The sequence below is a fragment of the Panicum hallii genome, chromosome 9, assembly GCF_002211085.1.
Source record: "Panicum hallii strain FIL2 chromosome 9, PHallii_v3.1, whole genome shotgun sequence".
Lineage (NCBI taxonomy): Eukaryota > Viridiplantae > Streptophyta > Magnoliopsida > Poales > Poaceae > Panicum > Panicum hallii.
The window spans coordinates 54,034,570-54,098,471 of NC_038050.1; the positions used below are offsets into that span (position 1 = coordinate 54,034,570).

Here is a 63,902-nt window from a genome sequence, read left to right on the forward strand (position 1 = left end):
AGTCCCGTAGCCTCGGATCTGACAAGCCCCCGAGATCTTCATAACTGAGTACTGCAGGCTCCTCGAGTACTTCCGAAGTAGTCTTCGGCTTCTTTTGAAGCTCCGTCTTAAAGTTCTTCTTCGAGTACTTCCTTGGATGCATTGAAGCTATGAGGTGCTCATGCTCCGAATCACTTCTTTGGTATGAGGTGCGATGGAAAATCGCACTCCATATGGAGTAGCCCCCGAGTCTTGAATCGAAGAATCAGGCTGAGGGTCACATTAGTCTTGAATTTTCCTTGCTTACTCTTCGAATATATTCGAAAAATAAGTAGTCGATGCCACGTATCCCGCAGCCCCCGAGCCTTGAATACAAATCTCTCAGGCTTGGAAAAAAGGATCCAATGGTCGTGGCATGTAGTGAAAAAATATTCCCTTGGAAAATAATTGGTGTGATGGTACAGATGATAGAAGTTAGATTTGGAGTTCGAAAAATCCCTTTTTTCGGGACAATTAACCCTAAAAAAATGATTAATCGAATAATTTATCTAAAAATCCACCAAATAATCTCTCATCTTCCGAATATTCCCTGTGATGACTCTTCAACTTCGGAACAGTAAATCTGTATCCGGCCGCTGGTTATTTAACCCCGCGATAACTTAGGGTAAAATCCGTGCTTCCAATCTTCAATCTGCCGAGTAATTTCCAAATCCCCATTCAGATCCGTGCTCCGCCTTCACCTCCTTTGACAAGCCCCAAGCTAGCCGAATCTCTCCGCCCCTTCTCTGCAGCCCCCGAGTGCATGTGAGTGAAGCAACTCGTGACAAACAGATCTGAAATGGCGCCCGAGAGATCCAAAAAGAAGGTTGGAAAGGGGAAGGAATCGCAGCCGCCTTCGGGGGAGTGGACCTACAGTAAGTGCGCCAATAACGACCTTCTGAATCTTGTTTCTAAGGGTTTGCTTCAGGGGAAAAATCTCGTCAACTGGCGCCCTTCTTTTCGCCAATATCTTCCCATGGAGAATGTAGACGAAATCGTCTCATTCTACCATTTCTCTGAATGGGGTTTGGCTTTCCCCACCTGTTCCTTCTTCCGTGGCCTTCTTTATTTCTACGAGCTTGAGCTCCATCACCTCAACACGAACTCGATCTGCCACATTGCTATTTTCATCCACTTTTGTGAAGCTTTTCTTGGAATTGAACCCCATTGGGATCTTTTCTGCTATCTCTTCCGTGTAAAACCGCAACCTACCTTCAAAAATCCATCCATTGTAGGGGGCGCCGGCATCCAGCTTAGGCAACAGGCCGGTGACAAATATCTTTCCTACAAATTCCCCTCCAACATCCTTGGATGGAAAAACTATTGGTTCTACATCGGAAACCATGCCCCCCAACTCCCTGAAAGATCGGGTAAGCCCCCTGTCCTACGGCCGGAGTGGAACAACGAGCTGTCCAAGGGGGACATGGACCAAGTCGATGAGTTGCTAGCTCTCATAGCAGCCCATAAGGAAATAGGGGTGACCGGCACGTCTGTAATGTTGTCATTCTTCAAACGCCGAATCCAACCCATCCAGCAACGCCATACACTAGGCTTCGAGTACATGGGTGCTGAAGACCCGTCTCGGATGTGCGCAGAGGAATTGACCGATGATGCCACGCTCATCCAGGTCAAGCGGGTGCTGCTGGATGTGAACACAGTTCCCTACATCCCGGAGCTATTCTCTGCACAAAATCCTCCAGAGCCGGTAAGTTTTCGACTACTTGGAATAATTTCTGTTGTTCTGAAACTTCCGCTGACTGAGAATCCTCTGCAGGGACACACGGCGTTGTACCGGAGTTATCCGCCACAATCCGACATCCCCCGACTGTACCACCTTCTCCCTAGCGCTGCAGCTGAAGCAAAAAGGGCTCAATCATCTTATTATCTGCCCAGCGGCGAGACAACCAAGAGCGAGACCCCCCTAGCGGAGAAGGCGGCTGAAGGGAAGACGAACAAGAACAACTCCCTGGATCATCAGTGGAGTTGGTAGAAGCCTTGCCATCGGTCCCTCGGGGTCATCGGGTGGTACGCAAGCGCAAAGCAAACGTAGTCGAACCCACCAGGTATGAGGCCGCCGTCTTCTAGAATTATCAAGTTTTGTGGTTGTTGGATGCTTACTTTGTCTGTGTTGCAGTTCTTCTTCTTCTCCTCCCGACCCCAAGTGCCGAAAGGTGGTCGGGACCGCATTTGCTGGGGGTGATGTTCCAGCAGGTGGTTCTGCAGAAACTGCTGGGACGGACCCGTCGACTTCTTCTGCAGGGGTCGTGACTATTACCGTGGCGGGTACCTCGCCGGGACATCCCGCGCCCTCGGCTGGTGTGACCCCGCCACCGGCAATGAGTACCGTGGTTGTAAAACTGAGACTTAAGAAATCCGGCATGAAGAAATCCTCTCTGTGAGTGCAACTCCTTGTTCATAATGTATCTTCTGTTCTTTCGACTTGTTTGATGATATATCTGATTCTGCTTTGTTAGGACTTCGTCTGCTTTAGGGTTGGATGAGCCAGAGCCTATCTCGGCTACTCCAGCCCCCGAGCCTCCAGTCGGACAACCTAAAGTGGAAAGCACACAACTGCTGCCGCCCGGGAATGAGGACGCGACGCTGCATGACCCACCACCTCCCGAGCCCCAGCAAATCAAATCCAGTGCTGGTGGTGGTGAACAAGTCGAGGCCACCGATGCCGCTCCTGCGGATGGCATAGGTAAGTGTCTGACCCCCTGCAGCTAATTGCTTAGATCGCAGGCTTCGTGTATTGAACGCTTTTTGACTTGCAGGTGCCCCGCAGCCATCAACTGAAGAGGCTGCGGGTACTTCTAGTAACTCTGGAACTCTGTTAACGTCTGGGAGAGGATACATGAACATTGTCACCGACGATCTGTTGGATGATCCTCTCCTCTCGGTCGACAACATGAGGTATTTCCAGAAGATCTCCAAGGAGATGTACAAGTTTACCCTGGTAAGGCATGACTACTCTTCTGCCATTATGTTTTGTCGAGTTGTTTTGTCTTCTCAGTCTTCCTCCTTATACAGGATGTGGCCAAACGCTCTCAAGTAAAATCTGAGAAGCTGAAGGCAGTCGAGAGTGGCCTCTGGGAGCTCCAAGCGAAGGATCGACGCATCGAGGAAGAACTCTGAAAGAACATCCATCTTCGCAAAGAGCTCGGTAAGCTGAAGCAGGAGTGGACACGGGAAACATGGCTGCTCAAGAACGACATCCGTAATCTTGAGAAGTCCAACTTCGAGCTCCAAGAACAGCTCAAGGAGCAGAAAAAAGCGCATCAAGGCAAGTCCTTTCCTTGCTCGAGTACTTTCTCTAGCAGTTGGTCTTGTGTTCTGAAACATTATCTTCATCGCAGAGGTTAAGAAACTCTTAACTTATAAAGAAGAGTTACTTACTGATGTGAAGAATATCCTATATCGTCGCACAGATGACATCGAGAAGCTGAGAAGGTGATCGCTGATACCGAGCAGCAGTTCGTCGATTGCCTTCAGTAGATCAAGACGCTGGGCGAAGAGAAGGAATAGCGCCAAAAAGAGCTGGAGGACCTAAGGGTGGCCGCCCAACAACTGGTTGAAGTGGTGGAATCGCAGGAAGGCGGTACAGTAGACTGGCGATCCCTGCTGGAGCGACTCCGTGAAGCTCCATAGAAAGTCCTCAGCTTCATCGCCGAGGCCCCCACCACATATGTTAGCCATGCCTTAGGTCTTGTGAAGTCATTTTGGCCTAAGGCTCGACTAGAGGTACTCGCACAGGGTGCGGCTGCGGACTGCTCTGAATAGCAGTTCAGCGAGTACCTTCTAGAGGCCAGGTCTGTAGTTGAAATAATAGTAGACAACATAGTACAGGATTGAGTTATTGTAAAGACAAGTACTCTTCTCCTTGTAATATATCTGTCTATCATTGCCTTATGATTTCTGGATTGCCATCCACGTTCATAGGCTAAGTAGTCCATACTACCCCGGGTGCAGCGACTCTAGGAGTAGTCAATATAGCTCCTGAAGTGAGCCCATCAAACAAGTTAGATTGAATCCGATCGAGCGGATCTAACCTGTTCGGAGTACGCGATCCTCATCGCGACGACTATCATGCTCATAGCAAGTAGTCAATTCTACCCCGAGTGCAGTGACTCTGGGAGTAGTCGATATAGCTCCTCAAGTGAGCCCGTCAAACAAGTTAGATTGAGTCCGATCGAGTGGATCTAGCCTGTTTGGAAAAACGCGATCATCATCGCAACAACAGCTATGCTCATGGCAAGAAGTCAATTTATATAAAACTTGAACGTGGCTATAGCCTCCAAATTTTAATAGAAAATTTACATTCCTGATTCTGTGGCACATGGCCTCCAAATTGAATCAGAAAGAAACCGTCTCGGCGATCGAAGAACAGCTATCACTGCGTGTCTTCTTATGGGTAAAATTTGCGTAGGTTCTGTACGTTCTAAGAATTTGGGACGTCTTGGCCCTTAAGGTATTGTAGTTGATAAGACCGTAGTCTTGTAATATGTTTGACGATAAACGGTCCTTCCCACCTCGAATTGAGCTTGTGTAATCCTGACTCATCTTGGATGCAACGTAGGACCAAATCGCCTATACTGAACTACCGTTCTCTGACATTGCGGTCGTGATATCGTCAGATCCCCTATAGTTATCGTGCTGACTGAACAAGAGCAGTGCAGCGAGCCTCTTCGACAGAGTCAAGCTCTAGCTGCCTTGCTTCATTTGCCTCGCCTTCATTGTACATTTCAACGCTTGGAGATTTCCACATGATGTCAGCCGGTAAAATTGCTTCGGAGCCGCAGACAAGAAAAAACGGTGTTTGTCCTGTGGATTTGAACAGCTGAGTCCTGAGCCCCCAGATGATATGTGGCAACTCGTGTATCCACTTTCTGCCTTTCTTGCTGTTTTCATCGTAGAGTCTTTTCTTGAGTCCCTCGATTATCATGTCGTTCACTCTCTTGACTTGACCGTTGGCTCTTGGGTGTGCAATGGAGTCATATTTGACTTTGATGCACGCATTTTCACAGAACTCTCAGAACTGGTTAGCCATAAAATTTGATCCCAGGTCCGTGATGATGGTATTCGGGAAGCCGAAGTGATGCAGAATGTCGGAGATGAAATCAACGACTCTGTCTGGTGTGAGCTTGGTTATCGGCTTGTACTCGATCCACTTGGTGAACTTGTCGATCGCTACCAATATGTGGGTAAAATCGCTTAGCGCCGTTGTAAATGGCCCAATCATATCACGGCTCCAGCAGGCAAACGGCCAGGGTGGCGGTATGATGATAAGATTGTGGGCTGGGACGTGAGATTGCTTGCCAAAGAATTGGCAGTTTTGGCATCTCCGCACCAGATCTTCAGCGTCTGACACTGCGGTGGGCCACCAAAAATCAGCTCTATATGCTTTCCCAACTAGCGTTCTTGAAGCTGCGTGGTTGCCGCATACGCCCTCATATATCTCCCGCAGTATGTCATGGCCGTCTTCTCCCGTGACACATTTCATGAGTACACCTGATCGTGCGCCACGCCAGTAGAGTTTATTGTCGTCTAGGACAAAACCTTTGCTTCTGCGCATGACACGAGCTGCCACTGCGCTTTTTGTGTCCATCCCCGCTGGTAGTCTTTGGTCCCGGATGAAGTCGATTTAAGTTTCTTTCCAGTCCTCTCCGAGCATCATAACCTCCCGATCGGGCTTCTGAAGGCCGGTATCAGTGGTTATCTGAGGTGAGGACTTGATGGATGGTTGCTTCAGCTCCTGAATGAAAACTCTCACTGGGACTTATGCACGGGTGGATCCTAGCTTGGATAGTATATCTGCGCCGACATTGTGTTCCCGTATCACGTGATGAACCTCTAGTCCGGAAAATTTATTTTCCAGCTTGCGCACTTCTTGTATGTAGGCGTCCATTGTCTCCTTGTTGGAGTCCCACTCTTTGTTGACTTGCTGAACGACCATAAGTGAATTGCCGTATGCAAATAGTCGCTTGATGCCTAGTGATATCGCCAAACATAGCCCGTGAAGCAAGGCTTTATATTATGCTTCGTTATTGGATACCTCCAAAAGGATCTGGAGAATATACTTCAGTTGTTCGCCTTTTGGGGAGATAAATAGGACTCCAGCACCTCCACCATTGAGCTTAAGAGGTCCATCGAAATACATAGTCCAGTGCTCTGGCTTGTCGACTGGAGTTGGAATTTAGTTTTCTCTGCACTCGGCCATAAAATCAACTAGAGCTTGAGACTTAATTGCAGCACGTGGCTTGAAGTCAATTGACAGAGCTCCTAGTTCCACTACCCACTTTGATATACGTCCCGTGGCGTCCTCATTGTGTAGAATATCCGCCAACGGAAAATCCGTAATCACAGTGATCTTGTACTCGTTGAAGTAATGGCGTAGCTTTCTTGATGTGATCAGTATCGCATGATATGAAGATTCGAAGTTGGCAACTTCAAATTTGTTCGGTATGGTAGTTCTCCCTCGTGCCGAAGGTGACTGGAAGGACCACCGTGCCAAGTGGATGCGCTGCGTTGCCTGGGATAATGCCATAGAAGGGAGACTTGCTTGGGGCGAGCATGTCCGTTAAGTCCAAGCCCATCTTTCTCAACGTGCTGGCGAAGATGAGGTTTTGACCACTTCCGCCGTCGATGAGTACTCTGGTGAGCTTGACCTCTGCCACCACTGGGTCCAGGACCAGGGGGAATTTGCCGGGCTCCGAGAAGCTGGTCCATTGATCGTCTTGTGAGAACGAGATGGGGACCTCCGACCATTGGAGTGGTCGTGGTACCGCCGGCTCCACGGACATGATTTCTTGGAGTAGTAGTTTCTATTCCCTTCTGGAACTGAACTCTTCGTCACCTCCGAAGATGACGTTGATAGTTTTTGAGGCTCTTTATTCGTCGACTTGTTCTTCCTGTCATTGCAGGGATTACTGAATGTCCTCTGGAGGTTGTAGCAATCGATTGTCGCATGATTGGCACCTGAATGACATGGGCATTTCTTCTGCAAGAGCTTTTCAAATTACTCCTGCGTTGTTGTCTTCTGGCCTCATGGAGGATGATCCACAGCTGCGACGAGGTTGTCTGGCTTGCGCTTTCGGGATGAACCCGAGTAGTCCCACTGGTTCTTGTCGGTACGGTTATCATTTGTGCGCCTCGGGTTGTTGTCATTGCGCCTCGGGAACCCGTTCACGCATCTTCTCGTCTTGCTCGGACCAATCGTGCATCATGTCACGAAGTCCGGCAATAGTTTTTTGTCTGTTCCGCCCAAAGTCTCTATAGATGCCTGGGTCGGTGAGGCCATTGTAGAAGCAGTCGATGATGTCCTCTTCTGAGATGTTCCCAATGGTGGCTCACACGTCGAAGAAACGGCGTGTGTATGATCGTAGGAGCTTGTTGCGTTCCTGTTTACACTGAGCAAGGTCATGACGAGTACTTGCGCGGGCGATCGCCTCCTGGAAGTTATGAAGACTTTCTTGAGACCCTCCCAGGAATCGACCGAGTTGCTGCTGAGGCTCTCCAGCCATGTGAGCGGTGCAGGGTCCAAAGCCATCAGGAAGTAGATGGCCTTGGTGGTATTGGAGCCTCCTGCGACTTCTATGGCAGTAGAGTAACATCGTAGCCATTGCTGAACAGCTTGTTTGCCGGCGTACTTGGTGATCCCAATTGGCTTGAAGCCCTCAGGGTACTTGTAACTGTTGAACCGTGCTGTGAACACTGGAAAGCGATCACTGCAATCGGTACCTTCTGGATCGACCTGCAGCAAGCAAAGGGAGGGAGGTGGGGAGAGGATAAGGGAGAGAAAATGTGACTGCCAGTGAAAGAAAAAGGGAACCGTGTAGAAGATGAACAGAAAGAGGAGAAAGAGGAATGGTTTTCCCCAAGGGCTTATGCGCAATATGGAAAAACTGTAGGGATCTATTTGTAAAACAAAATTTCCCATTGATTTAAAACCCTAATGAAGAAATGCCCAAAACGGAAGTTGGAGAGTTTTTCAATCTCTACAACATTGCTTTAGGGCTCAAGTTCAAAAACTTAAAACTTGTATGTTTACACATGAAATTTGGAACAAAAGTTGGATTTGAATTACTTTTATCCTAAAGAGCGTAATTTTATAAAATTCAGTACCTAAATGCAAGCATTTATGACATGCCATGATGACGTGATAGAATCGTCATTATGAGTGGATAAACATATCATGATGACTTGCACTTTTACACTTTAGCCCTAAGTAAATTTTAAAGTTACTTTTGTAAATCAAACATTTGCATAAAAGGACTTGTACTTTTATAAAATCACATAAATACCCTTATTTTTAGCACTTTACCCAAAATTTTTACACAATTCAACACTTGCATTTCCAATGCAACTTTTGGATAAATATATATTTTTAACAAGGAATTAAATAAGAAAAACATGTTTACCAAAACCACCTTTCACTTATTTTAAAATTATCCTTCTCCAAATACATTTTGCAAAAACAACCCTGGGTTTTTTTTGTAATTACAAAAATACCCTTTTTACTTGCACTTTAAATTTTCAAAAGCTTCACATAAACACACATAAGCTTTATACAAATAAACACATATTTCACACTAACAAAATATATGCCTAGCATTACAAATACACGAACTGTCACAGCCTCCCCCCCTAAAAAGAATCTCGTCTCGAGATTCGGACGAAAGACTTTTAAGGGAAGAGAAGCAAATCATACATCAAAAGTAGCAGAAAGCAATCACACCGGTAGAGATTGATGTTGATGGTAAAAGTCATTGGAGTATGACGAGAGCATAGACAGATTGTACATGGATGAGTATGACAAGATAAGAGAAGAAAAGATGATCAAGTTCTCGTAGAGCTAAGATCATCACATGACGATGATAAATGTCGGCGACATTCATCACAAAGCTCATGGATAGCAAGTGATGATAGTACAAGAGATTGACAAGTGACGTTTGAAACATTCTTGCTCAGAGTTTATTACCTGAATGATTTAGATGATGTTGGTTGCAAAACATGCCTATTTATGCAACTCAGAGTGCAATGCTCGATATATAACCATGAACATGATGCACTGCTGAGATGTATGATTACAATGATGGTGCAACATGAGGATGAGGGATCCCATGCACGACCGAGATGATGCATATACCACAATGCAATTACCATGATGTTGACCAAATGATGCATACACTATGATGCAAGGATGATGATATTTGCAATGTATGCACGTATGAAATGCATGAAGTACGATGCATACTGCTATCATGAGTTGATGATGCACACGACTCACACTCCGCAACCGTTCTCTCGGGACTATCACTTGGGTAGTTCTATATCCTTAAGCGAGGATCAAAAGTTAGGACACTAGTAAGGTTGCATAAGAAGAGATTGTAGTGGGGTTACGTCACATAGACCTAGTCACCAGTGCGCTCCTAATGGCTCAATCATATGGCTGCAGCACACATGAGGCCTTAGGTTCCGACACGGCAACATGATCATGTGATTAAACACCACCACAAAAGAGGAATAGCAACCCTATAGTGCCAACAACAGCAAGATAGGTCTTAAGAAGCTGAAGACAACCTAAAGCTGTACAAGAGGCACACTCGTTAGTTAGTCTACGGGCTTTCGATGATGATGCAACACCATGCATTGACCAAAATGGTATATGTTATGATGCATGACTTTTTTTTTGCCGGGAGAATTGTATGCAAAAAGTAATTATTGTCATACATCTTTTTAATTTATCCAAAATCATCTGAGCAAAAATCGAAGGTGCAACTTTCAGATGTTGTAACCAGAATAGACAACAAGATATGGTACAACATCGAGAGAGGACAGATGATTCACTAAATAATGGATCCAAGGGTTTGCTGACAACTATCAAGATTTAACCCTTAAGGAAAAGCAAGATCAAGGGTTTGATTTAGCTATCAAGCTAAGATCGGTGATAGGGTTCAAATATAACCCATTCCACTTGATTCACAAAAGGCGTTCTCAACTCTAAGTTAGCCTAGCAGATTACGTTGACTCCTACCACACAAAATCAAAACAGGCATTCAGATACAAGCACATATTTCAGTTCATCAACGTAACAACCAAGACAATCAGGTCAATCCAAGATAACATGATGCATGCACGTTCTATCGTCCTCACAAACAAAAATAACTGCCAAGTAGTCTTGGTCTTACGTGGTTAGGTACGGTGGCACAATATAAATACGTCTCTCCCTATAATAACTAGTCGATAATCCTAACCGTTCAAGACCTATTGAATCGTGGTTAGCATTCCTGCAGAAAACACAATATGCATATACTGAACCTTTCATGCCAGCATGTCATGAAAGCGTCCCCAATCATTACTGTTCACTATAGAAACAGCATCTGTACAATTACCGCCGTACAGACAACGTTAACATACGTTATCAAGATAACGTATTCACGGGGGTACCGCAAAATGCGGGGGTATGATCTGCGATCGCCATACCCTGCGCCGAACCATATACTCCCAATGTAGTCAACCGAGGTTGGTACATTGGCAGCATCTCAAGTAGGCCACTGCTTGAGAAACAGCGTTCGGTTCGCATCACCGACGGGAAGGTCAAGCTCCCTCAGTTGGCTGAGGATCCTTACCTCCTTACCTCACCATCGAAGATGTCATTACAAAAAGTAAAGTTGGGTTGTGCATAAATTTAAGTTTTGACAGAAAAGTAATGCTGGTAGTTAGAGTTATATATACATATACTATAGCCACCTTTAATTCCCTTATAAGCATTACCCTAGGGCTTTACGTACTAAGTACAATCCTTAACGAATCCAACGTAGTTTTTGGGAAACCTTTGGTTGGTCAAACTTTTATACCGAAAGTATTTTTAAGGTAAAATGTATCTCCAGAGTAACCTTATAGCTCTGATACCAGCTGTGGCAGAACCAACCTGAATTATACCGGCTCAAGTACGCGAGTCCACTTCCGAGGGCTCCAACGTGCTTCAAACGGTATAATCCCTTGGCCTGTCGGGTAACGTCCCGATAAACCACCGATACACAGGATCAATAAGGTTACCTCACACGAAGGTGAGTCCAGAGATACAATCACTATCACGATTTACATAATAGGGAATTACATTACAAGAGTTTCTAAAAGTAGTACGAAGTTTCAAATTTGGAGAAAACATTACAAACTGATAAAGCTAGGGTTATTAGCAGCGGAAAACATATGCGAAGATTTACATTACGTCGTCAAGATGGATGTCATGCTAAGCCCGGGCACGACATCACTCGGTATCACCAATGTTGGTCGGGGACGGACCCCATTCCACGGACCAACCTTCTGGGAGAGCACAGGGCCAAAACAGGGAAAGAGTAGGGTCTTCAAAGGCTTTACCTGAAAAACATAAAACTAGCAAGGCTGAGTATACTAATACTCAGCAAGGCTTACCCGGGTTTGGGTATACTTTAGCCCGTAACTAGACTCATGAAGGCATTTCAAGGGTTCTGGATTTATTTTCAGCTGAAAAGCAACAAAGAGTAGGTCCTTAATTTCAACTTTTAGCTTTCAAGTTCTATGTGATTATCCATTCTAGATAAGCACTTATAACTAAGCAAGCATGGTAATGATTATCATCCATCAAGATTATCCATCATTAGTTCCACTTCTTACTCAATGTGGTAAAAGGGATAAGCAATCTCAATCTTCGTGAGAGGCGGACGATTCGAATCGAATTTAACCTTGCAAGGTACACCTAACTCACACGCTTGGAACACCGACAGGGCGTTCCAAAGCAACCGTTTACCTTTCTTTCCGACTCGTGGACAGGCCACCACAAGCGACTTGCAGGACCGTACGCACACCCAATGTGTACAGGACATACGTCTGTAGCGCGACTACAAAACCCGTATTCCTGTCTGCCTTGCAGAACGTACTCCCACAGGTCGGTGCGTGAAAAGAACCAAATTAATCGAGTGGTGGGAGGTATGTCCACTTACCGGGCCGATTGGTTACTAGGCTTACCGCTTACCATATTTCGCGGCATGTGGCTAGTACTTTCAAAAACTTAGCCACCACTACCACACATTCCGACCTTAAAACTTTTATCAAAACAGACAGGGTAAAACCTCAGGTCATGATACAACACATGACCCTGTCCGTCATCCTTATAGTGGTTGCAGAAATGTAAACATGCAACTCCTATATCGCGCGAGTGACAGGAAATCACTCGACTTCTACCGGTCCTATTAGCGGAGCAACTATCCGATAAGGACTCGGGAGCATTACATTGGATTCCTAGGATTCATGCATCTAGGGTTTCACTTCAACTCCTAGACTTAATGCAAGATATAAATAAGCATAGATTGCAGTGTAAATAAAGTAGTGGGATATGTCCGGGGCTTGCCTTTACTGGTGGGTCTGAAGTTAGAAATGTCAATATCTTCCGAACTTTGGTTCGGGGCTTCAGTTAATTCCTTGGTGACGTTCACTTGATCTTTAGGAACATTCTCCGTAGACTCCGGGGAGATCTCGTAGGTACCGTTACCGAAGTAGTCGTATCTACATGTAATGCAACATTACATTCAAGCGTGCACACAAAACTATTTTACTTCACAACAAAGCTGTAATTCAACACTCATTTAACACACTATTCACATAACAACTAAAAAGATTTGAAACTAAACTTAAACAGAACTTTAGGAGGACAACTAATTAGAATCGGCTATTCGTTGAAGATTACAATAGAGCCGATTGGAAATAACAGAGGTTTAGCTGATTGATGAGTGCGTCGGTTTCCTAGGTGATCGATGAAATCATCGATTACCTTGGCAGAATGATGATTCCTAAAGTAGTTGTCTTAACTGAGAGGTGCTTAAGGGTTATTCTAGGTAACTAAGTGTGGTTGTATCGACTCGATTACGTCAGCACAACAATTGAGTGACGTATAGCCGAAAGGAGTGTGATTGAGGGTACACGACCGATAGATATAGATAGCCGATCTCTCAGTCGATAAATCGACTGATAGAAGTGTGTGGATAAAGATGGAAAAAACTAAGGATTGATCGGCCATAACTGATATGGAGAGCAACTAAAATCGGCCTGGGTCGGTCGATGGCAGGAACCCTAAGATTGCGGGTGCATCTTAGATATATCGACTATGTGCAGCCGATGTAGAACAGAACGAAAGAATTGTATCGGCAATAGCCGATATTAGAAAGGTAACAATCGTATCAGCTAACCAGCCGATGGTAGAAGTATCGACTGACAGCTGTTACACAGAAACACCATAGACTCAAGAAAACTGATGCTTAGTGGCTGAGCTGATAGTTTGATACTGAAGCACAGCTGTCGAGATGTAGCGGCTAAGCAGCAGTTGTACATGAACTAACAAAGATCCTTTTACGAAAAGAATCTTAAGGAAACGACAATCAAGACATGGATCACGTCTTGACGGCAAGGATATGAGCACTTTTATGAAAGGGTTAACTAAACATACACACATTTTTATTTAAGACCCATATTCTATGGTTTACTTTTCAGTGATAACACAAACACACAATATAAAGTACAATAAAACATTCATTCCCTAATACTTGACCTAGACCACACATCAAAGACTTTCACTCAAGATCACAACATGAAACTTATAGATTTTGACCTAAGCGTTCAAACAGAACTGATTTTTGTGTTTTTATGAACTTCTTATGAAAAATTATGAACTGTAGAATTTCACTGAGTTGAAATAAAGAAAGTTCTGGAAATTTTACAAAGGACACCCTAGAACTTTCTAAAACATCGTAATCAAGTCCCTGGTCGGGGAAAACAGATAACAGGAGGTTAACGACGATATTCCGGCAAAGGAATCGCCGGCATTAGAAAGATTTAGTGGATTAGGGCAAACCTTGGGGTAGCTTTAGTTGTGGAGAAGAACAGACGGAAAGTGAAGTCCCGTGGCGAATAGGATCGGTGAAGAGATAAGCTTGACGACGTGGTTGACGAAGAAGTTTGCCGGGAAGAGTTGCCGTGGGTGGAAGATGGCCTGTTGTCTCGCACGCGCTTGCTGAATCGAGTCGTGCCGGCCACTGGCAAACACTCCCGTTCGCACTCGCGAACGCGCCAGTTCAATTCCACTCGGACCTCCGGGTCTTGCAACCCCGCCGCCCTCTTCACCTGTTGCGACGCCATTAAGGCCGGTTTACCTCCGCCGCCGGTCTTGCGCTGTGCGTCGAACCCGCGCTACGTTACTCCTGCCTTGACTTCCGCACGGATGAAGGGAGTTCGCCATGCGTGGCTCCTCCGAGCTCGTTGCATCCGGTCGCCACCTCAGCTTTACCGTCTTTCCTTTCGGCTCGCCGCTCCTCGTGCATCTCATGAGCGAATGAGCTCGCACCTTTCCTTTCAATTCGTCGGCCTTTGTCGGGCGTGCTCCATTGGTGGCAGTGCCCCAGACTGGCGACCGCCTCCTTCCCGTGCTTGCTCGCGTCGGCGCCGGTCTAAAGATTGGGTTCCCGTCCCTGAACAACAGCCGCCATCGCTACTCCTGCACCATCGCTGACAGCCTCACCGACACTTCCGCATACGTGTGCCTGCGCGTTCCCGCACCACGAGCTCCACGCTCAAGCTCGCGCAGACCGTTCTTCAACGCGTCACCAGTCCCGTATTCGCACACGCACGCCTGCACTTCGTCGTTCTGCTCGGCCACCTCTAGCACCTACCGCGCGCGCCAATCCCGCGTGCCCACGCTTCTGCTCCGCCGCGCGCGCACTGCTCTACCCGTGCGCCCGCATCTGCCGCACCTTCGTCGGCCTGCCGCCGCGCCCGAGCCAGTGCGCTCCAGTGCCCGCTTGCTCCTAGCGCCTGCGCAGCGTTGCCTGGATCCACTTTGCTCCTCCTGCACCGCGTGCTTGCGCCGCGCCAGCTCTGCTCCTGCGCTCACCCGCTCACACTCATCTCCCGAGCCGCGCGCACCTGCTCGCCCACATCCAGCGTGCCTCCACTCGGGCCGCTCGCCCAGCAACCGCGCCGCCTGGGCTCTGACCGCCCAGCGCCCGCGCCTGGCGCTGCCCACCACGCCGTGTACTGCTGCCCGCGCTTGCCCGGACCTGCCGCTCCCTGCCGGGGCCCGCCTAGCGCAGCGCCACTCGCTCTGCTTCACGCGTCGCAACCGCCTGCGCCAGCCATCGAGCGCCGGCCCACCTACTCCTGCCGCTCGCCCCCCTGCGACGCTCACCGCGCCAGCTCGCCAGCGCCTCCTGCCGTGCGCGCGCCCCGCCGCCAGCTGCGCGTCGCACGCCACCCGCGCTGAGCCACCACCTGCGCGCGCCGCCAGCCCGCTGCCGCCCTCGAGCCCGCGCGCGCTGCGCCCTGCCGCGCCCGAACCAAGCCGCCCGGCCTTCGCGCACGCCGGCGCTCGGGCCTGCGCCCGCGTGGGGCCGCCCGCGCGCCACCAGCTGCCGGCCGAGCCCACGCCGGCCTGCAGCAAGCAAAGGGAGGGAGGTGGGGAGAGGATAAGGGAGAGAAAATGTGACTGCCAGTGAAAGAAAAAGGGAACCGTGTAGAAGATGAACAGAAAGAGGAGAAAGAGGAATGGTTTTCCCCAAGGGCTTATGCGCAATATGGAAAAACTGTAGGGATCTATTTGTAAAACAAAATTTCCCATTGATTTAAAACCCTAATGAAGAAATGCCCAAAACGGAAGTTGGAGAGTTTTTCAATCTCTACAACATTGCTTTAGGGCTCAAGTTCAAAAACTTAAAACTTGTATGTTTACACATGAAATTTGGAACAAAAGTTGGATTTGAATTACTTTTATCCTAAAGAGCGTAATTTTATAAAATTCAGGACCTAAATGCAAGCATTTATGACATGCCATGATGACGTGATAGAATCGTCATTATGAGTGGATAAACATATCATGATGACTTGCACTTTTACACTTTAGCCCTAAGTAAATTTTAAAGTTACTTTTGTAAATCAAACATTTGCATAAAAGGACTTGTACTTTTATAAAATCACATAAATACCCTTATTTTTAGCACTTTACCCAAAAATTTTACACAATTCAACACTTGCATTTCCAATGCAACTTTTGGATAAATATATATTTTTAACAAGGAATTAAATAAGAAAAACATGTTTACCAAAACCACCTTTCACTTATTTTGAAATTATCCTTCTCCAAATACATTTTGCAAAAACAACCCTGGGTTTTTTTTGTAATTACAAAAATACCCTTTTTACTTGCACTTTAAATTTTCAAAAGCTTCACATAAACACACATAAGCTTTATACAAACAAACACATATTTCACACTAACAAAATATATGTCTAGCATTACAAATACACGAACTGTCACAATCATGTCATGAAGTCCGGCAACAGTTTTTTATCTGTTCCGCCCAAAGTCTCTCTAGATGCCTGGGTCGGTGAGGCCATTGTAGAAGCAGTCGATGATGTCCTCTTCCGAGATGTTCGCAATGGTGGCTCGTACGTCGAAGAAACGGCACATGTATGATCGTAGGAGCTTGTTGCGTTTCTATTTACACTGAGCAAGGTCATGACGAGTACCTGCGCGGGTGATCGCCCCCTGGAAGTTGCTGATGAAGACTTTCTTGAGCCCCTCTCAGGAGACGATCGAGTTGTTGCTGAGGCTCTCCAGCCATGTGAGCGTTGCAGGGTCCAAAGCCATCAGGAAGTAGACGACCTTGATGGTGTTGGAGCCTCCTATGACTTCTATGGCGGTAGAGTAACATCGTAGCCATTGCTGAGGAGCTTGTTTGCCGTCGTACTTGGTGATCCCAAATTGCTTGAAGCCCTCAGGGTACTTGTAACTGTTGAACCGTGCTGTGAATGCTGGAAAGCGATCACTGCAGTCGGTACCTTTTGGATTGGCTACTTCACGCTCTCTGCATCTAGAATCAATTATGGATTGCGCATCGCGTCCTTCATTGATTTTCTGGCGCAGGTCTTCTTGAGGATTCCGATGGTTGGGATGATTAGGTTGTCGCGGGTTGCCTCCTGGAAGTGGCTGCTGCCTCCCGCCAGTGGCCACGAGCGTTGTCGTTGTTATTGCTTCGTTGAGGTCGAGGACGGCCGCCTGCCGTTCGACTGTTAGCCTGGCTGCGGCTTTCGCCCATGTGTTCTGCTCCGATGGCTGACGCCGGTTTTTGTCGATCGAGCTGGATCCATGCTCTCTGTGTGTAGCGAAGTGCTTGGCGCAAGTTTGGATCGTTGCTGCGTTCGAGTATGGCAGTTACCCTGGCGATGTTAGCCACGGGGGTTCTGAAGCCCTGCTCGCTCACGATGGTGAATTCGGCGTCTAGCTCACGATGCATAGATCGCATGCACTCGTTGACCCTCCTTCGTCGGGCTACGCGGGCTCTTTTCCTGGCCCTTCGTGCCTCACGCTCGATGTCGTTTTCGTCGCCGGCGTTGGCTGTGGCCTCGTCTTCGGATATCATGTCAAGTGTTCATTGGGTGAGATGCCATCATCCTCACCCTCTTCTGCCATCAACACTTGGTGTGATATGAGTTCGTCAGAGCTCGCTTCGACTAGCTCGGTCGATTCTTCTGTCGTGGTGGCTAATGGGTTGCCCTCCTGAAAAGGCAAGGGCTCAAGGTGTGCCACGAGTCGGTCTTCATCTTCGAGTAGATCGGAGAATTTCATGCCCTTCCAATGCACGAAACGACCTTCTGGGGTGGAGGTGATCATCAGACCATCGTCATCAAGGCGACCCGCAGCCCCCCGACATGTCGTGGCATCGGGTTTCCCGATTTGGAGTAAATAGTCCAAGTCCTTTTCCAATGCGGAGAGGGACTCGGAATTGTTAGCCTCCTGATGTTCAGTGGCCGAATTGCGTGAACCGAGTCGTGATCGGCTATGCAAGTCCTCAGATTGGAGTGAGTCTAATCCGAGCGTGGTTGGTGCAGCGCAGGGTGGAGTAGCATTGAAAACGGACTACTCCCCGATCTTCCTGGCGGAGCCATAGGTCAACAAGTCGTCGAGATTGTCGATGAACTCGTCGAGCTCGCTATGAAAACTTGCTGTGAGAGTTTTCAGCTTCATAGCGTCGATGGTGAATCGACGGAAATCGCCCGCGCCGTCTGCGACGCCAACCCATGAGCCGAAAACGAGCGTCATGCCCTCGGGGGGCACGGCACTGGTGAACTTGAACGATGCCATCAAGTTCGCCGGTGGATCTTTGATGCGCACCCCTACCTAGCACGCCAGCTGTCGGTGTTTTACCGCCTGCCCACCGAGGGGTATACCCGAGGTGGTGAGTTTTAGGTAGGGTGTCACCGAGATCAGGAACTCGAAGGTGTAAGCAACACAAGGTTTAGACAAGTTCGGGCCGTGATGTGCGTAATACCCTACGTCCTATTTTGTGGTTTGTATTGTCTTGGGTGTTGATGTGTTTTGAAGGGGTCCCTGCCCGCCCTTATATATCCGGAAGGATAGGGTTACATGAATTCTAGTCCGACACTAGCCTAGGAATCGTATTTTAGTACAACTCGAGTAGCTTCCTTCTGTATCGACTAGTTCTACTTCGCATACGAGTAGAATACAACATAGATAAGGTATAGGACATGCCCTATCCCCTATTCCTGTATGAACTACGTTATGTACACAGTCCCGTAACCCCGGGTCTGACAGCGACGACGAATGAAGAACCTATCCTTCAGGAGCCTATAGAAAATATTGTCGCATACTAGGAAGAGCTGCAACGGCTCCACATGGAAGATGTGCCATAAGTTGAGGTTCCCCAGAAGGTCTCAAAAAGTTAGAAAATTCTAACTTAACAAGGAAATTCGAATGGAGGGTGATCCCACCTTAATTGAAGAAGCCATGAGAAGCGCTCACTCGCAGAATTGGCTTGAAGCCATGCGAGATGAAATGAGATCAATGAGTACCAATAAATTTTAGGACTTCGAAGATATTCTTGAAGGAGCCAAAACAGTAGGCTGCAAACGGGTCTACAAAATAAAATGTGACTCCAAAGGGAATACGAAAGATAGAAAGCATGACTTGTAGCGAAAGGTTGCATGCAAAGAAAAAGGAATAGATTGTAATGAGATATTTTCTCCTTTCTCATGCAAGGATTCTTTTAGAATCAAAATGGCGTTAGTAGCACATTATGATTCAGAATGACGTCAGATGGATGTAAAGATGGTAGTTCTCAATGGGGATTTGTATGAAAAACGTTCACATGGCTCAACCCAAAGGTTTTGTCATGGAAGAAAAGGAACGTACGGGATGCTGTCTCAAGAAATCCATTTATGGATTAAAACAAGCCTTCAGATTGTGGTATTTCAAAGTTTGATAAAATGATAAGAAAGTTTGAGTTTTAAAGAGAATGAGGAAGACAATCGCATTTATGCAAAGCTCAAGAACAGGAAATTCATTTTCCTTATCCTGTATGTGGATGGCATCTCACTCGATAGTAGTCATGTTAATCTACTATTGGAGAAGAATAAATTTTATCCTCAAATGATGAAATGAAAGGTATCAATGAAGCTTCTTTCATTTTTAGGAATTGAAGTTCACCGAGAAAGAAGAAAAAGGAGTATTAGGATTATCGCAAAAGGCATACTTAGAAAAGGTTCTAAAGAAATATAGTATGCATTTGAGTAAACTATGCCTGCTCTTACAGTCAAGGGTGATGGATTTGGAAAATTTCAAAGTCCTAGAAACCAAGAAGTGATCAATCAAATAAAATGTACTTCATCTATCGAAGCTTAAAGAATGTTCAAGTTAGAACTCACCCTAACGTAGCACACGTATCTGGGATGTTTTGGCAAAAGTCCAGTCCATATATAGATCACTGGAATGGAGTTAAAGAATGTATTGCAATTTTGCAAAGTATTATACGCCTCATGCTAAGATAGAAAAAAACAAATACTCTCAAATAGTTGTGGGTACAAAGATAAAATTTCTGCGAGATGTGCAGTGAAATCCACAGTAGTTGTTAATATTCGCAGTTAGAGTTTTTATTGTGGAAAAGCTCCAAACAAAACAGATAGTTACGGTATCATCAGTGATGCATACCTATACTATAACATGATATGAGGCCACCAAGCAGGCACTTAAAGTTGATAAAGTCATACCCGGAATTAAGTATCTTGCTCCTATGACAACAGGTCAAGTGTGCTGCCAAGCACATTGATATTAAGAGATACATTGTCAAGAAGAACATCCAGAATGATATTGAAAGTATTGAACGTATAAGGACCAAGTAAGAGCTTGCGGATCCGCTTACCAAAGGCTTACCACCCAATGTGTTCAGAGAACACTCAGTCGATATGGGTCTACGGTAGAGCCTACGATTTCTGGATTACAAAGGGGCCTAGTGTTTATTTTGAGAAGAATAAGTGTATCGTGGTCGTTGCGTCCGATGGTACAGAAGTATTGTCATGATGAAACGTGCTCTGTATATATTGAGAAGTAAATGTTAAGTATAAGTAGTAAGAAAGGCGGAGATCAAAGGGGAGAATGTTAGTTGTGTGATCTCCGATCGGTCAAAGGACCAATTCCTCCGCCTTCTACTTGCCCTGATCTGGGGTGCGCCTGCTCTTCACTGGCAGTGAGCCCCTCTCGCAGCGTAATATAAAGTCAAAGGGAGCATATCAGGGCAGGTCATCAAAATATCGCCGTGCCACGGTGTCCCATCAAACCCAAGACTCGACCCGATCTAAGAGAGGCGCTGAAGCGAGGGGAGAAAGCCCACTGCATCATCGCCGACCACGCTGCCGTCACCTCTGCTTCCCCTACTCCGACTCGCCCGTCACCACGGCGCCGCCCTCGACCTCGTCGTCGCCACTGCGCTTCTGCTACAACAGCGCCGCCTCACCGTGTTGTTGTCACCGACATGAGCTACCCAGAAGTAAATTATTGTTGCTTATTCAAGTTAATGCAATGTACCCGTCGATCTACTCCTAGCGATCGCTATTAGTTCTATCAGTAACTACACATCTTTTTCCAACATTTTGAGCTCCACAGTTCATATGCAAACATCTAGAGTGCATTGTTTGCCTCCAATATCCTATTCCCGCGAAATCTACTGGTGTCACCGCGTTGATGATATCTTGTCACAACGGAACACTAACATGAGGATGTGTGTGTGTTTGGTGGGGGGGGGGGGGGGGGGGGCATATTGAGTATGCTATATTATATATAGGCTTTCTACAAGTGTATGTCCATTCGTATTTGCAACTCAATCTTCAACTCATAACATTTTGGTGAGTGTGAATGATATAGCACCAATTTCTCAACCTGAAACTTTTCACCATAGCTACGTTCATTTCTCGTGTGTTTTATGAGCATCTTTTCTAGCTCTTGCTGTTTGAGCTTTTGATTCAGAACATTGGCGTGCTAGCGCCCAGATCCAGAGAGAGCAGAAGGATATTTCTCCGGCGCGAGAAACAGCGGTAATGTATAGGCCCATAGATTTTGGATCATCTGCAAAGCTGCCCTGGGCACGTGGTCTGGCAACAAGCTGAGGCATCTCTGCCGAAATGAGAAATGTGGAGATCAAGCCCGATCCGGCACCGTAAGTAGTGGAGGTGGTGCGACCTGGCCTCCTGTGGCCTATCTTGGAGGCGACAGATTATGCGTCTCATGGTCCAGCAATAGGGCCGACAGATTATCTGATCGTCACTTCGATCTGCTCTGCACGGATATTCCACGAACCCACCCCTCCATCCGGAGCCTTCAACAATCTGTGCAAAGCTAATGTAGATACAGAATAGACAAGCCCTGCATTCATAACAAGTGCTTTTTTCGCGTCCATGATAAAGGTTCAGACGAGCTGAAGTTTCATGCTCAGCATCGATCAATAAATATACTGGTAATCAACAATCGCCTTTCACATTGTTGCAGATCAATGATGCAATAAAAAGTGGAAAGTAAAACCAAAAGAATGCACGGTTTGTATAAACTTAAAATTAGGAATTGAGAAACAAGGCACGAAGGTTCAAGCAACGATTTGCTCAATTCCACAACAGGCCAGGAAAAGGTACAGGCACAAGAATGTTCTTTGACAACATTATTCGAAGTCTATCAGCAGCTTCAGATGTAAACAAACTGCAGCAGTTCCACGTTACTCGTTTCAATTCAACGGAAGGATCAGATCACCTGCACAAGGATGAGAAAAGACTGATGTAGCTATTCATGTAGTTCAACACACAGAAAATTATTTACCTTTGCTTGTCTATCCCATCATTAAATTCTATAGGTAAGGACTTTCATGATGGATGAAAATAGATACACCAAGTATAGTCATGATAGATGGAACAGAGCAACCAACAATGTGAGAAGTGATTTTGTGTTCCCATGAAATGTGCAACAATGTAAACAAACAAGAGATTGTTCGAATGAGAGATTGCACTCTGGCACTAGTAAATTATACTTCTAGAAAATAAGACAATAAAGCTACCTCAAATATTCCACAATAATTGTCAGGAATAGTAGTATCTTCTTTCTTTTCATGCCATGAGAATATTAAAGAAGATCAATTGGTACAGGAATACAGGATGATGTCCGTATTAAATTTTTTTATACTATTCATATCGAACTTAAAAATCAGGTAGACAAAGAGATACAAAGATGTTCTTGAGAAAAACTGATATCTAGACAGCATGCAGACTTTGCAGCTATATTTCTAGTCATTTAAGCTGTTCCTGATGAGTATTTTCAGCCATTCAGTTTGTCCTTAGCTATGATCACCAGTGGAGACATTAGTCTAAAAAATCTTTAGATACTCTCTGTACAACACCACTCTGAAGCCCCCTGAGTCTTTCGTGTAACCATTGTCCTAGAATGAAGTAGAATATCGCAGTAAAACACTAGTCCAGTTCCCCATCTATTACCGTCAACAATCAGTATAGCAGGGATGTAACTTTGGTACATAATATCCCAATATTATTGACAAATATTAGAATATAGGGTATACCATAGGCCCAAATATGTGGGATATGGTATACCAAGTTCCCCCACCTATCACAATCAACAATCAGTATAACCTGAAACTGACGAATTATGTTGCACCAGGGAGAAGATATATGAGTAAAATCAGCATAAATACTAAGTAGGATCAAGGTCTAAAATCAAAATGTCTCATGAAATTCTAGTGAAAACACACATAGAAAATAACCTAAGGTTGTACCATTGGTGGAACTAATAGTTGACTGACAATCACTGTATATGGGTACAATCAAGAAATTAAAATTTAGACTAATATCTCAGCTGTGTGATACATATCTTGGGTCCAGACATGCAACCCCTAACAGGGTAACACTGCTGTTACAAGTATCCAGTTCCTTACCCAATTCAAGTGTATGCAATACCACAATTGTGCAAATGAGGACATGAAGAAATCATGCTTTCAAAGGCTTAAATGCACGAGGCAGTTCACACACACATACAACTGAAAATCTTGCTGCATTTATCCTTGCCAGTTTAGCATTCATTCTATTGCACTCCATTTTACTTCCGGCTATCCCTTTCAGGTTACTACTGCCCCCCAAAAAATGTGTGAATGAAGAGTGATTGCAATGTCCAGCATCACAAATAACTTTGGAATCCATTTCCTTTCCACCACACAGATTCTGCATAACATTCACGGACAGGAAACCATTTCATTTCAAGCTGCGTTTAGTTTCAGCAGGCCTCACCTCTACAATCCAGGAACAGCAGCACGCGAAGCCGCAGCAGCAGAGCCGCTACTCCGCCTCGACGACCTTCTTGGGCTCTGCGCGCCAGAGAAGGAACAACCGAATCAACCAATCGATCAAACTCAACAGAGTAAACGAACGGACAAGACGAAGCATGAAGGGATTCGGACCATGGAACTCGGGCGGGCGGGCGTCCTTGCCCCAGCCAACGCCGCGGGTGGCCTCGAGGTACTGGTCGACGAGGTGGCGGCACTTCTGGTGGTGGTTGACGCCCTCGATCCGGTAGCACCAGCGGAGGCGCTCCCGGATGATCTTGGCGGTCTCGATCTGGATCCACTTCTCCCGCACCAGGTGCTCCCGGTACTCGAGCATCGCCACCGGGTCCCCATACGGGTTCTTCGGGTCGAAGTTGTCCGGCGGCTGCTCGTCGAACTCAACCTTCGCCTTCCGCACCATCTTCTCCGCTCGCCGCCGCCGCCCGCTCGCTCCGCTTGGGTGGGGAATGGGATTGGTGTTCTCGTCTCGATCGCGGGGGGTAGACGAAGCTGAATGGGTCGATGAGTCCATTTTGCCGAACCAGGCCTGTGGGTTGACAGTCTGACACTGGTTAGAGCCGGCCCAGCAGAGTAAGTGTAAGTGGACAAAGGCCCAGTAGACTGAAGTGTAAGTGCACCAAGGCCCAGCAGAGCGAAGTGTAGGTTGGGCTCACACCGCTCTGTTTCTGGAGTTTTTTTAAAAAAAGGTTTAAAAAATTAAAATTCGAAAAAGGGGTGCCAGTTGGGAATAATTCGAAAAATGGGTGCCTCCCGCCCATTGATCAAGCGGGAGGCGTGGGGCTGGGGACATCCCGCCCATCCATCGGGCGGGATGTTCCAAAAATATTTCCAGGCCCCTCCCGAGGGCCTCTTCACGAATAAGAAAGTTTTTTATTCGCGAAGAGGTCCCTGAGGCAGGAATCCCGCCCGGTCAGAGGGCGGGAGGCATCCCGCCCGGCCAGCGGGTGGGATGTTCCCTGCTTATTGTTTTTGTTATTTTTTGATGGAATTTATGATTTACAAATTATTTGAAATTCAGACTTTTTTCTAATACAATATTTATTCGCCATACTCTTTTGTACACATATAAAATTTTAATTCAATTTTACGAAAAAGATTGCTGTATATAAAACTCGTATGAAGATAGTTAAACAATAACATTTTGCAACGTAGAATCCAAATATTACGATAGTACGATACATCAACCAATTAAAAAGAAAATAGTATCATACAAAAACAGTTTAAATATGAAAAGTCCACCGAATCAGGAGTATCTACCCCGCCTGTCCCGGACCTCGCACTCTCTTGGTCCTCCCCCCTAGTCCTAGCCCGTCGGCCTATATGGTCCTTCGAGTACGTAAATGCATCTGGAGCATGGTGAGGATGAGGCGGAGGAGGTGCAGGCGTGAACGGGTCATCCTGGAACTGTGCACCTGGAGCGTCATACGTCTGGGAGGGACCAATGATGTCAGGCTCGGCGCTGCCGCCCACCAACTCCGACCAAGTGGCGGAGCCGCCCTCCCAGTCGTCCCAGTCCGGCACACCGAATGGACCACCGTATGCAGGAGCTCCCGTCGACCATGCATGCTGAGCATAGCCCCTGAGAGTACGGTGCAGCTAATGCAGCTGGCATCCAACCCGACGGGAGAGACGTTCCTGGAGCATAGGCGCCAAACGTCTGAGGCTCCATTCTTGCAGGAGGAGGTCCCATTGCCGTCGAGTGCATGACTATAAAAATAAATGAAATTAGTTGTGTAAATCAAAGGTGATCGAAATGGCAATTATAAAGGACTTACAGCTTGAACTAGTGGCAGTACCGCTGGACGCTGCGTGCGGTGCTGCAGAGGTCGACGGGACAGCTGTGTACACGTGGGCGGACGCATGAGATGAACTGGAGGCCCCCACGTCGTCTTTGCCGCGACACGTCAGTGCACGTAACGCTCGCTTCAAGTTGTCTTGAATCTTACGCAAGCTGTCTTTATACCGTGCCTCCGGTACATGTACTCCACATTCAAGCAACATGATCTGAGATGTAGCTTCGACCTTCGCGAAGTTGATCAGATCGATCTGCATACGTAATGGATTGCAGAGTAATATTGTTATCGATCTTTTATAAAAAAGATTTAATAATTGAATTTGCGAAAGAAGTACCGCGCCACGCTGCGCCTGATCACGGTATGAGGGATACGTGTCCGAGATGGTCGGCTAGTGCTGATGCTCCGCGTCATCAATACGTGAAAGAGTGACGTACGGACGAGTGCGAGGGAGGTACCAGCGGAGGTATGCGCCGTAAGACGCCTCCGTGTGTGGCTGCGGCTCGTCCCACACATCGTCACGTGCGTCCAGCCACCCTCCTACGTACTCCTGCAGCTTGACCACCCAGTTGACCTCGTTGGCATGATATCCGCTGCGCGAATATCTGTTGCAAACATTTGAAAGACAATATTATTTTATGATAACGATTATATAATTAATACAAAATGAGTTATCACAAACTTACTCGTGTACGTTGCGCGGCACGGCCTGGAACGCTCGAGGTAGGATGGGAAAGTGTTGTCGTCGCCCGAACTGCCTCATCACTCGCTCGATGCAGTACGGCTCGACGAGAATATCGAACACTAGGTTCGCCTTTGTGAGCCAGCACTACTCGTCACGTGTGCAGAGGGACGACAACCCGTGCGGCGCACGTGTCTGGATAGCCGCAGCGGTGTAAGGGGTCCAGATGACATCCTGTGGCCGCATCCGATCAAATTCGGATACAAACTGCGGGTATGCTTTTCGGACCTGCCGATGTGCCCAGCTCATCTGCAAAATTACACAACTACATCGGTACTTTGCATATTCAGAAACGTACAACAGTAAATTAAAGAGCTTACCCGTCGATCGGTCCAAAGCGAACCCATCGTGGGGCAATCCTCGTCCCACATCCCATACATCTCGGGCGGATAAGGCTCCTCGCTGATTAGGGGGCGTGCTATGGCGAATCGCTCGTACGACCATAGCTGCAGCAGAAGTGAGCAGCCTGTGATGACGGCGGTCCTCTCCGTCTTCAAACAGGCCTGGCAAAGGCCTCGGTACGTGGCAGCAAGCACTGGCGATCCCAAGCTCCACCCAGGTACCTGGTCCGGCTCCGCATCCGCAATCGCGCGCGCGTATTGCATGAGCACCTTGTCCACATAATTGCCGGTAGAGTTGCAGAAAAGAGTCCAGCCGAACAACCACAACAGATATACCTCCAGGCATCGCGACACCTCGTACTGCCCAGCCAGAGGGTGCAGATCTTGAGCCTGAAATATATTTGTTCAATACTTAGAGGTAGTCACATATGATTCAATTAAATTAATTAAAAAATAATTGGACGTACCCTAAATTGTATTACCTAACTCTTGGCGGGGCCGGGCAAATCAGGTATGTTCACAAAAAGTGGCGGGTTCGCTGGAGCAAACCGCTCCTGCCGATCCGCCCTCCAGGTAGGTGGCACAGCAACCGGGCCAACAGCTTCACCCGCAATGGGAAGCCCGAGCAGGTACGACACGTCTTGCAACGTGGTGGCCATCTCCCCGCACGGCAAGTGGAACGTGTGCGTCTCCGGACGCCACCTGTCCGCCAACGCTGCAAGTAGAGAGCGGTCCAGCTGCATCCGCTTCTTGGCGCCACCGTCTTGGCCGTCACCGGCCTGAAGCATACGTGCGAGTGGCAGCAAACCAGCCTCACGTAACCTGTATATTTTGCATTGTGGTTACAATTATCGTACAAGTTATATATTAGTTTCGTAAAAAAATACAAAGTATCACCTGTCAAGCCAGTGGTCGTCCAGGTGCAACAACTCGTTTGCTACACGAGGGCGCAACTCGTGAAGCTCCTGCCCCTCCACCGCTGCCAGGTACGACTTGTGCCGTTGGTCGATGTTCGCGTCAAGGAGCTCCGGTGTCTGCGCCATATCTGCATAAAAAATATAAGTACCGTAAGACATATTCCTACGAACAATTGAAAATACTAAAAACTATTTATAATAGAACTACCCTAACAAATATTTCTAAAAGCTATTAAAATACTGAAAACTATTCGAAATATAACTACCCTAAGAAATATATCTGAAAACTATTGAAATTATAAAAACTATTCAAAATATAACTACGCTAAGAAATATATCTAAAAACTATTGAAAATACTAAAAACTATTTATAATAGAACTAGCCTAACAAATATTTCTAAAAGCTATTAAAAATACTGAAAACTATTCGAAATATAACTATCCTAAGAAATATATCTAAAAACTATTGAAATTATAAAAACTATTAAAAATATAACTATCCTAAGAAATATATCTAAAAACTATTAAAAATACTCAAAACTATTTAAAATAGAACTACCCTAACAAATATTTCTAAAAGCTATTGAAAATACTGAAAACTATTCTACGTATAACTACCCTAACAAATATTCGTAAAAATAATTAATAATTATACGATTATAACGAGAATATACCTCCAAACCGATGTGTGGACAGGGTTTCGCCGCTTTCTCTCCTCTCCTCTCTTCCTCTCCTCTCTTTCTTTTTTATTGATTTTTGATGAATATTATGAGAATTAGAGGTGGGTGGGGGTTTAAATAGTGGGGGGTGACATCCCGCCCGTTGGGAGGGCGGGATGCCCCTCGGGGGAACCTCCCGCCCGTTGGGGGGGCGGGATGCCCCTCGGGGGAACCTCCCGCCCTGCCAACAGGCGGGAGGCCCCTCGGAAGACCTCCCACCCGTTGGAAGGGCGGGATGCCGCGTAACTTTCGTGAAGAGGCCCCTGATGGGGGGCGTGTGAAAAAATTTTCGCATCCCGCCCGTTGATTGGGCGGGAGGCACCCAGTTTTCGAATTGTTCTAAACCGGCACCTTTTTCGAATTTTAATTTTTTTAACCCTTCTTTAAAAAAATTCTCTGTTTCTGCACAGATTCTCCCAAGTCCCAAATGCCGCCGCCTTGGTCCTCCTGGCCTCCTAGGCTCCTAGCTCCACCATGAGCGCCGCCGAGTGCCCGCGTCCACCGTCCTCCCGCACCCGCCGGCGAGTCCACCACGAGCTAACAAGAGAATTCTGGTAACCGATAGTTGCAATTTCCTTGTACCACAGAGCAATTCTTGGCGGTTTCTGGTGTTATTTAGTGGCAATGCCAACTCCATGTAACCATGCTAACAGTTTTAAAGTTTTAGATGTGCCACGGGACTTCACTTTTTGTCAAGATATACATTTTGCTAAAGTAACAACCAGTTTGGTAGAGCTCCACTCCTGGATTATACGATAGAGTGATTCTGGCTAGTGATGGCTTGAACGTTACAAGCGGGATGGAGCTAAGGGGGAGGCGGGTGGGGTTGAGGTGCGGCTGGGGCGAGCAGCGCAAAGCAACGCGGCAGGGGCGCGAGCCGCAGCCAGGGCGAGTGGAGCTCGGCGTGCTTCGATGGTGCCTATGCAAGCGAATTTTTCAGGACAGTGTTATGCTTTTAGCAGTAGGCGATGTTCCTATCAACAGCGAGATGTCTGTGGTGACTTCGTCAATCTTAGGAATTTGTCTGTCAGTGTTTTACCGCCTGCCCACCGAGGGGTATACCCGAGGTGGTGAGTTTTAGGTAGGGTGTCGCCGAGATCAGAAACTCAAAGGTGCAAGCAATACGAGGTTTAGACATGTTCGGGCCGCGATGTGCGTAATACCCTACATCATGTTTGGTAGTTTGTATTGCCTTGGGTATTGATCTGTTTTAAAGGGTCCCTGCCTACCCTTATATATCCGGGAGGACAGGGTTATATGAATCTTAGTCCGACACTAGTTTAGGAATCTTACTCGAGTACAACTCGTGTAGCTTCCTTCTGTATTGACTAGTTCTATTTCGGATACGAGTAGAGTACACCACAGATAAGGTATAGGATATGTCCTATCCCCTATTCATGTATGAACTACGCTATGTACACAGTCCCGTACTCCCGGGTCTGATATTGCCGACTCAGTTTTTAAAGATGCTCATAGGGGTAGGATTTGCGTACACATGTTTATAGAGGTGAGTATACGTGCGTTGTGAGTGTCTGAGTTGTACTATATAATTAAAAAAAGATAAGGCAAAATAAGAAAAATAAAAAAGAGAGAATGAGAAGTAGGATCCAATGAATGATATGTGGGGTGATAACAATAGCTAAAGGTGTGAAAATAGCATCCATCTTATTTTTCTCAATTCATCAAATCAAATACTCCGTTCCAAATTATAAATCTTTTAGCAAATCTAGATACATAAATTTTGGTAATCACCTAAATATACGTTATGTCTAGATACATAGCATAAAATATGTATCTAGGTTTACCAAAATGACTTATAATTTGGACCGGAGGGGGTAAAAATTTTGGATGAACCTGACCCACCAAACTAAAAATGAGATGGAAGAGTCCATCCAAAAAATTGGAACGGAGCCACACATGCTCAGTGAAACAATAGTGTTGATTAGGTGATGGATTGTTTGCCGGTGAAACAATAGTTAAAACTTGTATTCTATACAACGTTTTAAAATGTATAATTTTTGTACGACCAATTGAAATATCATGTTTCGTCCATAGGGAACCCGAAAAGTACGAGTAGGCTCATCATGTCAAACAGTTGTGGCTGGTCCAGATGACTGACTACTTGAGTATTTTACAAAAGGACATGGGACATTGAACCCTTGTTCTCAAGTTCCATCATGTTGGCAATCTTGATGCTCGTGGCTAAGCATGATACAAGTGAAGCTTGTTTGTGTGACTGTATAAAAACGCAATAACATGCGACTGACATTATAAAAAAAAAAGACTGTATGCATCTTGGCATGAAGCAGCTGAGATAATTTTGCTCCTAATGGCTTCTAGTCCTACACTGGCTGCAACAATCATAACACGCGCAGCTAGAAAAATGCAATGCATGATCTCTCTCCTTTCAATCTAGGTCCTGCAGCTGGTTAATTCTTTTTGGAAAATTAATTTGGGTTCGGGATTATTGCAGGAAATTGATCTGGCACTGATAATCTATTCAAACTTTCATAGTTTTTCTTTGAACTGCAAACTTCCATAGGTTGAGGGGTGCCACTCCAATAGCTTGACACTTTGGCCCATCTAAACGGAGTTTTTTTTTCAGAATTTAGGTCGTTCGTGAGCCTTTCAGGTTTGAGACCCAAGTTCTGAACATGTTCCATTTTTCCCCGTCTCAAAGGGCGCTATGCGGCTATGCCCTTGCAGCTTGCTCTGTTCCGCTCCAACTGTTCCCCTCCCTTAGTTCGTAATCGGCCGAAGCGCCCGCCCCCTACCAGGCGGCCGAGGCAGCGACGTTCCGACGCCTTCCCGCCCAACCCCTCGGCTCCCCGCGGCGCGGCCGGGCTAAGAGGCGCGCCGCTGGTTCCGCCCAGTCGGAGCTGGCGGAAGCGGGCGTCGATGAGCTCCCCGGCAAGGTCGACCGTATCGGCGGCGAGCGGAGGCGCCGTCTCCGCCGCCGAAGACGTCGCGGACTCCATCGACGCGCTCTACCGCAAGGACGAGGCCGTGGCTGGTAAGACGCCTCCCTCCCTCGTGCAAGCCCTAGCGCTACATGCCTCTAGCGACTGACCGATTGGGGTCGGCCGCGCCGCGCAGAGCTCAAGTCGGAGGCGATGGAGGCGCTACAGAGCGAGGTGAGGTCGCTCGATGACGACAGCTGGATGTTCGCCGCGCCCCGGTCCCGCATCAACCTCGTCTCGAGAACCGGTGAGAACACAAAAGTAGCAAGGCATTTCTCCTCAAATTGGTTGCAGTATGTACATAGTTCTGTGATCTGTTTTTTTTGTTAATGAATCTGTCTATGGTCTAAATTGTCTAATTGAGTGTAGCACGGCTTTAATGTTCTTTGTCAGTGGTGCATTGTTTGTTCCGGATTCAATTGCCTGATTGATTGTGCTGCTGCTAGGTGATGGTTGGGGTTTTGACTTACAAGTTTTATTTGTTCCCCAATGGGGGGATGTGTTTATCAGGTGCTTACCTGCCCAAGCAGCAAGGGAAACTCCCGGAACTGGGCCAAGCATCTAAGAAAACAAGAAATTTCTAGGGCATAGGCGTTGGTGGTTGCAATTTGCAAGAAGCCTACTACATGATGATTAATGAAGCCATGAAGGCTGAGACTCCACTTATGTTCTGTAGTATCAAGGATGATTGGGTCCAGTTTAAAACCATCTAGTTGCTTCCTGATAATTCAGTTTCAGGCAATGCTCATGACATGTGCCTTTCCTATCTTTTGCATCCTCAGGTTGCCTTGTTTTTCTCACATTCATCATCATGATCCATCTCTTTGCTTTTTTTTAAAAAAAAATGGTGAAACAGTACATTAAATACATTGCCAAACTCATCCACTGAACACTAAATTTTGCTGCCTTCAGTCCTCACCATCACCTGCTTAGACGCATATTATTTAGTGATCCTAATTGCTTACTCTTACTCTAATACTCTTTGATTACACCTAACTTACCATTCAGCAATAAAAGGCCATAGACAGAACTTTATTTCCCAAACATTTCTGTTACTCCAACATACCAAATTGAACTTGACAATGAATGTGCATTGTTTTGCTGTTGTATTAGGCTATGTACTATTCGTTTTGCAAGTTGTTTTGCTTAATTAACAGTGTTGGAGTGTTCTTTACTGTTACTGAAAGCAAGGCACTTGACAGTTAGATTAGCCTATATGGCAATTCTTGGGTTTTCTATTATTTTTACTTATTTTCTTTCTTTAGAATGTGAATGAATGCTGTTTTGCACTCTATATGCCATGTTGAACAATGCATATGAATAAGGGAAACTGTTCTGTATCAGTAGCTTGATACCATGATCGAGAAGTTAGAAATGCTAGACTCAGATTAGTGTGAATGATGTACTATGGTGGCCAGGCTTTGAGGCCTTCAGAAAGAACTTTTTGCTAGCTCCTACAAAGAAAGTTGGCTCCTACTATTCATTGAACACTAAGGGGCTGTTTGGTTTAGCGCCGCACGCGCCACACCGCGCCGCAGTTTTCACGCCGCAGGTGTGGCGGCCAAATCGGCCGCCGCACCTTAGGCAGGTCGTGGCGCCTGCGGCGCCAAACCAAACAGCCCCTAAGTTTTGCTTTGTGGTCCTCACTCAGTTGTTGAGTTGAAAGCTTGCATTATAAAAATTCATCGTCATGACTACATTAAAACTAGATTTGTTATTTTAATTTGATCATCTTTTTAGTATGGCTGATTCTGAATGCTGATATATTGGGTGCCTTATGAACTTATAATTTAGTTAACAGACATTTTTGTTACCCCAACATGCTGTGTTGGACTTCACAATGAATCTGCAGTGTCCTGCCTTTTTATTAGGGCTATGTACCATTTGTTTTATAAATCATTTTGCTTAATTGATGATGTCCATGTGTTCTACAGTGAAAACAAGGCACGTGACAATTATATTATCATGTATGATAATTCTATTGGTCTGTATGATATTTGCTTCTTTTGAAATGCCAACAAACTTATAATATGACTCTATGCCATGTTGGACACAGGCAATGCTTATGAAAATACAACTGGGGAAACCTGTAGTAGTATGATATCAATGTTTCAGAAATTAGAATGGCAGTGCTTCAGGTTGGTGTGAATGATGTATGCAGTATGGTATACACTATAAGTTTTCTTATTTAGGCCATGCTTTGAGACTTTTGGAAGTAACTTTTTGCTAGTGTGTACAAAAGAAATTGGTTATGTACTGAGGTGACGTTCCTTCTCAGTAGCCATGTTCATATAAGATGATGCAATAAGTTGCATGATAAATTTTACTTATAGATGTACTGTTACTGTTGCTTGTGTCCCAGACTATCAAAAACACTGGATAGTTGTAGTCTTTGCCTGAAGACACCTTTACTACATTATGTTCATCTTTTTTCTGATTTGAGCTATTGACTGGTTTTTAGTCAGGCATTCTCTTTCAGATTGTATCTGTAACATTATTGCGAATTATGTATCCCTTTTTTACTCTGGCACACGTGCATTGCGCAATGGTTGTTTTGATTCTCTCTATTAGTTCATGCAGGTTCTATATGTATTGTATCACATCGTCTTTAGCATCATGCTGTTGCTGATTTTAAAGCTATGTTAAAAAAGTACCAAACTAATGCCTCAAGATTTGCATGTCTTGATATTATCTGATTTCCCAATATTGAGCATTTGCATGTCGGCAGATCTATCTGTAGCTGCTTCCTGTTGAGCCCCCCTGCTGTGCTAGTTATGTTCTATGGTTGCTGAGGTGTGTTTACTTAAACTTCCTGATATATGCACCTTGTTGAGTTGTCATTGTTGGTTTTCAGTTTGAAGTCTGTGATGCTGAGGATCCACATTGTTTCACTGTAGTAACTTTGTAATGGGAATGGCATCAGGATATGAGGCCTTTTTGCGTCATATGCTGGGTGTCGGTGGATAATCTGGAATAATGGTCAGCAAGTAACATGAGTAGATCTTTTCTGCTCTCCTACAGTCACAGCATCATTGCTTTATATATCTCGTGAAGCTTTGCGCTACTGAGTGCTGAGACCATTGCCACTGGGGAGGTGCCTGTGGTTATTGCCATGCTAGGCGCCGACACCGGCGCTGCCATTTAAACCTGCCTTCTTTTATTATTTTTTTCGTCAGCATGTAAGCAGTAGTTTGTTGTCCAGCAGGTGGTCGCAGCATCAAGTTGCAATCGGGGTCCATGGGGCCCGTCTTGCTGCTGCCGTCCTGGCTGTGTTAAACCCTGCTTCGGGCACTGTGTATATATAGCCTGTGACTGAACGCAATCGGGGTCCATGGTATGCTTGAGGTGAAAACAATCGCTAGCGCAAAGCTGAAAAGCGCAAGACCTCCCTGCCATCATGGTTCAGGAGCTGGGACTGCTGAAAATACATTTTATGCAAGCTCGCCAAAATGGTTCCGGAGTTCTTCTACTCGGGCTAGGGTCGGTCTCGGTCAGACCACACTACCAAGTTTCTGCTGTTGGACGAATGCGTGAGTGATTGTACGTGAGTTGCACTGTCTCGGGCCTTTTCAAGTTGCTCTGCTGCGTGCTGACTCCTGGCTGACCACTCGTCCACTCGCGTTCGGTGAATGGTGACTACTGTCCACGCTGCTGGGGTAGGACCACTGGACGGATGGAGGGTGGAGGCAATGAAATTCCTTGTGAGCTCTTTGGCCGTGCTGGCTGCCCGGGAACGCACGCACATGTGCCGCCCTGGAACCAGCTCAGCTCACTCGGGTCTCACTCAGAACCGGTTCCCTCAAAAGAGCAAAAGAGGGAAGGAAAAAGATGCAGCCGCAATCCACAGGAAGTGCGATGGATTACGGGTGGAAAATGACGTTCTCATAGTAGTTGGACGGCTCCACTCAAATCCATTTCCAGTCCCAATCCCCCACCATCCAGAGGAAACAGCGCGCTACTCGATCACAACAATGGCAGTCGCAGGGGATCAAACCCAAAGGCGCCTTTCAAAGAAACAAAAAACCCAAAGGCGGAGTATGAACATATGATTCTGGCGTGGCGATGATTTGTGCAAACCATTTCTCTTTTCCCCCCCTCTCGGGCTTGAATCCTAGAACCCCTAATCCACAATCCTACACGGGACGACGAAGCCTGCGCTACCATTCTCACTTTTCAGACTTGCAGTGCCGCCGGAAAAAGCGAACCAGACAAGAAAAGAAAAAAGAATGGCACAAAAAAGCAAGTGAAGCTCCTCCTCCGCTGCGTCATCGGCGCCCAACGGCTAGCTTCGCGTCTCCTGCGCTGGCGTCACAGCCTCCGCCGCGCCATCCCCAGCCTCCGCACGCGGGACTGCTTCAGCCGCCGGTACACGCCACTGGACGCCGTCGTCGCGTCGGCTGCAACGCCGAACAGCCAAACAGAGAGAGGAAAAAAGCGTGAGAAGCTGACAACCAAACGCCACGGAACCCTCGCGTGGCAGCGTCGTCGGCGGCGGAGGAGATCCTCGGGCACCCACCTGCGCCTGCGGCGGCGTCGAGGGAGCGGGCGGTGACGGTGGCGGCCGCGGCCAGCACGGGCGAATCTGCACGCGCAAACATCCACCGCGGGTCTATTATTATTAGCGGGAGGCGGGAGCGGGGAGCGCTAGCGCAGCGGGCTCGCGCGGCGACGGACCGGCGGGGACGTACCGGTGAGGGCGGCGGCGGCGGAGGGGTCGTGGGAGAGGAGGAAGAGGACGAGGAAGCAGAGCAGCGTGAGGACGGGGACCAGGTGGATGGACCTGACCGGCGCCGCAGCGGCCCTCGCCACCGCCTTCGCCGCCTTCTCGTCCGCCGCCCCCGCCTCCTCCTCGCCCGCCGCGCTCAGGCGGGAGGGCCTCCCGGCCGGGGAGCCCAGGGAGAGGCGCTGCATTGCGGCGGCGGTGGCGGCGATGTTTTTTTTTCTTTTTCCTCTCTCACCCTTTCTGTTGGTGCGATGCGGGAGGGGAGCGGAGGGGAGGGGAGGGGATAGCCGGGGGAAGCCGTGCCAGATAGGAGGTGGGTGGTGCGGCCGTAGGGCCCGTGCGGGGTTTAACGGAGGAAGGGAAGGGGAGGAGGGAGCGTGTGCATTTATCTCGCTCGTCCCACGAGGGAAGGTTTTTACTGCGCAAGGAAAGAGGGCTGGAAATGCCAGCATGTCTGTCCCGTTTTGCGTGGCCCAAGAGGACTTGCTGCTGGTCAGCTCGTGCACGTGCCAGCAGGAAATGTAAAAATCCTGGAAGCTGTAAAGATTTGCACGCGTGATTCCGTATACTCCTGTTATGCATCGTGCATCCCGTTTCTATCTACGGTAGTCCAAGTCTCCGGCAGATGGAGATCTGCTCCTCTGTTCAGGAGCCGTGGAGCACCGTCACGCAGGAGTATACGGAAAGGCGAAATCTTGTTGGCATGACGGCTCTTGACGCTATCAGCTTGGATCATAGCTAGTGCTTTCGAATTGTATTTATGGCACATTTTATTTGGCGAATTTTGCAACATTTTCTACAGGAATTGCACGCGCTGTGGTTGAACTTGCACGGGAGCGGAACTTGTTTTTGCACGAATTTGGTGTAGTATAGTTCGGATTTGCAAGGAAGTGGGGATAAATCAATTGGACCCTTACGATAGGAAATGATGTAGAGATCCGGGCAGCTTCCCCGTTGATGCCCCCATTTCCCCACCGCATCTTGTGCTTCTCACGTCCTGGCACCAACCTGGCCACTATCGTAAGGGTCTACTTTGATTTTTTATGAAATAAATTAGCTATCATCATCTTCCAGAGCATAGAAGTCGATTTACATTTAGGATAAATAATCTAATAGAAAAAATAGAATTAACAAATGCCATATTTCTCTCGGCATATGCTTCTCAAAGAAGTGGTACGCAAGATGATCATAGTCGGGTGCAAAATTAACCCTTGAGCTATTTCCGTCCACCAGGATCGTAAGGAGTTGACATCATGTAATGCGATCAACCAACTGAACAATTTTCTTTATTTTAAGAAAGATATAATTTTTAAAAAAATGCGAACCGCACCATAGCCTAGCGAAGATGTACCTGCTATCTTGCTTGCCCCTACCTCCCTTCTTCAGCCGGTAACTGATATGGAATATGTGTGTGTATATATATATATGAAAAAAATTTCTACATCCATCTGTGACTACTCTCACATGTGTATCTTACGATGTAGGACGTATCTGATCGAACGAAGAGTATGTATTTAGAGTATAGGGACATACTTACTTTTATATACTTATATACTAGTACTAAGGTACAATCATAATATATTTAAAAAATAGAGATGTTTTTAAAATTTTTCATATATGTTATAAAATATCTTAGAATTAGTACACAAACATACTTAAAGTGATAAATGATTATGCGGACATACGCACGGTGGTATACTGATGATGAGACTAGCTATACACGAGTGTAAAAAAAACTCGTTATATAATGTGCAAAGACGGCTGCATGCAATTTGACCATCTTACTCGCGGCATCAGATGCAGAACCACACATAACAGGGAAGCGAAGTGCGATTTTTTAATTTTTTCCTCTATAAAATCGAAATAAAATTGTACATAAGAAAAAAGGGCGGAAGCATAGCACGAACCGCTCGACTGGCCGGCTCGCTCCAGCCGGCAGCCACGTCCCGAGTTCCGGCGCGTAGTGCCGTGCCGTGCCACAGCTAGAAGAGCTAGCTGTGCCTTGTCAGCTGTATACCCCGGGCGCGCCCTCTCATAAACGAGTACTACGTGCCTCTCCACTACTTGATCCGACATTCCAGGGCGCCACCTCCCCTCCAAGATCCGCCTTCTCCGGCCGCTCCACCCAATTCGTCGTCCTCCCCGTCTCCCTCCCCGCCTCCCGATCTCGACATGAGCGACACCACCACGGCCCCCGCCGCCGCCGGAGCCGGAGACCACGCCGTCGACGCCGCCGCGCAAAAGCCACCGGCCGCCCCGTCGCCAGAGGCCACGGCGGCCACCCGGCGGGGCGGCAGCTCCGTGGCCACCACCATCAGCCAGGCGGCGGCGCAGCAGCAGCAGCAGTCGCGGCTGGACGACGACCAGCTGGAGGAGCTGCGGGAGATCTTCCGCTCCTTCGACCGCAACGCCGACGGCAGCCTCACGCAGCTGGAGCTCGGCTCCCTGCTCCGGTCCCTGGGCCTCAAGCCCAGCACCGACCAGCTCGACGCGCTCATCTCCCGCGCCGACACCAACTCCAACGGCCTCGTCGAGTTCTCCGAGTTCGTCGCGCTCGTGGCCCCCGACCTCCTCGTCGACCGATCCCCATACTCCGAGGACCAGCTCCGGAAGCTGTTCTCCATCTTCGACCGCGACGGCAACGGCTTCATCACCGCGGCCGAGCTCGCGCACTCCATGGCCAAGCTCGGCCACGCGCTCACCGTCAAGGAGCTCACGGGGATGATCAAGGAGGCCGACACCGACGGCGACGGCCGGATCAACTTCCAGGAGTTCTCGCGCGCCATCACCGCCGCGGCGTTCGACAACATCTTCTCCTGACCGACCGATTCCCACGATCCGCATGCGTGCCGATCGTCGATTCATATCTTGGCCATGCCAGTTTTCACTTTGTTCTTCTTTTTTCTGGGAGGAGATTAATTTAGGAAGCGATAGATGAGGTGTGGTGTTCTTGTGAATAACAGACAAAAAAAAAAGTCAATTTAGGGACAAATTACATGCATGATCGATTGTGTTCATCTATTTTCTGTCAGTGTTTGCTTGCAGCCATGGAGGGCATGCCCTTGCATGTTTGCATGGCATAGATTAGTTCCCCTCTGGCCAAGGATGAGAAGATGTCGGCATGATCGTCCAGCTGGTGTGCATCCTTCCTTCCTGTTCATCGTCGTCCTGGTCTCCTGGATCTTCTTCTCGAATGATTGATGATGAGTCTGCTGGCAATCATCAACCTTTTATGTTTTGCTTAAGTTATTGAGGCATTGACACTTTCTAAGGAGAGAACATGAGGTATTGACACGCTCGTCCTAAGTTTTGCTGACGGAGTTTCTTATGAGCTTTTGGACAACCAGACAAGCAACCATGCGTGAGGATGTGCTGGTCAGATCGAAATGGGAAGAAAAGTCTCGAACCTGAATTTTGCAAAGTTCCAAATGACAAGTTCAAACGTTTTGCAGTGTCTCTAAGCATGAACTTTGATCTGGTCTGGAAGATGTCAGCTGGTGCTTTCTTCTGTTTGGCCGGCAGGCCGCAACTGGGAAAATATGCAACACGCATTATTTAAAGGTGAATCTCTCTGGCTGTTTCATTTGGATGTAAAAATATTGCTATGAATTATCAATAATCTCATTTTGTTGTTCCGCAGTGCAGCTGTGCAGGCCAATTGCAATCTGAAGTTTTATCTGTGTTACATCACCACCTGTTGCCGTCTTCATGGAAACTAGAAATGACTTTTGAAAGTTCATAAAATAGCTTGTTCGGTAAGAAAAAAGTCCGGTTTACACCTTTGAACTATCGCAAAAGTTGATTTTCAACCTTAAACTACAAAACTGGATAAGAGAGGCCATCCAACTGTCAAAACCGAGTAAATTTGGCCCTCAGAGTGGTTTTAAAGGTGGTTTTTTATTTTATGAAAAATTAAAAATATTCAAATTTAAACATTAGTAATTCATTTCAAATCCAAAAAATATGAAATGAGTATAAAATTTTTTCTAAAAATATAACATATCTATTAGCACTATACTTGTCAGTTATTCGGATCCTTTTTTTTATATTCATAGTATTTGGCTCAGGGGCAGGCCCACCTTGAATCAAGGGTATTTAACTGAATACCCATTATTTTTTACAAAATTTTTTATATATGTAGTATTTCTCAAGTTTATGAAGGAGAAAATAAAAAACAAACCACAAATACGATAACGGGCTCGAAAATATCCCAACTTTCTCTCCCCACACCCACGTTCCCCCTTCCCTCCCCTCCCCCTAGCCCATGAGCCACCACCAGCCCACCCCACTCCGCAAGCCGCTACCCCATGCCCATCCGGCCATCCCGTTCCCCCACCCCTGGCCCACCGCCCACATGGCACACGCATATCTCCCCCAGGCCGGCAAACCTAGGCGGCGGCAGCGGCAGCGCCGCAGCGGGCCAGCGGTGGGGGCAGGGCTAGCGGCAGTGACGGCAGCGCTGCAGCGGGCCAGCGGCGGCGGCGGCGGCGGGCCAGCGGCGACGACAGCAACAGGGCGGCAGCAGCAACAGGGCGGCAGCGGCAACAGCAGCGACAGTGGGGGCAACAGCGGCCGCGGCAGCCGGCAGTCGGCCCTGAGCCGCGGGGGCGGGGCGCCGGCAATGGGGCTGCGGCCTGCACACTCTGGCTCACCTGCTCGGCGCATGACGGCGTGGCCGCGTGGCGGCGCCTCGCCCTCGGCAACCAGGGAGGCAGTGAGCGGCGCCTGGTAGCGAGGGGCAAGGGCAACCGAGCCCTTAACCTTGAAAGGTTTGTGAAAATTCATCCATATTTTGTGAAAATTATCATTGCAATTTACGAAATTAATGATAAATTTGCAATAATATAGTATTGTAATGAGGAAAATACTTATAAAACTCGATTGCTTGTAATATGTAGGTTTGAATCATGAAAAGGAGGAAGAGTAGCGGTGCCGCTACTATTTTGAGATCTTTTTCGAAAAGAAGTGCTGCAAAAAGGAGACAATTTGAGCCAGAGGTTGTTTATCCATCTTCCAAGAAAAACCAGCTGGAAATGGTGGTATTTCAAGAACCGAGTAGCAGTCAGGTGAACACAGTGCCTCTTGAACGAGTTAGAGTTAAGCATCAGTAGCCAGTTCAGCTCCCAATAATCGAAAATGATGAATCCATGCATGTCGATGAATCTGAATCCAGTGGCAACGAGAATGATGATTCTAACATAGAGCATGATCCTGGGTTGAGGGCTCCTATTTTTAGCTATCTTGTCAATGACCAAGATTCAGTTAGAAGAGCATACATCGCATTGGGGCCATGTCAACCAAACATGAAAAGGGACAACTTTCCGCAACATGATTGTGGAGGTATGCGCCGATTCCAACCAAAGTGGTTTGATGAATTCAAGTGGCTAGAGTATAGTGTGCATAAAGATGTTGCATATTGCTTTATTTGCTATTTGTTCAAAGATAGTAGTAAATTTCCTGGTGGAGATGCTTTTATTGAGGAAGGGTTTCGGAATTGGAACATGAAAGCAAGATTTCATAAGCATGTGGGTGCTATTGATGGTGCTCATAGTGAAGCTGAACAGAAGTATGATATGTTTAGAAGATCTCATACATCCATCCGTGAGTCTTGTGCCTCAAACACTACAAAGTTTAAGGCTAGATATCTTGCTCGCTTGACATGATCACTTAAGTGCATAAGATATCTTTTGCGTCAGGGTTGGCTTTTCCTGGTCATGATGAGGGAAAGAATTTGTCGGTGTTTTACCAGCTGCCCACCGAAGGGTATACCCAAGGTGGTAAGTTTTAGGTGAGGAGACACCGAGATCAGGAACTCGAAGGTGCAAGAAACACAAAACTTAGACAGGTTCGGGCCGCGAGGTGCGTAATACCCTATGTCCTGTATGGTGGTTTGTATTCCCTTGGGTGTAGGATGATCTTAATGATCTTGTTTTGAGAGGGTCCCTATCCTCCCTTATATATCCGGAAGGTCAGGGTTACATGAATCCTAACTGATACTAGCCAAGGAATCGTACCAGAACATATCTCGAGTAGATTCCTTCTGTATCGGTTAGCTTTATCTCCTATTTAAATGGGATAAATAAGAGATAAACGGGATAAATAAGATGAATAAGAGATAAGATGGATATAATCTCTTAAATCTCTTTAAACTACGCTATGTACACCGTCCTGTGGTCCCGGGTCTGACAAGCCCCCGAGCTCTTCGTAGTTGAGTACTGCAGGCTTCTCGCGTACTTTCGAAGTAGTCTTTAGCCTCTTTTGAAGCTCCATCTTGAAGTCCTTCTTCGAGTATTTACTTGGCTGCGTCGAAGCTATGAGGTGCTCATGCCCCGAATTATATTTTAGATATGGTGTGCGATTGAAAAATCGCACTCCATATGGAGTAGCCCCCGAGCCTTAGGTTAAATCGGAGAATCAGGCGGAGGGTCGCATTAATCTTGAATCTTTCTTACTTACTTTTTCAAAATAAATTTAAAAAAATAAGTAGTCAATGTCGCGTATCCCGCAGCCCCCGAGCCTTAAATCCAAATCTCTCAGGTTTGGAAATAAGGATCCAAAAGTCGTGGCATGCAGTGTAAAAATATCCATATGGTAAAAAACTGTTGTGATGGTACAAATGATGGAATTTAGATTAGACATTTGAAAAAATCCCTTTTCTCGAGACAATTAACCCTGAAAAAATAGTTAAACGAATATTTTATCTAAACAATCCACCAAATGACCTCTCAACTTCCAAATATTTCGTGAAATGACTCTTCAATTTCAAAATAGTAGAACTGTTCCCAGCCGCTGGTTATTTAACCCCGCGGTAACTCCAAGTAAAAACTGTACTTTCAAACTGCAATCTGCCAAGAGCCGCCAAAATCCCCAAATAAAGCCGCGCTCCGCCTTCATCCTCCCAAAGAAATCCCAATCCCCCAGATCTCCCCGCCCCTCTCCCCGCAGCCCAGAGCAACTCGTGGCGAGCAGATCCAGAGATGGCGCCCAAGAAATCAGAGAAAGAAGGGAAGAAGAAGGAGGCGCAGCCGCCGACCGGAGAGTGGACACACAGTAAGTGCTCCCTCAACGATCTCAATAGGCTAGTTTCCGAGGGATTGCTCCAAGACAAGAATGTCAGACCCGGGGCCACGGGATTGTGTACATAACGTAGTTTAAAGAGGTTTAAGAGATTAAGTCCATCTTATCTCTTATTTATCTCGTTTATCTCTTATTTATCCCGTTTAAGTAGGAGATAGAGCTAACCGATGCAAAAGGAATCTACCCGAGACATGTTCTGCTACGATTCCTTAGCTGGTGTTGGTTAGTATCTTTGTAACCCTAACCTCTCGGATATATAAGGGAGGGTAGGGACCCCTTTCAAAATATGATCTCCAGATCATACTACACCAAAGGCAATACAAACCACCATACAGGACGTATGGTATTACGCGCTTTGCGGCCCGAACCTGTCTAAGCTTTGTGTTCCTTGCACCTTCGAGTTCCTGATCTCGGCGTCTCCTCACCCAAAACTTACCACCTTGGGTATATCCCTCGGTGGGCAGCCGGTAAAACACCGACAGCTGGCGCGCCAGGTAGTGGAGCGCGTCGAAGATCCACCGACGAGCTCGATGGCAACTTTCCAATTCTCCAGGTCGGTTCCCTCTCAGGGCACGACATTTGTTTTTGGCTCGTGGGTTTGCATCGCAGACGGTGCAGGCAACTTCCGTCGATTCCTCGTTGACATGAAGCCAAAGACTTCCGCTGTGGATCCCCGTAGCAACCTCGACAAGTTCGTCGACGGGCTCGACGACTTGTCGACCCATGCTTCCGCAACAAAGACCGAGGTGGAGTTTGCTCCACGCTCAACTTCATCCAGTGTTGTGGCAACTTCCCTTGGGTTGGATTCGTTCCAATCTAAGGATTCGCGTAACCGATCTCAACTCGGATCACGCAACTTGGCCACTGATCTTCAGGGGGCCAACTTCTCCGAGTCTTTCTCTGCATTAGAGGAGGACCTGGATTCCCTGCTCCAATTTGGAGGGCCCGAAGCCACCGCATGTTGGGGGGCCTCGGGTAGTTTTAGCGCCAGTGATCTGATGATCACCTCCACACCCGAGGGGCACTTCGTACATTGGAGGGGGATGAAGCTCTCTGATCCATTCGAGGCCGAGGCTCGACTTGTGGCCCATCTCGAGCCTCTGCCTTTCCAGGAGAGTAGGCCGTTGGCTACCGTGGCAGAGGAGTCGACAGAACTAGTCGACACGAGCTCCGATGAGCTCGCCTCCCGCCAGGTGCTAATGGCAGAAGAAGGCGAGGACGATGGGGATCTTCCCATCATCGAATTTGAAGCGGTCTCCGAAGATGAGGTCACAGCCAATGCCGGCGACGAGAACGACGCCGATCGTGAGGCGCGGAGGGTCAGGAACAGGGCCCACACAATCCGACGGCGAAGGGTCATCGAGCGCAGGCGATCTATGCATCGCGAGCTTGACCTTGAGTTCGCCGCCGTAAGCGAACGAGGCTGGATCCACCTGGATCAGCATAACCCGGCGTCCACCATCAGAGATGAGCGCGTGGGCGAGAGCCATAGCCAGGGCCACAACCGAACGGCTGGCGGACGTCCTTGACCTCAGCCCAGCCTCAACAATGACAACGCTCGTGGGAGCCAGGCAAGTCGGGCAGGGTCGCGTCCGCCTCGGGGGCTCACTCCGCGGGCGTCGACCCTTCGGGGGCTGACGGCTTGGGGGCTGGAGCTGCCGTGACTGGCCCCGCGCTTGTAGACTCTTCTCGGGTCGATGACCCGAGGGCTGGGGTAGTCGAGGTCGGTTTCAGCTGGAGGTTGACGGCGCTTGCAGCCCTGATGAAGTCGAGTCTGTCATCATGCAAGTCGAAAAAAGCAGCATGTTTATTATGCAACCAGATGCAAACTTATAGTGTAGACTTCTTTTTGACGGCTCTTTTCACCCGTAGGGCCTGTCGCGGCGTTTCCACTGCTGGCGATGAGGTTTCACCAGCCGGTGGCGTGGTCCCCGCCACGGCGATGGTGACGGCTGCGGTGGCTGATGGGGCTGCTCCCACCTCTTCGGGCTCGGTCCTGGGTGAAGAGGTGGAAGGACTACAAAAAGGACACTGTCAGCGTATAACAATATTGATGTTCAGCAATTCACCAAAGCACCAAATCAATACCTGGAAGATTCGATTGCTTTAGCTTTCCGCTTCCGCACCAACCGACGGCCCTGCGGTACCAAAGGTAGAGCTTCGATCAACTCCACGGCTGGCCCGGAGGAGTTGTCCCTTCTCACCTCTCCTTCGGCTTCTTTCTCCACCAGGGGGTTCTCGTCCTCCGTGGAGCCGCTGCTATGCAGAGCCTGGGCTATGCAAGCCCTCTTTGCTTCGACAGCGGCGCTGGGGAGGAGGTGGTCCGGCCGGGGGATGTCGGGTCGCGGCGGGTATCTGCGGTATAGTTCTGTGTGTCCCTGCAGAAGGTTTTCAGTTAGCAGTGGCAGAACAGAGTTCATCTTCAACAAAAAGTAGTCGAATACTCACCGGTTTGGGCGGATTTCGCGTGGAAAACAACTCCGGCACGTAAGGCACGGCGTCCACGTCCAGTAACACCCGCTGGACTCGGATGAGTGCGGCTTCGTCTGGTAGTTCCTCTGCGCACATGCGAGAAGGATCTTCAGAGCCTGTGTACTCGAATCCAAGTCGGTGGCGTTGTTGGATCGGTTGGACTCGATGTTTGAAAAATGAGAACATGACTGATGCGCTGGTCACTCCCGTCATCTTATGTGCCTCTATGATGTCTAATAGTTCCTCGACTTGATCCATGTCTCCCCTGGAAAGTTCAAGATTCCACTCCGGCCTCACTACAGGTGGATTGTTTGATTTTGCTGGGAGTTGGGGGGCATGGTTCCCGATATAGAACTAGTGATTTTTCCACCCGGGAAGGTTGGAGGGGAATTTGTATGATAGATATTTGTCACCAGCCTGCTGACGCTGTTGGATGCCGGCGCCCCCTGCAACGGAAAGGTTTTTCGAGGTGGGCTGTGGTTTGACGCGGAAGAGGAAGCGGAAACGATCCCAGTGGGGTTCGATTCCGAGGAAAGCTTCGCAGAAATAGATAAAAATCGAAATGTGGCAGATGGAGTTCGGGTTGAGGTGATGGAGCTCAAGCCCGTAATAATATAGAAGGCCGCGGAAGAAAGAACAAGAGGGGAGGGCCAATCCCCGTTCGACAAAATGGTAAAATATGATGATTTCGTCAATATTTTCCATAGGGAAAGGTTCACGGAAAGAGGGACGCCAGTTGACAAGATTCTTGTCTTGCAGCAACCCCTCGGAAACTAGCCTATTAAGATCATGGAGGGAACACTTACTGTATGTCCACTCCCCGGTCGGTGGCTGCGCCTCCTTCTTCTTCCCTTCTGCTTCTGATTTCTTGGGCGCCATCTCCGGATTCGCTCGCCACGAGTTGCTCGGGGGCTGCGGGGAGTGGGACGGGGAGATCGGGGCGGGAGGATTTCGCTGGGAGGATGGCGGCGGGTGCACGGCTCAATTTGGGGTTTTTTTGAGGCTCTTGGCAATTTGCAGATTGGAAGCACAGTCTTTACTTGGCAGTTATCGCAGGGTTAAATAACCAGCGGGTGGGGTAAAGTTCTACTGTTGTGAAGGTCAAAAGTCGTTTCAGGGAATATTCCGAAGATGAGGGGTCATTTGGTGGACTGTTTGGATTAAATATTCAATTAATCATTTTTTCAGGGTCAGCTGTCCCGAAAAAAGGGGTTTTTCGAATCCGTGATCTAACTTCCATCATTTGTACCATTACATTGATAATTTACCATGTCAACATTTCTAGCCTGCATGCCACAGTTTTTGGATCCTTATCTCCAATTTTGAAGGATTTGGATTTAAGGCTCAGGGGCTGTGGGGTACGTGGCATCGACTACTTATTTTTCAAATTTATTTGAAAGGTAAGGAGGATTTTAGACTAATGCGACCCTCAGCCTAATTCTCCGATTCAACCTAAGGCTCGGGGGCTACTCCATATGGAGTGTGATTTTTTAATCGTACACCATATCAGAAATAAAATTCGGGGCATGAGCACTGAAACACCACGGTCTAAACAACCGGAGCTAAACATGTATTTAAACACCAAAAAACAGTCTCTGGAGAAAATACATTACACAAGTGGTGCCACAGTCATACATAGCTTTATTTAATATGTTCGATTACAATAATAATATAAACTAGGAATACAACAGTAGCGGTGATAAACGCAAGGGCAAACTCTTCATCTATCATGGAGGCTTCTACTGCAATGGCACCACTCCGGACTTGGGTATAGGGCACGAACTACTCACCTTCCTCAGGCACGAAATCAGGATCCTCTGCAATAAGTCATAAACGGGTGAGTACAAAAGTACTCAGCAAGTTCCACCTCACCCTACGGGAGGGGAATGACATGCACGACGCACATTGAACACAATGCATTAGCAATGCAACTCATGGTATGCAACTCTTTCCGACACAACCCACAGTAGGTAGCTCACTAGTTGTCAGGACCACACCGTAGCCTGTCCATTCCGTGGACACGGACCATTCGAATGGATTCTACACTCTGCAGAGGTTGTACACTGTATCCACAAGCTCGACTGCCTGAACGGACAACCGACATAGCCGACACCCAGCCGTGGTCGCGCCCCAGCCCGGCCGCACAAACCCTCGGGCCCTGACCCCAATGGTCTATACACGTGAACCATCCCTGCGACCGTCAGGCTAACCAGTGGGATTAGGCTAAGTCCGGCCAATAACGGAACCTGTGGTCGTACTAAAGTAAGCTAGGTAAGATGTCAAAACAACTCGGTCCTTATGGTTCACCAGGGCAGCAATCATTCCTCAACATGTCAACTCGAGCCTACCTCCACGGTAGCGCTCACCTACCACTCTACCACCACGGTAGCGCCAGCTCCAGCATACCCAGCTGCCCTAGCCTCAGCCAAAACCCTTCATATCCTAGTCTCAACTCTGGACATGCATAACTACTCACATGCATGTATGAGCACACTCAGTCACTCAAGCACCGGTATATGTAATCGATCCTAAACCAGAGCTACGACTAGACGTCCTCACATGGATGCAACCGCTCACGTAGGGGTCGATGAAACTTGCCTTTGCTTACGTACACGTCGGCGGCGGCGGCGGCTTCCTGCTCGCGGTACGGGTCTTCTGGCTCCGGCGCGCTGTACTGGCCTTCGTACTCCTTGGCCAGCTCCTCCTCGGTCACTCCGTGATCTACGGGCGGAAACTGCACAACCGGCAAACAACACAAGCAAGCTATAAAATAACTCAAATGGAGATGAAAATAGGAGAAATAGATAGTATATGACTTGAGGAGAGTTTAGGAAAAGAATTATGTGAAAAGGAGTTGACATGAAGGAGATATTGGGTTTACAGTATTGGTTGGTCTTTAAATAGAATGATTTGGATTAGGTGCTCACGGCTTGGTGGGTGTTTTGGGCCTTTATTACTATTGTGGAGGTACTGATCGGGGAGCCGCCTGCCATCTCACCTTGGCGTGGAACAGCTCGAGGAAGAGGGTCAACTGTTGGAGCTTCGTCTTGTGAGTGAACTAGGCTCGGGAGAAGTGGTTCAGCTAGCAAGGTGAAGCGGCTCGGTGTGTTAGGGCTGATGGTGGAGTTCATCACGGCCTCGCTCCTTTTATAGGCGAGGAGGGTAGCAGCGGCGTCGCACAGGGACGGGCGACGGCGTGGGCTGCGGCAGCTCGCCGGCAGCTCAAACAGTGGCAGCACTGAAGACGCGAGCGTCGAGGCGGCAAAGCCGGCGAGGACGCTGCAGCGGCGTGGGCGAGGTGGGGACGCGGAGGTGGGCGGCACGGCGTGGTGCCGGCGGCAGTGCGCGGTCCCGTCATGGGGCCGGTGTGTCGCGCGTGCACGAGCGAAAGCGAGCGCGGGTGGGGACGGCAGGGAGGCGCGTCGGCTTCCTTTTTAAATGAGGTGAGGTGGTTTGCGCGGCGGAAAAATATCTCGGCCGGCATTGTGTGCGACGACCCCGATTTATGGCGAGGTGGAGCCTACCAACAGATGAATCACAACCTATGTACTAAGTACTCGAGTTTAACCAGGAGACTAACACTTACCTTATTGGAGCGATAAAGTCACGAAGGAACACACACCTTTAAGTGGCTAGTCCAGCACTCGCCCTTCTAGCCTTATCACAACTTATCTACCTTGCTCATGGGTGGATGGCATGACAAAGGGGGGCTCTATTTATAGGTCAAAGGAAGCCATGGTATTAGGACAAGTATCCCCTTTCTAGAGAATTCCAAAATATCCTAGCATTTTCAAAATTTTACTTATTACTAATTCTAGAGTATTCCTTGAAAATATCTCACTCTTGCTTAATGGAGAAGGAACTAGAGGGTTGATTTAAAAATATCCCACTCTTGCTTAATGGAGAAGGAACTAGAGGGTTGCCTTGAAAATATCCCACTCTTACTTAGTGGAGAAGTAACTAGAGGGTTGCCTTAAAAATATCCCACTCTTGCTTAGTGGAGAAGGAACTAGAGGGCTATTTTGCATTTCTTTCAATAGTGATGAAAACTGGGATGTTACAAGCACCTCATAGCTTCGATGCAGCCAAGTAAGTACTCGAAGAAGGACTTCAAGATGAAGCTTTGAAAGAAGTCGAAGACTACTTCGAAGGTACTCGATAAGCCTGCAGTACTCAGCTACGAAGAGCTCGGGGGCTTGTCAGACCCGGGGCCACGAGACTGTGTACATAACGTAGTTTAAAGAGGTTTAATTGATTAAGTCCGTCTTATCTCTTATTTATCTCGTTTATCTCTTATTTATCCCGTTTAAGTAGGAGATAGAGCTAACCGATACAAAAGGAATCTACCCGAGACATGTTCTGCTACGATTCCTTAGCTGGTGTTGGTTAGTATCTTTGTAACCCTGGCCTCTCGGATATATAAGGGAGGGCAGGGACCACTTTCAAAATATGATCTCCAGGTCATACTACACCAAAGACAATACAAACCACCATACAGGACTTAGAGTATTACGTGCTTTGCGGCCCGAACCTGTCTAAGCTTTGTGTTCCTTGCACCTTCGAGTTTCTGATCTCGGCGTCTCCTCACCCAAAACTTACCACCTTGGGTATATCCCTCGGTGGGCAGCCGGTAAAACACTGACAAAGAATCTTTTCAATTGGCGCCCCTCATTTCGTGAACCTTTCCCCGTGGAAAATGTTGACGAAATCGTCACATTTTACCATTTTGCCGAACGGGGTCTAGCCCTCCCCTCTTGTTCTTTTTTCCGCGGCCTCCTTTACTATTACGGGCTTGAGCTCCATCACCTCAACTTGAACTCAATTTGCCACATATCGATTTTTATCCATTTCTGTGAAGCCTTCCTTGGAATCGAACCCCACTGGGATCTTTTCCGCTTCCTCTTCCGCGTCAAACCACAACCCACCTCCAAGAATCCTTCCGTTGTAGGGGGCGCCGGCGTCCAACTCAGACAACAAGCCGGCGACAAGTATCTTACATACAAATTCCCCTCCAACATTCCCGGGTGGAAAAATCACTGGTTTTATATCGAAAATCATGCTCCCCAACTCCCAGAAAAGTCAAACAGTCCACCTGTTGTGAGGCCGGAGTGGAACATCGAGCTTTCCAGGGGGGACATGGATCAAGTTGAGGAGCTGTTAGACACCATAGTAGCGCACAAGCTGATGGGAGTGACCGGCGCATCCGTCATATTTTTCTTTTTCAAACGCCGAGTCCAACCAATCCAACAATGCCACCGTCTTGGCTTCGAGTACACGGGCACTGAAGATCCGTCTCGCATGTGCGCAGAGGAGCTGTCAGACGAAGCCGCGCTCCTCCGAGTCAAGCGGGTGCTGTTGGACATGGATGCAGTCCCCTACGTCCTAGGACTGTTCTGTGCGCGAAGTCCTCCAAGACCGGTGAGTGCTCGACTACTTTTTGTTGAAAACAAACTCTATTCTGCCGCTGCTATCTGAAAACCTTCTGTAGGGGCACACAGAGCTGTATCGGAGCTACCCGCCGCAACCCGACATCCCCCGGCTGGACCACCTCCTCCCTAGCGCCGCGGCCGAAGCCAAGAGGACCCGAGTAGCCGAGGCTCTGCCCGGCAGTGAGTCTACAGAGGGCGGAAGCCCCCGAATGGAGAAAGAAGCCGAGGAGGAGGCGATTAGAGGCGACTCCCCCGGCCCATCCGTGGAGTTGGCCGATACTCTGCCTGCGGTCCCGTAGGGTCGCCGGGTTGCGCGCAAGCTAAAAGCGCAAGAAGTCGAGTCCTCCAGGTACGAAGATGCTGCCTTGTTGTCATACACCAATGTTGTTGCACGCTAACACTTCCCGTTTGCAGTCCTCCAGCTTCTCCACCCCGGCCCGGGTGACCAGAAATGGGAACAAACCCGATGGCCTCTGCGGCGGTTACCATTGTCGTGGCGGGCACCGCGCTAGAGGCTGGTGTGACCCCGCCGCCGACAACGAGTACCCCGCGACGGGCTATGCGGGTGAAGAATGCGGTCATGAAGAAGTCGACACTGTAAGTTTGCACTCTGTTGCATAGTGATTATTCAGCTCTTTTTCGACTTGTATGAAGGTATAACTGAGTCTGCTTTATTAGGTCTGCAAGCACTGCTCCACGCAAGTCGAAGCTGGCCGCTGCTATTCCGGCCCCCCGAGCTAGCGGCCCTAGAGGAGCCCACACCTCAGGAGCCAGCCCCTAAGGCAAACGCGACGGTGCCCGACTTGCCGCCGCCGAGCCACAACAAGCCGAAGCGAGGGCCGGTGGCGAGGAACAAGTCGAGGCCCCTGACACCGCTCCTGCAGATGGCACAGGTAAGCATCTGACTGCCCAAGGCTAGCTGCCTAGACCCAGGCATTATGTACTGAAAACATCTGGACTTGCAGGTGCCCAGCAGCCACCTTCTGGGGAGGCCGCAGGGACCTTGAGTCCCGAGGAGCTGCTGATGGCCGAGCTCGGGTGCCAGGACGTCATCACCGCTGATCTGGTGGATGACCCAATGCTGACGGCCGGTAACATAAAGACCTTCAAGAGGGCATACAAGGAACTGTATGAATTTTCCATGGTAAGACTTGAGTACTTTTCCGCTTGTATGCATTGTCGAGTTGTTTGTCTGACTCCCCTCCTTTGTGCAGAACGTGATCACTCACTCACAGAAGAAATCCGAGAAGTTAAAGGCGGTCCTGAGTGGTCACCAAGAGCTCGCTGCCAAGGAGAAACGCATATCCGAGGAGCAAACGAAGAACAGCTACCTCCGGAGAGAACTCGACATGCTGAAGCAGGAACGTACTCGAGAGACATGGCTTCTCAAGAACGACCTGCGCAATCTTGAGGAGCGGCTCAAGGAAGAGAAGAAAGCGCACCAAGGTAGGCCTTTTTCCTTCATCGAGTACTTTCCTTTAGGAGGTTTCCTTGAACACTGAAAATATCTTCACCGCAGAGCTTAGGAAAATCTTAAAATACAAAGAAGAACTGCTTACTGACGTGAAGAATATGCTGTATCGCCGTACAGATGACGTCGAGAGGCTGCAGAAGGTAGTCGCCGATACTGAAGAACAGTTCATCGACTGCCTTCGGCAAATCAAGACGCTGGGCGAAGAGAAGGAACGGCGGGAGAAGGAACTAGAGATCCTCAGGGAAGCCGCCCAGATGCTCATGGATATGGTGGATCCAGCAGAAGAAGGCGAAGTGATAAAGCAATCACTACTGGAGCGACTTCGTGGGGCGCCGGAAAGAGTTGTCAAGTTCCTCGCGGAAGCCCCGGTTGCATGCGTCAACCACGCCCTTGCATTTGTGAAATTTTTTTGGCCAGAAACGCCACTGGGAATGTTCGCACAGGGAGTGGCTACGGTGCACTGAAGAGCAGTTCAACAAGTACCTCCAAGAAGCCCAACCTATCGCAGAACAGATAGTACAAAGTGTACTGCAAGATTAGGGTGTAAAGAACAAGTACTCATTGTCTTGTAAATATTCTTATTTGATATCTCCTCTTTTGTATGCCTTAGCTGAACTATCATCCAGACTTAAAGGCAAAGTAGATGACACTGCCCCGAGTGTATCGATCTAAGAAGTAGTCGTAGCAGCTCCGAGTAGGAACCCAACTAACAAGTTAGCCGTAACCCGATTGGGAAGGTCTAACCGGTTAGTGGGAAGGTCTAACCGGTTAGGAAAGAACGCGAGCATCGTCGCGATATTGCCGTGTTTTATGGCAAAGAAAATGAAACTACCCCGAGTGCGCCGACTCGAGAAGTAGTCGTAGCAGCTCCGAGTAGAAACCCAACTAACAAGTTAGCCGTAACCCGATCGGGAAGGTCTAACCCGTTAGGAAAGAACGCGAGCATCGTCGCGATATTGCCGTGTTTTATGGCAAAGAAAACGAAACTACCCCGAGTGCACCGACTCCGGGTGTAGTCCAGATCGCTCCTCATGTGAGCGCGTCCAACAAGTTAGGTATAAACCAATCGAACGGATCGAATTTGTTGGGAAAAGATGCGAGCATCGTCGCGCAGCTGCCGTGCTTCTGGTAAGGAGTCGAAATTGCCCCGAGTGCAACGACTCTGGGCGTAGTCGACGTAGCTCCGTATGCGAGCCCATCCAACAAGTTAGGTATAAACCAATTGAACGGATTGATCTTGTTGGGAAAGATGCGATCGTCATTGCAAACGACCGTCAAAGGTCATGGCGAGAAGTCGAAAAAGCATGGACGTGGCCATAGCCTCCGCCAAAGCTTGCGGCAAGAAGTCGATACTGTAGATTCTGAATGTTCCAAGAGTTCGGAACATCTTGGCCCTCGGGATACTGTAGTCGAGACGATCCCGGTCTTGTAACCTGCTTGACGACGAACGGACCTTCCCACCTTGAGTTGAGCTTGTGTAGGCTAGACTCGTCTTGGATGCGATGTAGGACCAAATCACCTATGCTAAATGACCATGATGATGGTATTCGGGAAGCCGAAGCGATGCAAGATATCAGAGATGAGATCAACAACCCGATCTGGTGTGAGCTTGGCTATCGGCTTGTACTCGATCCACTTGGTAAACTTGTCGATAGCCACCAATACATGGGTGAAACCTCCTGGCGCCGTGTGAAGGGCCCAATCATATCTAGGCTCCAGCAGGCAAACGGCCAGGATGGAGGTATGGTGATGAGACTGTGAGCCGGGACATGAGATTGCTTTCCGAAGAATTGGCAGTTTTGGCATCTCCACACGACGTCTTCAGCATCGGATACTGCGGTGGGCCACCAGAAACCAGCTCTGTATGCATTTCCCACCAGCGTTCTTGAAGCTGTGTGGTTGCCGCAAACGCCCTCATGTATCTCCCGCAATATGTCGCAGCCGTCTTCTTTCATGACGCACTTCATGAGCACCCCAGATCGTGCGCCGTGCCGATAGAGCTTGCTGTCGACCAGGACGAAACCCTTACTTCTGCGCATGATACAAGCTGCCTCTGCGCTTCTTGCGTCTACCCCTGCTGGAAGTTTTTGATCCCGGATGAAGTTGATGTAAGCCTCTCTCCAGTCCTCCCCAAGCATCATAACCTCCCGATCAGGCTGGTAAAGGCCATTATCAGTGGTTACCTGAGGTGAGGACTTAATGGATGGCTGTTTCAGCTACTGGACGAAAACTCCCGCTGGAACCTGAGTATGGGTGGATCCTAGCTTGGACAGGATGTCCACGCCAACGTTGTGTTCCCATAACACATGATGAACCTCTAGGCCGGAAAATTTGTTTTCCAGCTTGCGCACTTCTTATACATAAGCGTCCATCGTCTCCTTGTTGCAATCCCACTCTTTGTTGACTTGCTGAACGACAAGAAGAGAATCGCCATATACAAGTAGTCGCTTGATCCCTAGTGATATCGCCAAACGTAGCCCGTGAAGCAAGACTTCATACTCGGCTTCATTGTTGGATACCTCCCAAAGGATCTGAAGGACATACTTCAACTATTCGCCCCGTGGAGAAATAAATAGGACTACAGTGCTGCCGCCGTCGAGCTTGAGAGATCCATCGAAATACATGGTCCAATGCTCTGGCTTATCGACTGGAGTTGGAATTTGATTCTCTCTCCACTCAGTCATGAAATCGACTAGAGCTTGAGACTTGATTGCAGTGCGTGGCTTGAAGTCGATAGAAAAAGCCTCCAGTTCCGCTGCCCACTTTGATATATGCCCAGTGGCATCTTGATTATGAAGAATATCCGCCAAAGAGAAATCCGTAATCACAGTGATCTTGTACTCGTCGAAATAATGGCGCAACTTTCTTGAGGCAATCAGAATTGCATATAAAAGTTTCTGAACTGTCGGGTACTGTACCATGGATTCGGAGAGTACCTCGCTGACAAAATATACAGGCATCTGCACGCCAAATGCAAGGCCTTCCTTGCATCGCTCGACTACAATAGCACTGCTGACAACATGAGTTGTTGCCACGATGTAGAGTATTAGATCTTCCCCGGCAGTGGTGCTGTAAGGACCAGCGGAGACTGAAGGTAATGTTTCAGATCTTGCAGGACCCGCTCAGCCTCCTTCGTCCATTGGAACTTATCTTGGTGTTTCAGAAGCTTGAAGAAGGGTAGTCCTCTCTCCTCGAGTCGGGAGATGAACCTATTCAGAGCTGTCATGCATCCTGTTAGCTTCTGCACATCTTTAACTGTGGCTGGAACCTCCATATCAGTGATGGCCGTGATCTTCACAGGATTGGCCTTGATTCCCCGGTTGCTGACGATAAACCCGAGCAATTTCCCTGATGGTACTCCGAAAACGCATTTGGTTGGGTTGAGTTTCCACCGAAATCTGCGCAGGCTGCTGAACGTTTCTTCCAAGTCTGCGATCAAATCATCGGAATTCCTGGTCTTGATGACCACGTCATCCACGTAGGCTTCAACGTTCTAATACAGCTGATCAGCAAAGCACATCTTGATTGCGCGCTGATAGGTAGCTTCCGCATTTTTCAACCCGAAGGACATAGTTTTGTAAGCATATGTCCCGTACGGGGTGATGAACGTGGTCTTGATTTGATCTTCCTCCTTAAGCGCAATCTGGTGATATCCTGAATAGCAATCAAGAAAACAAATAAGGACACAACCCGCCATCGAGTCAACGACTTGATCGATGCGCGGTAGCCCAAAGTGATCTTTCGGGCAATGTTTGTTGAGATCAGTGTAGTCAACGCACATCCTCCATTCATTATTCTTTTTCTTACAAGAACGGGATTAGCTACCCACTCTGGATGGATTACTTCTTTAATGAATCCAGCCACAAGGAGTTTAGCTATTTCTCGTTTGATTGCCTCACGCTTGTCGTGAGCAAACCTCCGCAGGCGTTGCTTTTTGGGCACAGCCTTTGTGTGTACATTCAGACTATGCTCGATCAGCTCCCTGGGCACCCATTGCATATCCGCTGGTTTCCACGCGAATATGTCTCGGTTAGCTCAAAGGAAACTGATGAGCGTGAGTTTCTATTTCTCACCTAAGCCCGCGCCGATGACGGCGGTCTTAGATGAGTCACCCTCCTGGAGCTGGATCGTCTTGAGGGCCACGTCGTTAGTCGACTGGATGCTCGACTTGCTGGCCTTTCTCAAAGGAATCTCCAGCCTAGACTGGGATAGCTGTTGCGCGGCCGCGAGTACTTCCCCTGAAGCATCTGGCACACGAGTAGTTGAAGCATACTGGATCACCTCCTGATTGTAATCATACGACTTCATCAAGTCGCCTTGGAGAGTAAGTACTCCACTTAGTCCTGGCATCTTGAGAAGTAGATAAACATAATGTGGCACTGCCATGAATTTGGCGAGTGCCGAACGACCCAATATAGCATGATAAGAAGATTTGAAGTTAGCCACTTCGAATTTGATAAACTCGGTGCGATAGTTCTCCCTCGTGCCGAAGGTGACTGAAAGAAATACCGTACCAAGTGGGTGCGCTGCGTTACCTGTGACGATACCATAGAAGGAGGATTTGCTCGGAACCAGCATGCCCGTGAGGTCCAGACCCATCTACCTCAGAGTGCTGGCGAAGATGAGGTTGAGACCACTCCCACCGTCGATGAGCACCTTGGTGAGCCTGACCTCTGTCACCATTGGATCCAGGACCAGGGGGAACTTGCCGGGCTCCGAGAAGCTCGTCCACTGATCATCGTGGGAGAACGAGATAGGGACCTCCGACCAACGGAGTGGCCGTGGTACCGCCGGCTCGATGGACATGATCTCCCGGAGAAGCAGCTTCTGGTCCCGCCTGGAGCCGAAGTCTCCATCTCCTCCGAAGATGACGTTGACGGTCTTTGAAGCATCCTGGAACTTCGCGTTGCGCCCTTGGTCCTCTTGGTCGTCGTCCTCGGGTTCCTTGTCTGCTGGCTTCTTGTTCTTTTTACCACCACCGGAGTTGCTGAATGTCCTCTGGAGGTGGTAACAGTCGATGGCCGCGTGATTGGCACCTGGGTGCCATGGGCATTTCTTCTGCAGGAGCTTCTCAAACTCCTCCGATGTCGTTGACTTCTTGCCTCGTGAGGGATGATCCACAGCCGCGATGAGATCATCTGGCCTGCGCTTTCGGGGTGGACCCGAACAGTCCCGCTGGCCTTTGTCGTTGCGATTATCATTTGGACGTCTCAGATTGCTATCTTGGCGCCACGGGAACTGCTCCCGCATCTTCTCCTCCTATTCGGACCAGTCGTGCATCATGTCACGAAGGCCCACAACAGTTTTCGGCCTGTTCCGCCCGAAGTCTCTGTAGATGCCTGGGTCGGTGATGCCGTTGTAGAAGCAGTCGATGATGTCATCCTCCGAGATGTTCGCAATGGTAGTGCGAACGTCGAAGGAGCTACTTGTGTAGGACCATAGGAGCTCATTACGTTCCTGTTTACACTGAGCAAGATCGTGACGAGTACCTGCGCGAGCGATCAATCCCTGGAAGTTGTCGATGAAGACCCTCTTGAGCCGTTCCCAGGAGTCGATCGAGTTGCTGTTGAGGCTCTCCAGCCATGTGAGCGGCGCAGGGTCCAAAGCCATCGGAAAATAGACGACCTTGGTGATGTTGGAGCCCCCTGCGACTTCAATAGCCGTGGAGTAGCAATGTAGCCATTGCTGAGGAGCCTGCTTGCCGTCGTACTTGGTGATGCCGATCGGCTCGAAACCCTCAGGGTACTTATAGCTGCTGAACCATGCGGAGAAAGCTGGGAAACGGTCTTTGCAGTCAGTAACTTCAGACTCGACTTTTTCATGAACCTTGCGCCAGGAGTCAATCACGGACTGCGCATCGCGGTCTTCATTAATGTGCTGGCGCAGGTCTTCTGGGGGAGGTTGATGATTGGCCTGTCGCGGGTTACCCCCTGGAGGTGGCTGCTGCCTCCCGCCAGGGGCCTGGCTCCCGTGAGCGTTGTCGTTGTTGTGGCTGGGCTGAAGTCGAGGGCGACCGCCAGCCGTTCGGCTATGAGCCTGGCTCCGACTCTCGCCCACGCACTCCTCCCTAATAGTTGATGCTGGATTTTGCTACTCCAGCTGGATCCAGGCCCTCTGCGTGTAAAGAAGTGCTTGGCGCACATTCGGATCGTTACTGCGCTCGAGTATGGCCATAACCCTGGCGATGTTGGCCACCGGGGTCCTGAAGCCCCGTTCGCTTACGGCAGCGAATTCAGGGTCAAGCTCGCGATGCATAGATCGCCTGCGCTCGTTGACCCTCCTCCGCCGGATTGTGCGGGCCCTGTTCCTGGCCCTCCGTGCCTCACGATCGGCATCGCTCTCATCGCTGGTGTTGGCTGTGGCCTCATCTTCGGAGACCGCATCAAATTCGACGATGGGAAAATCGCCATCATCCTCGCCTTCTTCCACCATTAGCACCTAGCGGGAGACGAGCTCATCGGAGCTCGCGTCGACTAGTTCAGTCGACTCCTCCGCCATGGTGGCCAACGGCCTGCCTTCCTGGAAAGGCAAAGGTTCGAGGTGGGCCACAAGTCGATCCTCAGCCTCGAGTAGATCAGAGAGCTTCATGCCCCTCCAATATACGAAATGCCCCTCCGGTGTGGAGGTGATCATTAGATCACTGGCGCAAAAACAACCCGAAGCCCCCCGACATGCGGTGGTTTCGGGCCCTCCAAGTTGGAGCAAAGAATCCAGATCCTTCTCTAACGCATAGAGGAACTCGGAGATGTCGGCCTCCTGAAGATCAGTGGCCAAATTGCGTGAACCGAGTCGGGATCGGCTATACGAATCCTTAGATTGGGACGAGTCCAACCCAAGGGAAGTTACCGCAGTGCCGGATGAAGTCGCGCCGGGAGCTGACTCCACCTCGATCTTCACAGCGGAAGCATGGATCGACAAGTCATCGAGATCATCAACGAACTTGCCGAGGTCGCTGCGAAGACCCGCCGCGGGAGTCTTTGGCTTCATGTCGACAAGAAATCGATGGAAATTGCCCGCACCATCTGCGATGCTGACCCACGAGCCAAAAACAAATGTCGTGCCCTGAGAGGGAACTGACCTGATGAATTGGAAAGATGCCATCGAGCTCGCTGGTGGATCTTCGACGCGTTCCCCTAACCGGCGCGCCAGTTGTCGGTGTTTTACCTGTTTCCCACCGAAGGGTATACCTAAGGTGGTAAGTTTTAGGTGAGGAGACGCCGAGATCAGGAACTCGAAGGTGCAAGGAACACAAAACTTAGACAGGTTCAGGCCGCGAGGTGCGTAATACCCTACGTTCTGTGTGGTGGTTTGTATTCCCTTGGGTGTAGGATAATCTTAATGATCTTGTTTTGAGAGGGTCCCTGTCCTCCCTTATATATCCGGAAGGTCAGGGTTACATGAATCCTAACTGATACTAGCCAAGGAATCGTATCAGAATATATCTCGAGTAGATTCTTTCTGTATCGGTTAGCTTTATCTCCTATTTAAATAGGATAAATAAGAGATAAACGAGATAAATAATATGAATAAGAGATAAGACGGACTTAATCTCTTAAATCTCTTTAAACTACGCTATGTACACCGTCCCGTGGCCCCGGGTCTGACAGAATTCGCAGAATCAAAGGAATTTCAGGGAACTTTTGGCATGGCTTGCAGGTAATTTTGAAGAAGTTAATAGGGTGGTTCTTGGAAATGCGCCACTTAATTATCAGATGATTGACCATAAGATTCAGAAACAACTTATTGCTTCTTGTGCTCATGAAACAACCAAATTTATTATAGAGGAACTTGGTGATGAATGCTTTGCTATTCTTGCTGATGAGTCTAGTGATGCATACCATCATGAACAATTGGCTCTTTGCTTGCGTTATGTCAATAAAAAAGGAGAACCTGTTGAGCGGTTTCTTGGTCTTGTGCACTTCGAAGAAACTACATCATTGACTCTTAAAGAAGCAATTCAGTCCTTGCTTATCAAATATCAATTGCCTTTATCCAAGGGGCGTGGTAAAGGGTATGATGGAGCTAATAATATGAAAGGTCATGTTAACGGTTTGAAGAAATTAACTATGGAAGAGTCCCCTTCTGCATATTATGTTCATTGCTTCGCTTATCAACTTCAGTTAACCCTTGTAGCTGTTGCTAAAGAGAATATTGATTGTCAATGGGGGCAACTTGCATATTTGTTGAATGTTCTAGAGATGTCATGCAAGAAGATCCGCACGTTTCGCATAGCTCAAGCTAAATACATGATTGAAGTATTGAAATTGGGTGAAATTGAAACTGGCCAAGGATTCAATCGAGAGATGGGTTTAGCAAGACCAGGTGATACATGTTGGGAGTTTTGTTATGCATGTGATGCATTTGTATCCTTCAATCAAGTAAGTTCTTTCTAGAGTTGGAAAAGAAGGTAAAGGGGCTGAGGCATAGGAGCTCAAAATATGCTCAGAGTTCCGATGCACAGCGCGGCATGTGACATCGTTTTCAACTTCCCGTAGGGCCACATCGAGCAAGTAGTACTAAACATTGGACTACCATCGCACGACTACCATTGTTAGTACGAGATCGTAATTTTTGTGGCATTGATGCTGCCCTCCCCTCGCACGGACTCGCCTCCATCCGCGCCCATCACCCGCTGCCGCTTCCTCCGCCATCGTTGCGCCTCGTTGGCGACCATCCTCCGGCCACTTCCACCCCCGCGCTCCAAGCGGCGCCAGCACGCTGCATCGCCCGCAACTCAGCTTCCTCCACTCCGCCGACGGGCTCCCTTCTGCTTTCCAAACATGGCTCTCGGTAGCAGGGTGTGCCGTGGGGATGGAGTGTGGCCCTGGATGGTGAGCCCAACAGCGGGTTGCAGCTCCCGCGGGGTGAGTCCGATGGCACGGTGCAACTCACCTGCTGGCGAGTATGTCATCCGATACTGCCGCTGTGACATCTTCCTGGCCAGTACCTGCGGGGCACGCACGAACGGTTGTGTCCCGGCACATTGCAGATCATGCCTGTCTCCTATAACAACAGGTCTTCAAGGTCGGTGTGCTACCAAGCTCCTTGATTGTTGTTGTGGCCTATGTGCAACACCTGTTTGATGAGATGCATGGTTCCTTTGATTGTCATGTTGTTTACTCATTTTCCGTCTTCTTGTGTGCATGCCATGGGTACTTCAATTAATAAAATGGGGGCATGCACAAAGCCATTCAGGACAAGATGGAAGTAGAGCTACATGGGGGCAACATCAATGCCAGTAATTAGAGGGAAAGGGGTGGATTGAGGGTTCAGCTATTGCATCTTGCCATCGATTTGGCTACCTTTCTAAGGTAGAGTACTTCTTTTTCTGAATAGCTAATCCCTTTCCTTTTGCTTGAGATGAACTGTGTGATGCAGAGTGTGTTCATGAGACAAGTGTGATACAAACATAGCCATTTGGTATCAATGTAATATCAAATATGAGGGCTGCAGAGAAATATCATGATCCATGCATGGATATGCTCTGACCCATTGATACAATGTGAAGTAGTGTTACAAAATTACTAAATCAAGTATGACCAGTGCTTGAGTAAAAGAGCCTCATTCTGAGTAATGAATATTAACCACTGTAAGGAAACATTTCAGATTGTACATGGACAATCTTATTCAGGTCCTACTGATGTACTGAAACAAGAAACTTTTGAGTAAGCTTTCATGCATTCAATCGACAATTTCAATAATCTGCCAGGAATAATGCTTCCTGACAATTTTAAAGCTCTTTGTTTGTTTGGTATAGAAACCTAAAATACCTGACAAATGAAGGTGCTATTTGCTTACATCAACCCCAAACTCTAATTCTTCTTAGCAGAGGTAACACCATTTTTCTATCAGTATGTTTGTGCTCGTGCATAATTGAGTTAGATATGAAGTGATAACCTACATATTTTCTTTTCAAAGATAGCTGAAGTTTTTCTTTTTTTAGTGCTATGTGATGCCAATTTTTTGGTGTTACAAGAGAAAATCTTATTTTGAAAATGTGAAACCACAGGGAATTATCTAATTCTCAGCTCTGTTGTGTAGGTGTGGAGGATGTTGTTTTTTTACTCGGGTTGGGTCTTCCTAGACTCGTGTACACTTTTTACCTACCTTAAATGAAATGACACGCAGCTCTCCCACGTAGTTTGAGAAAAAAATCTCAGCTTATTATTTGCAGGCCCTATAGGTTTTGAAAATCTTCTAGAGTGTATCAGATTTCACAGAGATTCGCTGCCATCCTACCATGTATAGGTATCATCTTATTATGTTCTATTTCATATTTGTCAAATGGCTATAGCCTATAAGTTATAGGAATATTAATTTTCATCATAGTCATAGTTTGAGATCCTTCCTATTTCTGAAGAATGCAATTGTAGTTCATCTCTTCTTAATTTACTAAATCTGGCAGTAATATCATTATAATTGAAGTTGGGACCCTCAAAATATCTTCAACAATTTTTCTTGAAGAGCTTTACATTATACATGTGTTGTGCTCATGTTGCTAGCTTAAAAGTTAGAGCCAACTAGCATCTTTTCTTAAGAAAATTTAGCTTTTTTCAATTCAACATGAATTACGGTACAGATGCTTTTGATGCTGTAGATTTTAGCTAAGATAAATGAGTGGATTCAGTTATTTTTTGGTGGTGTACAGACTTTGTGGAGCTCTGGCCGTGGAGGCAGTCAGTGGTAATGAGGATGTGCCATAGGACTTAGGGTACGTGTTTCTAGAAGATTTTACACCTGAATAGAACATTTTAGATCCTGCATCGGTGCATCCATCAAAGTAATCAGTGTCCATCTGACCTATTAGAGAATGCTTGTAGATGAACTATTTTTTTACTTGATTTATCTGCAATTTATTAATTTCTTTCATTTGCCAACTATACTACTTCTAAACGCATAACTTGCTCACTTGAATAACATGGATCAACATAATGCAGATATATCGAGAAGCATTTGGAGATGGGTCTCATATAGAAATTGAGGTAGTGAGAAGTTACTTGGATAAATGATGTCTACATTTTGTTTGCTTTCAGGTTCAGAGTTCTGATTCTTGTACCTCTCCGGTAGTCCGGTGAACATGTTCTTCTATGGTTGCCAATATATATTTAGCATTGTTCTCAAAATATATATCCAGTGTTTTAAAATACTGCCAATTTAGCAATGCTTTGGGGTAGTAGTATAATGATGAATCATAAATGATGTTCTTGTGACTTGCAGATTATGCCTCATCATAGGCTAGGATATAAAATAAAATTATCGTACATTTGTTTGTATATTTAGCTGTTCTTGGTGACGATGGTTTATCTACGGGTTTGATTTGTCATAATATCTTTTGGAATGATAATATTATACCTGATGATTATTATTATCTGTTGTCAGATTTACATCTTTTTACACCTTTATCATCCATAGCAACGCACGAGCACTAACCTAGTTGAGATAAAAGTCTAGGCTTTAAAACTATGCAAGTCTACTGTCATGCTCTGTGTTGCCAATTTTATCTACAATTGAACATTTGGATTTTATGAT

At 47.8% G+C, this 63,902-nt stretch overlaps 5 protein-coding genes across 8 annotated transcripts; 3 read left to right on the forward strand and 2 right to left on the reverse strand.

The window, feature by feature from the left end:
* The first annotated feature begins 1,603 nt into the window (after positions 1-1,603).
* LOC112873140 (predicted GPI-anchored protein 58) lies at positions 1,604-15,539 on the forward strand. The gene is made up of 2 exons (XM_025936159.1): positions 1,604-1,723; positions 14,868-15,539. Exons 1-2 carry the CDS (start codon positions 1,604-1,606, stop codon positions 15,537-15,539), a joined length of 792 nt encoding a protein of 263 aa, XP_025791944.1.
* A 6,273-nt stretch (positions 15,540-21,812) lies between these two features.
* LOC112872554 (NADH dehydrogenase [ubiquinone] 1 beta subcomplex subunit 10-B-like) lies at positions 21,813-24,224 on the reverse strand. The gene is made up of 3 exons (XM_025935586.1): positions 23,841-24,224; positions 23,671-23,747; positions 21,813-22,132 (listed from the first exon to the last, which is right to left on the reverse strand). The coding sequence occupies exons 1-2, from the start codon at positions 24,124-24,126 to the stop codon at positions 23,719-23,721; spliced, it is 315 nt and encodes a 104-aa protein (XP_025791371.1). The 5' UTR covers positions 24,127-24,224; the 3' UTR covers positions 21,813-22,132; positions 23,671-23,718.
* Positions 24,225-30,893: 6,669 nt separating this feature from the next.
* Positions 30,894-34,210, forward strand: LOC112876121. 3 transcript variants are annotated; one of them, XM_025940171.1, is made up of 3 exons: positions 30,894-31,251; positions 31,335-31,445; positions 33,561-34,210. In XM_025940171.1, the coding sequence occupies exons 1-3, from the start codon at positions 30,933-30,935 to the stop codon at positions 33,596-33,598; spliced, it is 468 nt and encodes a 155-aa protein (XP_025795956.1). In that variant the 5' UTR covers positions 30,894-30,932; the 3' UTR covers positions 33,599-34,210. The 3 variants fall into 3 exon arrangements, with proteins under 3 accessions (XP_025795956.1, XP_025795954.1, XP_025795955.1); XM_025940169.1 differs by lacking the exon at positions 33,561-34,210 and adding an exon at positions 33,255-33,532; XM_025940170.1 differs by lacking the exon at positions 33,561-34,210 and adding an exon at positions 31,709-31,964 and having other exon boundaries at positions 30,897-31,251.
* Positions 34,211-35,089: 879 nt separating this feature from the next.
* Positions 35,090-36,238, reverse strand: LOC112877057. Of its 2 annotated transcripts, XM_025941262.1 has the most exons (3): positions 35,887-36,238; positions 35,715-35,780; positions 35,090-35,595 (listed from the first exon to the last, which is right to left on the reverse strand). In XM_025941262.1, exons 1-3 carry the CDS (start codon positions 36,107-36,109, stop codon positions 35,507-35,509), a joined length of 378 nt encoding a protein of 125 aa, XP_025797047.1. In that variant the 5' UTR covers positions 36,110-36,238; the 3' UTR covers positions 35,090-35,506. The 2 variants fall into 2 exon arrangements, with proteins under 2 accessions (XP_025797047.1, XP_025797046.1); XM_025941261.1 differs by having other exon boundaries at positions 35,090-35,780.
* A 1,768-nt stretch (positions 36,239-38,006) lies between these two features.
* On the forward strand, positions 38,007-38,952 carry LOC112877495 (probable calcium-binding protein CML11). Its single transcript, XM_025941812.1, has one exon. It carries the CDS (start codon positions 38,094-38,096, stop codon positions 38,739-38,741), a length of 648 nt encoding a protein of 215 aa, XP_025797597.1. The 5' UTR covers positions 38,007-38,093; the 3' UTR covers positions 38,742-38,952.
* The last annotated feature ends 24,950 nt before the right edge of the window (positions 38,953-63,902 follow it).

Excerpts from the sequence above, each read along its gene's own strand:
- LOC112873140 (XM_025936159.1), top strand. The coding sequence starts at position 1,604 with ATGTGCGCAGAGGAATTGACCGATGATGCCACGCTCATCCAGGTCAAG. Across the intron at positions 1,724-14,867 it reads CACAAAATCCTCCAGAGCCG|CGTTGCCTGGATCCACTTTG; the intron begins GTAAGTTTTCGA and ends GCGCCTGCGCAG.
- LOC112877495 (XM_025941812.1), top strand. The coding sequence starts at position 38,094 with ATGAGCGACACCACCACGGCCCCCGCCGCCGCCGGAGCCGGAGACCAC.
- LOC112877057 (XM_025941261.1), bottom strand. The coding sequence starts at position 36,109 with ATGCAGCGCCTCTCCCTGGGCTCCCCGGCCGGGAGGCCCTCCCGCCTG. Across the intron at positions 35,781-35,886 it reads CGCCGCCGCCGCCCTCACCG|ATTCGCCCGTGCTGGCCGCG; the intron begins GTACGTCCCCGC and ends TTGCGCGTGCAG.
- LOC112872554 (XM_025935586.1), bottom strand. The coding sequence starts at position 24,126 with ATGGTGCGGAAGGCGAAGGTTGAGTTCGACGAGCAGCCGCCGGACAAC. Across the intron at positions 23,748-23,840 it reads CCGCCCGCCCGAGTTCCATG|AGCCCAAGAAGGTCGTCGAG; the intron begins GTCCGAATCCCT and ends TCTGGCGCGCAG.
- LOC112876121 (XM_025940169.1), top strand. The coding sequence starts at position 30,933 with ATGCCCTTGCAGCTTGCTCTGTTCCGCTCCAACTGTTCCCCTCCCTTA. Across the intron at positions 31,252-31,334 it reads CAAGGACGAGGCCGTGGCTG|AGCTCAAGTCGGAGGCGATG; the intron begins GTAAGACGCCTC and ends CGCGCCGCGCAG. Across the intron at positions 31,446-33,254 it reads CAACCTCGTCTCGAGAACCG|GCAATGCTTATGAAAATACA; the intron begins GTGAGAACACAA and ends TGTTGGACACAG.